Source organism: Sciurus vulgaris (genome assembly GCF_902686455.1).
Source record: "Sciurus vulgaris genome assembly, chromosome: 1".
In the NCBI taxonomy this organism is placed as follows: Eukaryota; Metazoa; Chordata; class Mammalia; order Rodentia; family Sciuridae; genus Sciurus; species Sciurus vulgaris.
This window is the reverse complement of record NC_136461.1, coordinates 71,904,860-71,976,948: the sequence shown is the minus strand read 5'-3', so window position 1 is coordinate 71,976,948 and position 72,089 is coordinate 71,904,860. Positions and strand designations below refer to the sequence as shown.

Below are 72,089 nucleotides of genomic sequence, written 5' to 3'. Positions count from 1 at the left end.
ATAAAATGGAAGAAGGTAAGAGAGAAAACATTGTTGATAGCTAGAAGGCTAGATTTCAATTTTTTAGTCACTCCATCATCTATTCTGTAATATGCATGCACTCCTGAGCTGAGAATTTGTTACTAATATGCAGGGGTATTTGCCACAATCAAGACTTGTTATTGATTGTGAATTCCCATATAGTAAAAAAGTTGAACATAAACAGGGAATAATTTTTATAACATTAAACAGTAGTCAGCAAGATTTTTCTATGTAAAAAACAAATGATCAGATTTGGAAATAGAAATGCAAATAAGATTTTAATTAATATTTTGCATTGGCAGAGATGTTCCATCTTACAAAATGACTTACATAGAAATTTGGGTATTTGGGAATGGTTTGTGCTGTAAGAGAACAACCCTCCCTGACTGTGTTAATATAGGTTCACAAGATTTCATCTAGGAAGAGCTCCTGTATAGTACAAAAACTTGCCTTCTTTTATGTAGAGAAACATAGCTTTCATGCTCAGCCCTACTTTCCAGCAAAGTCTTTTATATTGCTCTGTTGGTATTTTACTAGAATGGCATTAAATGCACTGCATTACTGTCAGACTAAATTCATTTTATTTTTGTAATTGATGCTTGGAAAATGTTAACATTATTATTCCAGATGTTCCTGATAGCAGACTGTGGTTGCTATGTACACTGCTAGTAAGGGGCTTAGCATGGTTTTAGATGTACAGAGATTCCTTAGAAGTACCTTTCCTCAAAGAAGTCATTGATTAGAGAATTAAAGACTATAGTAGTGTTGACAATATTCCACTAACACTGACAGGAGCTCTCAAGAATCCATTACACTTCCCTGAAGAAAAACCTGCAGTGAGTCCATGGCATAATACTCACAAAAGTGCTTCATATTTGTTCATTTAACACAAATTTGTTGAACACCTATTATGAGCAAGTTGCTATGGGAGGACACAGATATTCAAGAATCAAAAGAAAAAGCCTAGTGAATGCATGCATTATCTTCAGTATGTCTTTCTACTAATAACAACTTTATCCCAGCCCTTATGCATTATTATTCATAAACATAAAATGAATCCAGTTACACAAAATATTATAAATATAGAATGCTACCTTTTCTATTTGGACTGTGAATTTGAATATCACTGTCTTCTCTTCCTCCTAAGTATAGAAGAAACAAGGATCTATTTCACCTATCCTTCCCATTTGTTTTTTAATAGTTCTTGAACATTTATTTTATATTATCCGATTATAGATGCTGATTACCTGCGATTAGCCAGGCTTGTTTGTTTGACACAAACCCAGTTTTCAAGACTTCGAAGAATATTTCTGTCAGTTCTAGGAAGAATTATCACCAGTATCCCCTTAATTATGTTTCCCCAGATACCAGAAATTAATTCAAGCTTTTTCCTTAAGCTGGTTTTTGGACCAGTTTCAGCTACTGTGGAATTTTCCTAAGGGCTCTGCCCCCTGTTCAAGGTGCTTTCCTTTTGTAGGCCCCCAGGGACCCCACACTGCTTTTGAACTCCTTGTGGTTCCCTCAGGATTACTTTAAGGGCCCCTTTCTCCCCAGAGCACTGGGGCTTCTTCCAGCCACTTTTCTTTCTTTCGTGCTCCATCTAGACTCATCTAGGATAGAATTTCTGAACAGGTCTTTATGGATCTCCTTGAACCACAGCAGATGGTGGCAACCATCTTTAGGGCCGCTACTTCACAGAATTATAGTCATAGCCTATTTTTAGAATCAAAAAGGAAGTTAGAGTTTACCCATTTTTATTCTATTAATCAGTATGAGTTTTGCTTAAAAGAAATCTTATTTGGAAACACTGTTCATAAAACAAGTAAGAGTAGAATTGTGTAAACTGGAGGGCCAATGGGTCCCCATGGTTCTCCAACTGGTCACCCCTGTGTTCCCAGATATTCCAGAGACACCACAGAAGTCTTATTCCACAGAAGCCCTCTAAAAACTGCCTGACTTGCTAGATGAAGATTATCAAAGTGTTTCACTTTGTACTTCCTCCTTTCCCTTGGAGATCTGATCTCTGTTCTCATGAACTTGAGACTATTAACTACCGGATCTACTTGCCAGGGAGCCAGTCCCCTTGCACTCACAGGTTTAGCAACACTTTGCAGCAGTGAGTGTCATGAGGCTAGGTTTGATTGACAATGATCCTGGAAAATATTCTGAGGGCCTAGACACAAGTGCTAAGTTGTTTTTTTTTCTTATTGCAACATGACACTCTTAAAAAAATATTTAGCAAAAATAGACACTTGTGAAAATGTTCTTCTTTCCAGTGACTGTGGTGAGAAAGCACTTCCCTGTGAGTTTGCAAAGACACAACACAGTTCTCATTCTCACTTCAACTTTCGACCAACAAAATCCAGCTGAATTTCCCTTCATATGAATTGGCTTTGTCCTCAGAGGAACCTAAACTCATTTCACTTATTTTAATGCCAGTGGAAGGAGGATAGGCATGAAGATGGTAGTTACCATAGTTTTTGGAAAGAAACATGTTAGGAAAGAACAGATTCTTTTATTTACCTGTCCCACATGACAATTTAGGGCAGATAGAAGATAACTAGGAAAGCTTGATTTAGGACACAGTTTAACTTAGGCTCTGATTTGAAAATAAAACACTGTGTCCAATAGAGGGGGTGAAGAAGGGAAAAAGGGAAAAGTTGGAGGGCTCCTTCATGTTTTATAGCTGGAGGTTAGATTTTATCATCTAATTAGACCACACCCACTGGGGAGGCAGTAAGGTACAGAGGAAAAGATGTGGGCTTTCCAGGTCTTTCCTCCTGCTCCTTCCTTCTTTCATGTTTGTTTGTTTGTTTTTGATCATTAGCGTATACTTTCTTTTCTTTCTTTTTCTCCTTTCATCCTTGGCAATTTTTCTAAGCTCCTGAAATGTGCTTGACACTGTTAACTGCAGAGGTCACAACACTGAAGTACACACTATGGAGCTTCAGCTAGGGGAGCACTGGCATGCCATCTTTGTCATTTAGTAGTTGAGGGACCTTGGGTAAATTACTTAATCTCTCTGTGCTTTTATTTCATAAAAGTGGGAGTAATACTAACTTCTCACAGGGTGGCACCAAGTAAAGAAGAATCAAATGAGATACTATGTATAAATCGCTCCCAGAGAGTGCTAAATTCCTAGTAGAGATTTAAAAATGGGAACCGACTTCCTTTGATATGCATCCTGAATCCATCCTCTCCTCATTACCTCCTCTGTTCCCACACTAGTCCATGCTGCTGTTCTCTGGTTCCCCTCAACTAGTTTTTCAACAGCTTCCACTTTCCATTCTTGCCTCCCTAACAGGTGATTGTCGACACTGCAGCTGAGTGACCCTTCAAAAGTGTGTTAAGATTATGTCCCTATTGGGAGGTGGGGAGGAAGGGGGAAGTGCTGAGGAGTGATATTGGCCATATTATCTTGTTATATTGTATGCAAACTGTACAAATATGTAACAACAATTTCCATCATTAGGTACAACTATAATGCACCAATAAAAAATGTGGAAAAAGTAAAAATGGGAGCCTAGTACAAATTCTCATCCTTAAAGGTATTATAATCAGATCATTAGGTTCATTTTTACAAATTCTGCAAGGGTTTTGGATCAGGCTCTTAGTTTTACCCTGCCTCAGAGAGAGCCTCCTGAACATTCAGTAAACAGTAGACCAAGAATTGCTCCTTCCCAGAGCAATACTGAATTCCCCAAATCCTGTCTAGACTCCATCCTATCTTTAACCCTCCACTCTACCCTTTCTCTCCATGTCGTGAGCCTCCTGCACATCACAGCCATTCACTGCTACAATTGCACTAGAGACGGTCACTTGTATGTGCTTTTCCAGCTGTCCCAGAAGAAAATGTATTCTTTCTTTTTTTCCAAGACCCCACCTGTGCTCTTGGTCCTTTCCCCCCTTTCAACTTCTTCTGAACCTGGCCAAACCAATTTTGTCTTCTCTCATAGCTCCTATTTATTGGCTCTTCCTCATTAACCTTCAAAGATGTTCAAGTCAGTTGATCTTTAGGAAAATTTCTTCTGCCCTAATCTCCCCTCTGGGTGCCACCTAGTATCTCTCTTCCAAATTTCTTGACAGCATTATATATCCTTATCACGTTTACTTTCTTATTTACCATTCAAAATACCACTAAAATTGGACTTTTATCCCAATACTATTGCAAAATTCTCTTGGGGTCACCAGGAATCCCCTACACAATGATTTATTTTCTTATCCTTGACTTCTTGACTTCTCTTTGGTTTTTGACACTGTTGACTTCTTCCTTTGTGAAATTTTCTCTTCTCCTTTGTCTTCCAATAGTAATTTCTCTTCATTTTCTCCCCAAATCTCTGAGCATTCTGTCTCAGTTTCCAATAGTGGTTCCTTTTAAGCCTATTTAAAAATATTTTCATTGTTCCCCAAGTTTCCATGTTCAGTCTTTTTGTTTTCTACATTCTTTTTAGATGATCTTCCCATAGCCATGATTTCAGCTCTGACATTTAAGATGATGATTTTTACATTGGTAACTCTGTTCTGAGCCCTTTCTCCTGAACTCTCCTTCTTCTGGCAATAGCTACCTGGATAGGTTACAGCACCTCACAGTCAGTGCTGTTCTCTTGCCTCTCCTCAATCTGACCAGGCCACCTATATCACCTCTTAGCTTTAATATTAGATACATACAGTAATTTCCCTAGTGAAAGAAGCCAAGATCTCCATGGCTTGCTTTCTCTCTTTTATCATGAGTTACTAGTGATTAGCAAACGTCATTACTTAATATTATAAGTACTTTCCAACCCTGGGTTTGTTAAAAATTTCAAATGGTACCCAAAGCAATAAAATTAGCAAGGTAAAAAAAGGTTTCAATTGCTAAGTTCACCTGAGCTGAATGGGAGTACATAAATAAACAGTCCCAAGCACTGAAAGAATCTGCCTTATGTCTCATCGCATAGAGCAGGAAATTTCTGGTGTCAACTACATAAATTTCTAATGTTCTTTAAATATATTTTTGCAGGTGAAGTTCAAAACTGTTTACTAAAGACATCTAATTGCCTTTTTTTTTTTTTTTTTTGATACAAAGCAAAGCAAAACAAAACAAAAGAAAAAAAAAAGCAGGAGCTTTTCCGTCAGCAGGGGGAGCACTATTACTTTTCTCTGGGAAGATTTTCACCAAGGCAACGCTGTCTTTTAATATAGACCACATCTTAGCAACCTGGAGGAAAAAAATAATGATACAATCGATACACTTGCTCCCTCGTGGTTGCGATTTTTAAAAATAGCTTTTTTCGCCTTTGTAATTGAAAAGTGTTTGCTTAGGAAGGGGTCTTTGGCTGTCATTCATCTTTTCTGTCCTTCCTTTCAGTCACTCTCTAATTAGAGAGAGAGGTGTTTAATACAGGATATAGGGTTTGAAATGGCTCACAGAGCTAGTGTTCCAGCACCTGGTCAGTATTTAGTATCTACCGGACATTGAAACAGAGACACTGATTAGCTCATTTGACTTAGACTGGTTAATACAGTGAAAGAAATCAGTTATCAGTCAACCTGAATTTCTGTCTGAAATGACCTTTTGTTTGGGTGAATTGATTCAAGGAGATCTAAATGGGGACAAGGAGTTCTCAGACTCAGCTGGAATGAAGCCTATCAAATCCGGGTGGCAGCACAGTATAAAGGAAGAATAAAGGAGACCAAGGTCTCATCTGGATTCTACTCTGATCTTGAACAAACATTTAACTTGACTCTTTACACCATGATTTCTTTTCTTATAAGCATCACGTGTTTTTATGAACAGGAAGTGATAAAATGAATTTAAAAACACCTTGAGATTAGAAAATATCTATATAGTAATCCATACATTCATGTATATACCCTGTGTGTGTATATATACATACATTTGTGTATGTATATCTAAGTAGATATATTTGTATCTATTTAAGAAATGTGTATATATAAATAAATTGAATCAATATGCATACGGGAGGCATACAAATGATGACAATTCTCTCTGAAAGTAGCATACTGTTTATAATGATTATTCTACTCACTCACCGAGAATAATAATAGCTTATAGTCAGAAATAATAAAGAATCCAAATAACTAAATTATGGAGCCAATTGAGGTGTCCATCCTAGGTGAATGGATAAATAAAATGCAATGTATATACACAATGGAGTTTTATTCAGACATAAAGGAAAATGAAATTATGTCATTTTCAGGAAAATTAATGGAACTGGAGAACATTATGTTAAGTAAAATAAGCCAAGCTCAGAAAATCAAGGGTCTTATGTTTTCTCTCATATATGGAAGCTAGAGAGAAAAAGGAAAAGAAAGTTGGGTGTATCTCATGAAAATTAAAGTGAGATCAGTAGAGGAAAGTGACTAGGGGAGGAAGGGTGGGAAGGAAAGAGGAAATACTGGGGAAAGGTGATGGCCAAATTATATTGCTATATCATGTGCATGAATGAATACGTAACGGTGAATTCCACAATTATGTATAATTATAATTCACCAATAAAATATGGCAAAATAATAAAGAATCCAGTACTTTTTGGAAATTTTTAAATTTCCTTCATACTTATTTGGTGATGAGAACCTTATATCACTTATTTCCCAAACATTTTTATAAGGAAATAATTAGAGATGATGCTATAACTGAACCTTATAATACACTCCCATCCTTATCTAACAGTATACTTGTTTATATGTTCTGCCAGTTTACTTTTCCCTTATTTCATTTGTACTCTGAATGGAAGCATGGCATAAAAATATTTTTTAGCATTTTAGGAGAAATAAATGAATAAAGGGAAATCTAGTTTGGAACCAAAAAATATTTTATTCCCTCAATTTCTAAAATGGTTGGTTTTTTTCAGTTAATCTTTCTCTCTTTCCAATTAATTAACATGTGATATTAGGGTTTTTATTTTCTTAAAGTAATAAATTTTAAAGAAAACAAATGGAATAGCTTTTGTTTTCACCAATAGAGTCTTTCATTATGAAGTCCAATTTGATCTATTTGATCTGTGACTAGTTAACTTAGAGGTACAGAGTGAGGTGCTAATGAAGTCAGAGTAATAAATTTAATTCCAGTGAGCTTCAGGTTCACTTTTTCTATGGTCATAGACACATTCCTAATCCTCAGTAATCATTTATCATTATTATGATGATTCAGATCTGAGACCAGCAATGAAATGCCATCTAAATAAGATGAGGCAGTCTCCATTAAAAGGAAGCAACCAAGTCCCTTACCCTACTTCTAAGTGTTTTTTGTATCATCTTAGGATAGTTCATTCATAATTATAATTTATATTTCTGTAGTGCTTAGGAAAGGATATAAGTTGGAGAATTCCAGGTATTTTAATTAAATCCAACAAGAAAACAAAAACCATACCAGACAAAACTGAAATCTATTGAAAAATCTCCTGTATTGGGAACTATACACATTTCCATATGACTCCCAACACTTCCATTTACCAGACTTGAGCATTTAAAACCTTCTCCGGCCTTGATTTTTTTCATGGAAATATGGAGAGAAATAGCTATTTCCCTGCTTATTATAGCTATTAAAAGAGTTAATATATATGAAGTACTTAGCTTTTAGTAAGTACTCTGTACTCAGTAACTGAATAAATAGTTTATCATCCTCATTATTATAATTCCTGTGTAAGGGTATTGTAAGAATTAAATGAAAGCTGAATATGGCCCATGATCTTTCTTGAAGGTATCTTGTATACCATGAAGCATTAAATTTATGTAAAGTATTACTATCTCATTCAGAGAAGATGACTTCTTTATTCATTAATTAAAATTAATTAATTCATTCCAAATTATTGTGCATTACGTCCAAAATACTGAGATAGCTAATCACAAAGGATCTTTAAAAGTGGAAATATGAGACTCACTTCCATGTAAGATGTAGTTGTCTGTGGAAGTACAAACTCCCAGTGCAACAACTGAGGTAACCTGTATAAATGAAAAAAAATCATATTCCAAGGCATCAATTTTATGTGGAAGTAGTGAGGATTAGGTGAACCAAAATACTGGAGAGGGTAGAATCCTTTTCAAAGTGAGCTGACATTATTTGATATATTTTTTTTTCACCAGGTAGTTTGCTGATTCTAAATGTGGATTAAAGGGTTTTCCCAGACAGAGTTTCCAATGGGGTGAAGAAAAGCAGCTAACTTCTTGGCAGTTATAGATTCAAACTCATGGTTGATTTTCCCCATAGCACATTTGATGAATTTGGTTTCTCACAGAAGGCCATAGGGCTGGGGCAAAAGCTTCTAAATGTTGAGTGAAAAATATATATCTCCCACAGTTCTGCAGTGCTTTGGAAACAAAAATAAATGTGTTTCCTCAAGACATTTACCAGATGTTGAAGCTTTGGGAGACAGAGAATAAAGAACTGGGTGGGTACTCCTTAAAGGTAGAGTTGGATTTCATACAGCCTTTCAGGGATGAGAAGATGATGATGCCTTACCCTCATAATCATAAGCTCAGGAGAAGAATGTCCTAGGTAAAGAGGTAGTTCTGAGCCAGAGCGAGTTTTGGTAGTAAAAGTGCATTCTAGACCCATGAAATTGAAATGATCCAACCCTTCACCACTCTGCCTACCAGAGGAAATGGGGACCCTCTCTGCTAGCAGAAAGTGTTCAGAATCTTTAGGACATTTTTATATGCAATGTCTGGCACACAATACAAATTAGTAGACATAGGACAATGCAACAATTAAAACAGAAGGCAGGATTGGGGATATAGCTCAGTGGTAGAACACTTGCCAAGAGAAAAGTCAGATAACATGAGCAGCCCTATAGGTGACCTAGATATTAAAGTCAGCAGACAAGAACTTCATTCAGAGCACAGAGTGGAGACCAATAGGGAATTGATAATTCCAGGAGAATAATCATTACTTATGATTGAGCTATGTTTCTAAGTTAGTGTCCTCAATTAAGAGAAATTGTCCCTTTTCTCTCTTCCTTATTGGTGCAGGGAAGAATGATATGAGTAGGAGAAAAGTGGTCTTTGGATAGTACACCAGGACCAGGGCGAATGGCCTAGGTTGTGAGTGATGGTAAATCCTCTAGAGTTCCAGGACAGTGGTGGTGGGGAAAATCGGAAGAGCTGGATTACCAAATTCAAAATATGAAAAAGGAACCAAGAGACAGAGGCTGAGAGTTCAAGAATCCAAGAGAACTAATGTGTAAAGGGAGAGACTAAAGACATTCCCTGACCAAAAGTGCAAAGCATAGGAGATAGACTGGAGGAGCAATATTTGAGAGCTATTAAGGAGGCAGAATGAAGAGTGTTTGTTTGGATGAGTGAATGAAGAAAAGGGAAGGGTCTATGTATCTACGGAGGTAGGCTATGGATGAGTGGCTTCTAGTGGTTTCTCCTAAAGAGGGGCACGCCTAAAGGGCAGAAGTAGGCATGGATATGGCACAATTTCAGTACCACCCTGGTGGAGTTGTTTACAGTACCATTTGACATACTCACATATGTACATGTATGCATACTCACCTAAGTGAGAACTTTTCAGAAATATAGACATGGGTACCATCAAAGCAATAATGGATAAGATCTTCCAGGGAGAATATTTCAAGGACAGAAACCTGAGAATGATTAACATTTAGGGTTCAGATAGAAGGAAGGAAAACAAGGAAACTTGGTCAAATGTGTAAAACATACAATTAAAGGTTTAAAAAACTTTGGAAATTAGCAAGAGCTTTGTTGCAAAGTGGCCAAAAGTTGAGAGCTTTTCCTAAAAATTTGATTGTAAAGAGAAGAGGCATAGGGGAGATATAGGAACCAGGCAGGATTTTTGTTTAACATGTTTACATGCTGAAAAGAAAGATCTAGTAGAAAATAAGTGAGTGAAGTTGTGGGATGAGAAAAATAATGGCATCAGGTCCTAGAAGGGATAAGAAGTTGTAATGGTTAATTTGAATTGTCAACTTGATTGGATTAAGAGATGCCAATGATTCAGAGGCTTCTGGGTGTGTAATTAAGATATGTCTTGGAATAATTGGAATGTGGAATAGTGAACTGAAGTGGAGACCCTCCCTAAGTGTGACCCTCCCAGCACCACCCAACAGGATGGTGGCCTGGATGGAATAAAATTCGGAAGAACAAGGAAGCAGACGCAGATGCAAGCTTGACTCTTCTTGAACAGGTTCTTGATTGCTGCTTCTATCGTCTGTCATCTGAGAATATTGGACTCTCACTTCTTCATTCTTCCAAAGTGGACTCTCCAGGTAGTTTCCAGAAACCTTGGTCTCCCACTTGGTTAGCACTGTTGATCCTTCTTATTCCGGGGCTTCCGTGTCTCAGACTGCACAGTTCCTGGTTCTTCCAGCTCTCCAGTTGCAGACAGCCATTGTGGACCATTCAGCTTCTGGTCGTGTAAACCAATCAAATAAATCCCCTTTTTATAATCATATTTCCTGTTCATTCTGTTCCTCTAGAGAACCCTGACTAATACAGAAGTTATAGCATCTAGGATAACCAGTGGTGGCATTTGATTACAAAATATATATGTGTAATATATATGTGTATGTGCATAAAAATGTGTGTATGAACATATAATATAATATAAATATATATATCAGAAAGATTATGTAGATAAAATCATCTCTCACTGGAGATTTTTAATATTGTAATATGAACTATGTCTAATATTTTAAGTGAGGGTACCATGAATAGCCAACATAATGTAACCTAACTTTAATACCAATTTAAAAATTTTCCTTTGGAAAATGATTTTTCCAAAATGTTGTACATGGTACTTTGCCTTCTTAAACAAAATGTTCTGAACACAGTCTGACCTTTTCTTGATGACTCACTTTGGACATCAATCATTTTCAATGGTATAATCTAGCCATGCCCTTAGGAGCGTCTGAGGTCCACAGGGCTGTAGGCTAATGCTAAATGGCTCCAGACAGCTACGCTTTTAGAATTCTTCTGTTTTTTCACCCTGTCATTTGTTATTGCTCTTCTGTTGACAGTGTGCCTTGACTTCCTGCTTTTCATGTGTCACCTTTACTTTGTACACATATGCTGGGTGAGGGGCCCAGAGTGTTTCCAGATGTCCCCAAGGTGCAGACACAGACACAGGGACTGCTTGCTCAGTCACTCATGTCCTTTTTCGCAGAATCCTGACTCAGAGGAGTTCAGGCCTTCCTACCTTCAGGACCCCAACTGGTCCCACACGCTGCAAGACTGATGTTTTGGATATAGGGACAAAACTGGAAAGCTCTGCAGCTTGGACCAACCAGTCCTTGGTCACCAGGCACACCTCCTCCTAATGGAGGCGTGTAGTCCTGAGTCATCAAGGGCTCTGATTAAAACCTTATCTTCAGATGGTCCTGAGCTACTGGGCACTGCTGTAAATGAGTCACAAAATACAGTGTTTTGCTTTTGTTTTTCTGTCAGTGGGACCAATTTATTCTGTCCCTAGCAAAAGTGGCTGGCTTTTTATAGCTTCTTTTCCTGCTGTCTAAGAACCAGCTATCCTAGAGACAAATTACCCCCTAGTTAGAATATTTGTCTAACTCCCTCAGGAGGAAGTATTAGCTTTCTGGGTTGAACAGTCACCTGCATGCACATGCATACCTGTATCCACAGGAGTAGAGGCAAGAGTCAGTTGTGACAATGCTGTTCCCTTGCATCCAGCCTTTAGGCTGCCATCCATTTTAACAGCAGGGCTGATCTTGACTTTACATCTTCTGGTTCCTTCTTTATTACTGAGTTCTTGAATAGGTAAGAGGGAGATGGATCTCAGGAATTCAAAATTTTAAATCCCCCAAAGTGAGGGCTTTGCCTCTGGAAGAAGTGGTCAGAGTGTTTTGTTGCCCCCCTCTTTCAAAGTGTTGGGCAAAAGTACAGATGCAGAGGATCGTGTATCAGGTACAAAAATACAGATGGAATCACCGTTTCAGAGGCATATGTGACGTAGCCAAGGGTATCAGTAAGAGCTGCCAATGACTCTCTCAGCAATCAATTGCCATTAAATTACCCATGGCAAACATTGCAATACGGTGTTTATATAGCAAGATACTGCCTATTAAGTATGTAATGGTTGTTAAATTGTCAAAAATGAGATCTCAGAGGTTGTAAAAGTCAAAGCAGCTTCCTGTTTCTCCCCAAAAGCAATTTTCCCACTTGGGTTTTATGAAATAAGCTTTCTGGAGGAAGTTGGTTTTGGTAGTAAAATCGACCTTTAGATAAGTAAATAAAAAACTGAAATAGATAAAAATCAGTAGCATTTAATAAAAAATGATACCATTCTTTGTGCAAATAAAGAAGTATATGAAATATTTGAAAAAATACATGCAAGAGTATTAACATTAATTTTGTTACTTTCATGATGGTGAAAATATTTTAAAAAATAATTAGTTGAATTTATAGAGGTATAATTTCCATACAATTAAATAAACCCATTTAAAAAATACAGTTCAATTAATTTTGACAATGTATACATACTTGTAGCCACCATCAAAATCAAGACATTAAACATTTGCATGTTTCCCAAAACTTTCTTTATACCTTTTAAAATCAATTTCACCTGCCCTAATGCTCAGCCCCAACCACAGATCTACTTTTTTGACCCACTTTGATTTTCTTTTTTTGGTTTAGCTGCATATTGTAATATTTTCCAATGAACATATATTTATTTTTTAATAAAGAAAAATATTTTGGGGCTGGGGAGATAGCTCAGCTGGTAGAGTGCTTGCCTCATAAGCACAAGGCCCTGAGTTTGATCCCTAGTACTGCAAAAAAAAAAAGAAAACTATTTTAAAAATTCAAAATACTCATAAGGGTATTAAAATAGAAAAAAATGTACAATTAATTCAAGAGAGTTTTACAAAATTAATTTATGTATTTCCCCCATATTCTACTAATGGGTAGAATTTCCATTTGCCTGCATTGCTTTCTGATTGTAATGACCAACACATCCAAGTCATTTGGCAGACCATAACCACCTTCAAAGTCAGAAGCTCCCCATTTCCCTTGGGAATCAATTCCCTCCAAAAATGATTACAATCTTCTCACCCAAAAAGGAAAGAAAAGGAGACAGATCCTCTTTCAGAAGTTATACGATATTGATACCAATTTATTAAGACAGTCATTTACATTACTCCTCTTCCTTCAGTTCTGTTTTAAATACCTCATACAGTGACAATTGAATATAATGGAAGCTTAACACAGTCCAAATTATCCAGAAGATTGCCTTCTGTGGAGAGCATTCCTGCCAAACGATGAGATGTATCCTGGTTCTACAGGAAATGAAGAAAAACAGTGGTGAATGAAAGAGATAGGATCTTGGGATTAGATTAGGATGCTGCAGACCTAGCAAACCGGTGGCTTCCCTATCTACAAAAGTTATGTAGAAGATCTTAGACTAGGTTTTGGGTACACAAAGAACTTTTATTAAATCCAAAACAAATGATCAAATATTTGTTGAATACCTGCCTGCTCAACATCCAGATACAAAGTCCTTCTTTGTACCAAAACACCATGTACACTTCCGACAGTATATCCTAGAAACCCTGATCAAAACACACAGTTCCATTCAGTTAACACTGCCTGTGAAGGTAGGGATTCAATATACATTGCCTGCTTACCTTGCATAAGAACTTTACATGTATTATTTTTCTTAATTTTTTCTATTTTACAGATAAGGAGATCCAGAGTATGAAGGTTTAAGGAAATCATCTGAGCTGTGTAGCTGGAAAGTGGTAGAACTGGAATTTAAACCTTCAGAAACCTGCTCATGGCCTCATGCCTGTTTGCTCTGCAAATAATTGCAGCAGTGCCCTTTAGTCTGCCTGTTATTGCTGTATCAGGAACATTTATACTGAAGGCATTTGAACCACGGATACTTGTTAGGCTTATATGTGTGGCTTAATCTTCTCTGGGAAATATTCATTTCCTCTTGATTCCTCAAGTGTGAGATAAAGTAAAAGGGGATTTGTTTTTATTTATTTGTCTGTTATTGAGAAAACACTATCACTGTGGAGGAAAGGAACAATTCAACCAGCTTTTGCAACTCCTTTACTCTATTTACTGTTCGACTGATTTCTTTAAGGAACTGAGTAGTTAGAATGTGGAACAGACAAGAGCATTTGCTTTCCCTTAACCTCTGAATTAATATGATTAATTAATAGAGTTAATATTGATTGTCATTCTGGCAGTTTTGAATGGAAAATAAAGAAAAGTCGTTAATTGCTAGGCATGGAACTGTTTTACATAATTATCTTATTCCTATTATTAACATTCTTGTTTTTCAGTTTAGAAGCTAACATAGAGAGAGGTTAAGTAATTTGTTCAAGGTCACACAGCTGGTAATTGCTCAAGGTTGACAGAGCCAGGTTTTGTACCAAGGCTGTGTGATTCCAGAACTGTTATTAAACCAGGCTGTCTCCCAAATCAGACTGGCTCTTATGGGGTGGCATAATTAATTGGTTCAAATAACACTAATATTTTCCTTCCAAAACTTTGCCAAAAATGTGGAGAAACAACAAAAATATCAAGCAGTATTAGAAGTAAACAGGGCATGTGCAGAGAGAAGCCAACAGAGGTCAGTTAACAAGGAAGAATGGAAGTGGGCTCAGGGATAACCAGGACCTTGGTCTCTCACCATCACTGCCTACGGCAAGGAGTTGTGTTGATGTTTTAAACAGAATTTGGCAGAGTTACATGTCATGGGCTACGCCTACCGGGTGATGAGACATTTTTATTGTTTGGCTGGTGTGTGACTGCTGAAAGCCTTTTCTAAAGAGAAGTGTCAGAAAAGATGGCAAGAATAGGACTAAGATATGGGCTTTTAAAGTGATTAATTGGAAAGAACTCCACTTAACTACATTTATTTTTAAAGTGATTAGTTGGAAAGACTGTATTCATATAAGCACTGGCAAGATGGATAAGAAATCGTTCAAATCTCTTTGTGGTGCTACCTTACACAGGCCTGATCTGCTTATATCAGGTTATAACAACTAGTTTCTGTGAGTCTTGATTCTAATAAGGTCCAGTCATAGAGGTCACAGAGGTTGTCTGTTTACAACAGAGAACATCTCCACCTGACTGTGATCAGCCAGCCATCTGCAGGGCTCAGAAGACAAAAGATCTGTGTGAGAGAGCATGTGCAAGTCCACTGCCAATTCTTATACAAAGGCTTGCAGATATTTTGCCAGTGACCAATAATATGAGCAAATATATATTGAGAACCTACTACATCTTGGGTTCCTATTATGGAAATAACTATGGAATTATTAATTTAGATATAAAATCTGGGCAGGTTTTGTTCTATTAGAAGATGTCTCAGATCTATCTTTTCTTGTTTCACTCGTTCCTATTTTAGGCCAGGACCTCATCATCTCACATCAGAATTATTGTAATAACTTCCTAAAGTGGAATAAAACAGGGAAGAATGAACTATTTTAGAACTGAAGGGATATGATTTAATTCAAATCAATTACAGGGCTCAGACAGATTAATTTTCTTAAATCATTGCCGTTATTACATGTTCATTTATCACCTTGAGAATACTCTGGGTTTGCCCACTTAGTTGAATTCTTGTTTGGCTTTAAGGTTTCATTTTGCATTATGGCCCACTCTACCTGTCCAGTGTCATTCTTCTCAATTTTCCAAAGCACATTCACACCTTTAGTTCAGCTGGCTCCCAACTCTTGTCTTCTCCTTTACACTGTACAGGTCTGTCTCTGAGATTCTGCTCATGCTATTATTTTCTCCTAGAACATACTCCCACCTGTTCCTGCTATTTAACTTCCACCCACCATTGAGGAGTCCTAAATCTCTACATCCTCATTGGAGGCTTCTTAACTGTTCCAGTCTTCATTAATTAGCCCTTTCTGGATTACTCATGTCACAATTTAGTATTTAGTTATAGAATTCAGGATCGAAAAGGACTTTTTGATCATCATCAATCTATACATGAATTTCATATACCACACCTGTTCAATGAGCTTTGGCTCTGCACTCAAACATCTAGGCAGTTTCTACCATCTTTTACATTAGTTCATTCAAATGACAGCTAAAACCCTAGTTATTTGAGGCAGCACACTAGGGACTGGGTTCAACAATGAATAAGATTTAGCAATCCATATTCTTCTCATGAAGATAATATTGAACTTCTGGCATGATGACCAACTAGAGTCACTGGATAGGCTTCTCCCCCACAAAGAAGGACCAAGAACACAATAAACACAGTAAACATCTACTACTTGGCTAGAACATTAAGGGAGAGTGTTAGGGTGCCGTGCAGATAAAACAGAGAAACTGTGGAACATGCAGATCCTGAATGATTGGGAACAAAAGGGAATGAAATGCCTTACTTTGTTCTGGATGAAGTCATTGCATGATGGAAAAAAGGTAATCGGGAAGCCCTCAACAGGCCCGGTTGACACATGGACACCTGAAAAAAACTTTAAAAAAAAATCTTTTTTTTAGTTGTAGATGGACACAATGCCTTTATTTTATTTATTTTTATGTGGTGCTGAGGATTGAACCCAGTGCCTCATGCTAAGCAGGCACTCTATCACTGAGCCACAACCCCAACTTCGGACACCAGAAATTGTTGCGGGTTGGGAAAGCCTGCAACCTTTGTGGGTCCTGATTCCCATTGTGGGAGACCTTGTGAAGTGCACCAGTGTACTGCTCCAGAGGAGGAATCCAGTTCACATCACACCCTCTCTTACCTAGACTGCTGTTGACTGATGCCATTTTGATGTTAAAACTAAGCATGTCCCACTCCCACTACTGTGTGCAGCACACCTTCCTAGGGTAGCTCATCTCTTGCACAGTCTATTAAACTGGCAGGTATACTCTTGCTGCCATGTGTGCACACAGTATGACATCTACCAGTGACCAAAGGAGTGGCCACACAGTGGGTACCCCACCCACACTGCTATGTATACTACACTCACCTGGGCTGTAGGAGTGTCCCCACTCCCACACAGTCTACAGTGATTGGGGGCTGTCTGCATCCAGTTGCATATGCACCATGTCCAAAGCCATTGATTACAGTTATAGAAGCTATATGGAGAATATACTATATACCCAAAGCCAACGTAGCATACTCGAAGACATATTCAGGAGAAAGTCTTTAAATAAAAAAGTTACCTTATAAAATTGGTAGAATGACAAATCTGCCAGATACACAAATGTCAATGTAGGGACATAAGAAGTATGAAATAACAAAGTAACACGATGCTGCCAAAGTAATGCAGCGACTGCCCAGCAACAGACCTGAAGAAATGCCTGAAAATGAATTCAAAAGGGATCCTAAAGAAATTCATTAATATACAAGAGGATGTAGATTGGACAATGCAGTGAAATTAGGAAAACAATCCACGGTATGAGTTAGAAATTCCAAAAAGTGGCAGAGATCATAAAAAAAGAAATTGAACTCTTGGAGTTGAAGTTCATAAGACAAATAAAATGTAGATTTGAGAGCCTCAACAATGAGCTAGATTAAACAGAAAAAAGAACTTCTCGACTTTAAGACAGATTTGTTGAAATAACCCAAAGGGGAAAAAAAAATGAAGAAAGTCTCTGAGACTTATTATTGGACACCATTGAATGAACAAATATCTGAATTATACCTTTTCTCAGAAGGAGAAAACAAAGGAAAAGAATATAAAATATCTTCAGGTAAATAATAGCTAAAAACTCCCAAATCTTAAGAAATATAGACATCTAGGTGTGGGAGGTTCAAGGGACCCCAAGTAGATTTGATCAAAAAGGGCTCTCTCTGCAGTATAGTACAGTCAAACTGTCAAAAGTCCAAGACAAAGAAAAAATTCCACAAATAAAAAAACATAGCCAAATAACATTTAAGGGAACTCCCATTAGACTAACATCACATTTTTTAGCAGAAAATTAATAGACCAGGAGAAAATGAGGTGACATATTTGAAAGTCTAAAAGAAAATAACAGCCAACCTTCCTAGGATACACAAGACCCTAGGTTTGATTCCCAGCACCATAAAAATAAGTAAGTAAGTAAGTAAGTAAATAAATAAATAAATAAATAAATTGTACATAAAAAAAGAAAATAACATCCAACCACAAATACTATAACCAGAACAGTTATCAGTTATCTTCAGAAATGAAGGACAAAGACTTTTGAAAAAAAGCAAATATGACAGAATTCATCACTACCAGACTAGCCTTAAAAAAGATGCATTGGGAAGTCTTATACCCAGAAGCAAAAGAATTACTACCACCATGAAAACATATAAAAATTGACCAAATTATGTAATGTGCATGTACAAATTTGTAACAATGAAGTCCACTATTGTGTATAATTATGATGTATCAACATAAAGCACATAAAAGAATAAACCCCTTGAAAAAAATAGAAAAAAGGGAAAGATAAAATACTAAAACCTTATTGTTTTAGTAAGCTTTTTCACTGCTATGAAAAAAGTCCTGACAAGAACATTTGGAGAAGGAAACATTTATTTGAAATGTTTCAGAGGTCATAGGCCATAGACTGTAGACTCCATTGCTCTGGGTCAGAGGTAAGGCAGAAGAACATCATGGCAGAAGGGGGTGGCAGAGGAAAGTGCCTCAGGATGTTGTTCCAGGAAGCAGAAATAGAGAGCTTTCCTCACCATGACAAAATGTAAACCCCAAAGGCACACCCCGAATGACCTACCTCGTCTAGCCACACCCCACCTACCTACAGTCACCATCCAGTTAATCCCTATCAGGGGGTTAATATGCTGATTAGGTTAAGGTTCTCATAACCAAATTTTTTCACCTTTAACTTTCTTGCATAGCCTCACACATGAGCTTTTGGGGGAACATCACATGTCTAAGCCATAGCACTTATCAATACAGAAAACCACAGAGATAGCAAGAGTGGAAAAAAGGAACAAATGATATTCAAAACAATGAGAAGAAAATCAGCAAAATGACAGAAGTAAGTCCTTACCTATAAATAACAAACTTGAACGTGAATGGATTAAATTCCTCGATTAAAATATTTAGATGGGCCGAGTGGAGTTTTTAGAAAGGACCCAATGATATACTGTCTGTAGGAATCTCACTTCACCAGTAAATACACACAGACTGAATGTGAAGGAATGGAAAAATATATTTCATGCAAATTAAAACCAAAAGTGAGCATAGCTGTATTTACATCTCACAAAGTAGACTTTGAGTCACGAACTATAAAAAGAGACAAATGGCAATTCTAAGTGTGCATTCACCTAATGTGGGAACATCCAATCTTATGAAGCAACATTATTAGATATGCAGGAAGATAGACTCCAATACCTTAATAGTAAGAAATCTCAGCACCCTATTTTCATCAATGCATAGATCATCCAGACAGGAAATTTCTTTAATACTGAGGGTTTGTTATGGTTTAGATATGAGATGATCCCCCATGAGCTCATGCATGAGACCATGCAAGAAAGTTTAGAGGTAAAATAATTGGGTTATGAAAGTTTTAACCTAATCATCACATTAATCCACTTGAGTGGATTAACTGGGTGGTAACTGTAGGCAGGTAGGGTGTGGAGACAGGTGATTGGGGGTGTGTTTTTGGGGTGTGTATTTTGTCTCTGGTGAGTGGAACAATCTCTCTCTGCTTTCTGGTGCCATGTTCTGAGTTACTTTCCCCTGTCACCCACTTCTGCCATGATGTTCTGCCTCACCTCTGGCCCAGGGTTGGCTGTCTATGGCCTGTGATCTCAAAAACCGTGAGCCCCCAAATAAACATTTCCTCTTCTAACTGTTCTTGTAGGTCTTTTGTTCACAGTAGTGAAAAAGCTGACTAAAACAGGGCCTTAGTGATGAGAAGGGCCAGCCATGTGCATATCTAGGAGAAAAGTTTTTCAGACAACAGGAAGAACAAGTGCACGATTTGAGGGTACATTAAATTTGGTGAGTTTGAGGAATAGGAAGAACAGTGGATAAGTGTAGTGAATAGGTGGGAAAGAGGGGGAAAAAGTGGCAGGAGCCAAGGTAGATCTTGCTCACAGCTATGGCACGAAGTTTGGACAACACAATTTGTACTTAGTCTGAGCTGAATCTGGCTCACTTTTCCTTTTTTTATTCTAGCTATGCTGCTAGGCACATATAGAACAAGTGGAGATTCTTTTGCAAAACAGCCTTTTAATATACTTGAAGACACCCTAATGAGGCTGCCCAGGGATAAACATTTTCATTTCTTTCCACTGTTCCTTGTATTATCCCAGGAGCTGTCACCATTCTGGCTAGTTTCTTCCACACATTCCTCAGTCTTTCATTCCTCACAAAGGTGGCACTGAGACCACTAACACAGATATGGAGTAGGCCTGTTTTCTCACTCTTTCTAATATTTGTTCTCTTGATTTAACTCAAGGTTGTATTAATTCTTCTTCTTTATTTCTGTTTTCAGTCAATCACAGTGTTTAGTGATGCTGTGTCTTCTGCCAAAACTTACAGATCATTTTCTACCTTGTCTGTTGCTAAACTCATGTCCTTTCAACCTGTACCTATGATGACCACTGTGTGTGTGTGTGTGTGTGTGTGTGTTGTTCTGATTCAAGAGAAGAGTCTTACATCTATCCTTATTATATTTAGGGTTATTTTATTTAACCTATTATACAAGCCTTTCAAGATCCCTTGGGAAGGCAATTTTATGAACTCCTTAATCTGCTATTCCTCTTATTTTTTGGTCACACACAAATATAATGAATGTATTTTCAGTTACTCACCAAAATCATTGTGTTGGTCAACTTTCTGTCACTATAACAAATACCTGAGATAATCAATTTAAAAGATGAAAGCTTTATTTTGGCTCACATTTTGGAGGTTTTAATCTACAATTATTGACATTGTGGCTTTTGTGCCTGTGATGAAACAGCATGTCATTGTGGCAGAAAGTGGTAGAATAAAATTGTTTACCCCATGGTTGGGAAGCAAAAGAAAGAGAAGGACAAAAGGACTGAAATCCTATGATCCACTCCAAGGGCATTTTCCCAATAATCTGAAGATTTCTTACTAGGCTCTACCTCTTGAAGGTTCTACTCACCCAGGGATGCCACTTTAGCCTTTAACACATGGACATTTGGGGGATTTGAGATCCAAACTATCGCAGTCACCTAAAAGTATTTCTGTAAGAGAGTTAAGGACCGATCCAATTGTAAGTTCTGTAAGGGCAGAGACATCTATCTTATTGATATTTCCTTATGCTTATTACAGTGCTTGGTAAAGTATGTTTAATTAATTTAGCTGGAAAAACTGCTTGAGCTCTTTGATATGAAACTAAGAAATTCCTTTCAAATTGACCCAGATCCATTATTACCATGCTTTGAGTAATACATAAATTCATTGAACTGTACTCTTGATCACTCAATGTTATCATGTTGACCATAAGGGTATATTGCTGCCCAAAGATACTGTATCTACAATAGTTTTACAATCTGCCAATCTTTAAACTCTTATCAGAAGCAGAAACGAGGTATTCAGAATGCCTGATTCATAGAGGATCTGGTTCATACCCAAACCTGAAGAATGTCTAGTTGATTGCTTTCTGATTACTTTAAAGATCCACATGAATTCATGCTAGGGATTATATGTGAGAGCATATCTTCCATCCAATTGTAAAAATTAAAGTATTTGTGTTCTGCATTTCTTATTTATTTATTTATTTATTTTGGTACTAAGAATTGAACCCAGGGTTATGAATGCTAGGCAAGCTCTCTACTACTGAGACACATCCCCAGCCCTGTCTTCTGCATTTCTTCAAAGGTCATTGTTCTTTCAGTAGTTTTCCATATCATTGATTGGATTGGAAATAGAACTTCATCATAGGGAACTGTGTGCTCTCTTAAAATTGCTTTACAGAAATTTTGATTTGATTTCCTCTGATCACTTTTTCTAACTTCTTAGTTTGAGTATCATTTACCTTCACTGAGAAAAAAGAAATGAGACAAAGATTTTGGCATTCACAGATCATATTTAGTTCCTGATCTAAAAATAAGTATAAAACATTTTTTGTTTACCTTAACATTTTTTACAAACAGTTATTATTGAGGTTTCAGTCTTCATGTGTTTATGTTGGTGCCATTCTTTTATTCGTCCCTGTTTATTGACATTTTTCTCTCATAACTTGCACATACTTAAGTCATTATTGAACTTGTGAAAAAGTGGCTGTGCACTTACATTCTTTTCCTGGAACTTCTCTCCTTTTCTTCCTCATGATGAAATCACCACCAGAATTTCATTTTAACCTCTTGAGCTGCATTCCCTTGAAGAGTCTTTTGCCATTGAGTCATATTTCCTTTAGAAGCTCAATCTCAGACCTTCTAAATCTATTCTGAAATAAACTTTTCTTTGATGGTCATTCAGGTGCACTTTTCTCATAGGGCACCATTATTTTTATTTAATCATAATGCCCTCCTTGTTGTAAGACTTAGGTTCAGGGTTGAAATTCCTGTAGCCATTACATCTACTTCCTGGGAGATGAGATTATCAGTGTTTTAAGTCAGTCAATCAGGAATTATTTTAGATAACGAGAACCTAAATATTTGACTATTTGAAGTTCCACCATTATTATTTCTTATTATATCCCATCAATTTCTTCCTAATGCTTCTGTAAAAGCATATTTTTCATCCTATCCCATAATCTCAACTTTATTTTCTCTATGATCTATATTTCATTTTGGTATGTAAAACACCTGAGATTCTGAGATTATGAAGATTTTTTATGAATGTGTTTCAATTATTATTTCAATTGAAATGACTTGGCACCACACACTGTCATTCTTGTTTTTATGATTTAGACAAGGATTTTTTGCTTGTTATAAGCTTGAATCTACTTAAGCTAGTGGGAGCTAAATATGAGACCTTTAATGAAAGAATATAGGGGTGTGTTTTTGTAGAGTTTGTGACCAGGGATAATATCTGGGCTCCATAAGGAACCCAACTGAATCTGGATAGTTGGAAATTGGTAACCCTCTCCCTGTGAACCTTTGCTTCTTGCAGTGTATCTTCACCATCTTCTAGCCTCTGCAATGGAGTATGTTCTACTTTCCCATGCATGTGGCAGAAAATTATGATCTTAGCTCCAATGCACATGACCTTCCAGATCCAATGCCAAAGCCCCCCAAATTCAGTCTTGGTACCCTTTCTTTAAGTTCTCTCCCAAATCCAATTGCCTTAGCTTGGCCTATGGTTTATTTTCTTTGGTGTCACAAGCCCACTCTTGGTCCTGTCATTTGGAGCTGGAGAGGAAAGTGTCATTTGATATCAACAGAAAGTGGGTAATACCTTTTCTAGAAGGGTGTGATGGTAGAGAAAAAATTATTTGTTATCTCCATGTTAGAACTGCCATCCTCCACCGTAGAGCCACAGGTCTATTTCTGTTTTTAATTTCTATTCTTCACACTCATGTTAAGTAGCTTCCACCCAAACACAATCTTCCACTATTTTTTTTAAAAGATACACTCCCAACTTAGACATGGATCTTTTCTTCTAGCTTTTTGTAGCATAGTTTAGAACTTAAATTTCATTCATTAATATATGCCACATCTTCCTCTTTCTCCCAAAGGCAATCAATAAAAACACCCACTATATTCCGAAGTGTTTTAGCTTCCTTTCAGTGATGTCATTCCCTAAAGTTTTTCCCCCAATCTTCCTACAGGAATCAGTATGGTCAGTTGACAGTCCTGGGGATATGCTTGAGAAAGATAGCATTGCTAATTCTCTTTGGTTTATTATGATTGACTTTAAGCTCCATCTCAGGAAATTACCAACACCAAGATAAATTCCTTCCTCCCAAGGCCAGTATATGGTATCCTTGAATCAACAGGGCTATTCAATTCCTTTCCAGGATTTTGCTTTCTCTCAAAGGAAGGTCTAGCCTCTTCCCATCTCCCCTTCAGCAAGAATCATGTCTTTCATGTATGTACCCATATGTCAGCATCAATCTATTTTTCTTCTTTCTGTCACATTCCTCTACTCTTTATTCTATGGAATCTGATTTTGATTGTTTTGCCTTCAATTTTTTTTAATGAACTTGGGGTGCAGTCACAATTCTAGAAAATCTGGATTTATCACTTTGGGGAGGAGGCTCCTTGTATATTTTTAGTACAACAGAATTCTCCAGTTTTGCATTCTTTTTACTTTTCATTTCTCTCTCTGTATATCATTGGATCAAGTTTTGACTCTACTTGTCTTTAAAGTTCTCATCTTGTACTTTTTGATTTTCCCCTAATAATCCTATTTTAATGGTATTATTTATACTCAGATGCTCTCTGAGAGGCCAAAACATTTTTTTCAGTCCTTTTTGTATTTAAACATGTAAGTCTGCTAGAGAGCATGGACCATACCCATAGCTTATACTTGCAACAGATAGGAAGATCTGCTTATCATCAAACCATTAGTCCCATGAATTTTGGTGGGTATTGAGCTCTCAGGATAGATATTTTCCTCTATTGCCTTATATCCTTTTATTGTCTCTTGGAATAGAAATTAAAGGCACAGCCTCAAATAAATCCCTGCAATACGAGGAAAGTTACTGAAATTCTGTAAACTTTTGTTTCCTTGTCAGTACAACGGGGATAATAACATTTCCTAATGCACAGACTTGTTATGAAGATCAAATAAGAAAATGTGGGTTGAATGTTTACTGTATAGTAAATGCTCAGTAAGTGCTAGCTCTAATTGTTGTGATTACTTTCGTTAGATGGTAATGGTCTTGAATTGGGACCTATAACTCAAACTTTATTTAGCAACTAGGTCTTATAAGATCATTATTATTCATATATGTAATAGTTCTATTTAGTGATGAGTCCTAAAAATACTGAGGTTGTTAGATTTGATTCTTCTTTGTTATAATTTTTTAAGTTGATAGGTTGCATGTGTACTGAGTTTTATCTCTTATCTTGATTGAAATATTTTTTGAAAAATATTTGAGAATCAACCTAATAAAAGAGGTGAAAGACCTCTACACTGAAAACTATAGAACACTAAAGAAAGAAATTGAAGAAGATCTTAGAAGATGGAAAGACCTTCCATGCTCCTGGATAGGCAGAATAATATTGTCAAAATGGCCATACTACTTAAAGGGTTATACAGATTTAATGAAATTCCTATTAAAATCCCAAGGACATTCTTCATAGAACTAGAAAAAGCAATCATGAAGTTCTATAAAAGACCTAGTATAGTCAAAGCAATCCTTAGCAAGAAAAGGGAAGCAGGAGGCAAAACAATATCAGACCTTAAACTATGCCACAGAGATAGTAACAAAAACAGCATGGTATTGGTATCAAAACAGACATGTAGACCAATGGTACAGAATAGAAGACACAGAGCAAATCCACACACATACAGTTACCTTATACTAGACAAAGGTGCCAAAAACATTCACTGGAGAAAAGATAGCCTATTCAACAAATGGTGCTGGGAAAAATGGAAAACCACATGTAACAAAATGAAATTAAACCTCTTTCTCTCACCCTACATGAAACTCAATTCAAAGTGAATCGAAGACTTAGGTACTAGAACAGAGACCCTGTGCCTAATAGAAGAAAAAGTAGGCCCAAATCTTCACCAAGTTGGTCTAAGAGCTGACTTCCTTAATAAGATCCCTAAAGTGCAAGAAATAAAATAAAGAATCAATAAATGGGATGGATTCAAACTAAAAAGCTTCTTCTCAGCAAAAGAAACAATCAATAATGTGAAGAGAGAGCCTACAGATTGGGAGAAAATCTTTACCACATGCACCTCAGATAAAGCATTAATCTCTAGGATATATAAAGAATTCAAAAGACTTAACACCAAAAAACAAATAACCCAATCAATAAATAGGCTAAAGAACTGACCACACACTTCACTGAAGAAGATACACAATCAACAAATATATGAAAAGGTGTTCAACATCTCTAGCAATTAGAAAAATGCAAATCGAAACTACTCTAAGATTTAATCTCATTCCAGTCAGAATGGCAACCATCAATAATACAGGCAACAATAAATGTGGGGAAAAAGGTACACTCATACATTGCTGGTGGGAATGCAAGTTGGTGCAACCACTATGGAAAGTAGTATGGAGGAGATTCCTCAGAAAACTTGGAAGGGAACCACCATTTGACCCAGCTATCCCACTCCTTGGTTTATACCCAAAGGACTTAAAATAAGCATACTACAGTGACACAGCCACATCAATGTTTATAGCAGCTTAATTCACAATAGCTGAACTATGGAATCAACCTAGGTGCCCTTCAATAGATGAATGGATAAAGAAAATGTGAGATATATGTATTTGGTGGATAATTACTCAGCTTTAAAGAAGAATGAAATTATGACATTGGCGGAATATTTTCTCTGATATGCAAATGCTAATTCACAATAAGGGGGAGTGGGCCCTAGGGAAGACTAGAGTTACTTTAGATTAGAGGAGTGAAGGGAGGGGAGGTGATACAGGAACAGGAAGGATGGTAGAATGAAATAAACATTATTACCTTATGTGCATACAGACTGCATGACCGATGTGATTCTACAACATGTATAATAAGAAAAATGAGAAATTCATGTATGACATATCAAAGTGCATAAATGCATTCTACTGTCATGTATAACTAATTAGAACAAATTTTAAAAATTTAAAATATTACTCATTTCTAAAACTTCTTTTTTGTCCTATTTTGATGAGTAGGTGGGATTTAATTTCAAATTCCACCAGTTTTTTTCAGCTGCTAACTATGTGCTAGTCTTGGTCTTAGGTGCTTGAATATACCTAGATATTATCTCTCTTGCTTAGATTTAAAAACTGGGGTTCACAGAATTCAAGTGAGTGGCCCAACTCCATATATTTAGTAAGTAGCACCTGCAAGTATATCAGGTAAGACCCAAACATAAACCAGTGAGAAAGAACTTTAGGAGGAATATAACCAAATAGTGTGGAGGTACAGGGAGAGAGCTGTTTTTCTTAAAAAAAAAAAAAAAAAAAAAAAAAAAAGACAGGTAAGAAGTCAGGGAAGTCTTTGTTAAAGAGATAAAATTTAATCTATAAGATGACCATCAATCATGAGAAATTAGTGTTCCCTAACACTTTTTCTTTCATTCCCTGTGTTTCCATTTTAGTTATGTATATAATTTTGTTTATGATACCCTAAATGAAAAGTATATAAATAACCACTGACTAGAACATAAAATGATAAACATTGGAAAGATGTGTTTTATTTGACAATATGTTGAACATATTTAGAGGCTTCTAATCTTTAAATAATGACTCTAATGCAAGATATGGCATGTATTCTTTCACTGATTTAGTTACAGTCTTCATAATACAAAACTAATCTTTGAAATGCTTGGTAAATATGCCGATTCTGGGTACAAATGAATCCTCCACTTCTGAAGGCTTGATATGGGCCCCGATTTAGGTCTCCAATACAAGTCCAGCGGGTTTTGGTGCCCTTTTGGGAAATACACCATTTAGCATGGTCCTGGTAAGAACCAAAATAAGATTGTCGAGATATCTTAATGGCTTTGATATTGTAGACATGGTAAGGAAGGGAGCAGTTTGAAGGAAGCTCTTGTCTCTTTCGCTGCCAGGTTTCTGTTAGCAAGTGTATCTTCAACTCTTGAGCCATCCAGGCTGTAAAGATGTCTGGGGTTCAGAAGGAAAGAAAGAAGTTGACATTTACACTTAGATAAATCCCCGAAAATATCCTCAGGAAGGGATATCATTATTCACCTCTGATAGGTGGGTGTCACAAGTACAATAGTAATAACATAATTGAGACAGTGGATGGGAAAACTTTTCTAAATCCTGAAGTGGTACTCAAATAAATGCTATCATCATTACTATGATGAGGTTGGTGTCTGCAAATGTCTTGTTTCACACAAACCACGAAGCAATATGTGTTCTTGTCTTGAAAGATGTTTGGAAAGAATAAGACCGGAGAACTAATCAGAGGCCACTTCTAGGGATCCTTATAAGCCATGATCATATGTTTGAATTTTCCTGAACTAAAAGGGGAATTTTTTTAAAAGAAATGTTAATGGAGAATTAATAAAAACTGATTTATGATGATAGATATCAATTGAGAGGCAGTATGCAGGATGACTTGGGAAAGGTAGGTTAGAAAGGGGATAGGAAAAATGTAAGATTGTTACAATAACTATAACAGTAAACAGAGGTGTGGACTAGGGTGGTGGCAGGGAGTTTGGAGAGGAGAAGGTAATTGTGAAAGTTATTAAGGACCTGAAACTGAATGGATTTGGGGGCCTGATAGAGTAAGAAAAAGAAGGGATCAAGAATGCCTAGATGACTGTAGCATGCCAGAAAAAGAGTGGGTCTGGGGGGTTGATGATGAGTTTGGCATCTTAATTTGGTGTGGTTGTACCACCTCCTGGTAGAAATGTCCCACTGACCTTTGACTATATCACTTGGTACAGAGGTCTGGGAGGAAATCTAGACTTGGCAGTTACATGAGGATTTGCTGGGAAGGCCTAGCATAGAATGTAGACTGAGATAAGAAAGGACAGAGGACCACATGGCAATTTCATCACCTGTGGAGTAGTTAGAGGAAGAAGATGTGGTTGAAGACACATAAAAGGAGTGGAAGGAAGACCAAGAGAGGTATATTCCCAATACTGGTGGAGTGTTTCAGAAAGGAAGCATTTCAATGGTGCCAAATTTGCAGAGACTATTTTTTTCCTGTTAATTTTTGCATCTCTAGTGCCCAACATAGGACTTGGCAAATAGGCATTCAGTATATTGTATGCAATCTATAAAAGAAGGAAGAAGGCAAATAATCAAGGGAGTCAGTGAGGTCACCTAAGGCAGTCACTGGTGGCGGGGTTGCGGGGGGGTCATTGGTATCTACAGGCAGAAGCAAGACTGCAGTGAGAGAGCTTTGAGTGAGAGCCCTCATGAGGATTTTAAAAGAAATTTGGGAGAAAAAGAAAAAAACAGAGATGTGGGGAATTTTGAATTGAGAGAGAGTTTCTGGCATGTTTATATGCTATGAAAAAGAACTTGTGGAGTGGAAGACTTACGCAGAAGAGGCAAAACAGAGCAAGTGGACAAATCAAGGTATTTTGAGACTAGAATGGATTCCTGAGAACAGGGAGTATATTGCTTCTGATGGAATAGGAGAAAACCTGCTAAAAAGGAAGGAAGGAAGGGGCTGGGGCTTGATACTGAAGTGGTTTCTGCCTAGTGAACTTTGTTGTCTTGGTGGGTCAGGCGGCCCAGTAGGGTAAAGAACTTGAGAATAAGGAAGACTCAAAGTAGCTGCTTCGGAGATGGAAGAAGAAGGGAGAGCCATGCCATTCAGTGGCAGACTGAATATTCACTGGCCCCTGGCTGTATGGTTGTTAGATACTTCTGTGGTTTGTATCAGCAATTCTGCTATTGAAGTGGAAGAAGAATATGTTTAAGTTGATCCCTAACTTTCTTTTCCCTTTCCTTCTACTTTCTTCCCTCTTCTCCTTCTTTTCCCCTGAATAATTGAAATGTTTTCTCTAGGTAATTCATAGTGAATCTACCAGCAGAGTTACACAGCACATCATTTGATGATGGTCTTCCCTACCATCAAGAAAAGAATCCGATTTTGCAAAATGGAGGAAGTTTTGTCCCTGGGCTGACTGAAGTGTGGCGAGGTGCCGGTCAGGAGTCATTAATGAGCTTGACCTGGCACACAGCTGGGGCATGTGGACAAGGTCCTGGTGAAAGGTGGCCGGGATGGAACAGCTGTAGACATTTGGGTTGCAGACCAAGAGCTGAGAATCTGAATCAAGAAACATCAAAGAAAAGTTGAGAATTTAGATACAAATGGAAATGCCTATGGAGATTGTAGATCTTGTTGTAGATAAACAAACAAACAAACAAACAAAAATCATACACAGGCATTCCCCTTTTTTAAGCAAAGGCCTTCAAATGGCTTTTGCTTACAGTCCCTGACACCTATTGAGCACTTCATACTTTCCAGACATAGTGCCATGAGTTTTACATCATTTTATTCTTGTGATCCTCAGAGCAACCTATTAGTAGGCAAATTGTGTTGTTATCATTATCTTCATCTTGCCTAAGAATTAATTGAGCCTTTATGTCACATGTCTGTATTTATAAAAATTGTAACTGAGGAAATTAATATTCACACTCAGATCACCTGGCCTTGAAGACCATATGTTTTTTTCTCCAATACATATACAAAAGTAGAGAAGACCTTGTTTCCAGAATAACCAATTCATCAGTATGCATACCTTGTATCTACAATGTTTAACTCTCTAATTACCACGTGAAGCCAACTAGCTAGACTAGAACATGATTTAGGCTCAGTGATCCTTGTTATAAGACAGAAATTTGATGAGAAACATCTTCTAACCTCTGTCTGAAGGCAACATGCTCTTCACTGCTATTTAGTCGCTTTCTCAGTCAAAAGCGATTGGTAAAGCGGTGTTCCTACTTTTCCTCCTCCCACACCATAGTTTTCCAAACATAAGTATTTTTGGCTATTTGAGCTTGAGATCTTAGAAAAAGTTTATCTGGCTCAGATGTGTCATGTTGGCAGGGTACAGGCAACATTTGGTCTGCAAAGTTTTCTTTCTTTTTTTTAAAAAATAAGATTGAACCCATATTTAAAAATCAGGATCTCTCTTTCTCTTTCACACACATACACCACACACCCTAAGTTTCTGCTTCCTCAGGAAAAATATGTAATCAGTGGGCCTGTATTCCCAAAGAGTCACAATATGATGGTGCTGAAGCTTCCAGGGGGAAGTCAACACCCCTGCTTGTCACTGTCTCTGTGCCCATGCAACATCTGGCCCCTGAATTTATTTGAAACTACTGCTCCCGATGTCATTGGTAGACCAGGAACTGAGGACCAGTAAGCCTTAACATGGCAGACAGTGGTAGAATCCAGGTATCAGAGGGTCTATGCATAGATTAACAAATGAAATGACATTAATACATTTCTCAGTTCCTTCTCCAACATTGTTATGTCCTTTAACACATTCTGGCGTTACCTATTGCTTCATACTGGTTGTACTTAAAGGTTATACAGATGCCACTTTGTCCATTTCGTCTCCCAGTGGATGGGTAATTGTAGCCTTCTTCAGGAATTGGAGGAAACCGGGGAATGGAATGAATCAGCCAGAACCCCTGGATTCTGTTCCACAGCAGTAAACCTACCCAAGATATGTTTAATACAGATAAATTAGAAAAAAAAAAAAAAAGAGTTCCTTTAAAAATAGTGTTCAGAGCTGCAATATTTAAACCTGTTTATGCTTTAGCTTAATGTTTTACTAGGCTAATAATCACAAGGATCATATTCATTTTTCAAAAATTTCAGGAGCAATTCAGACACACATCACAATGCCTCATTACTGATGATAAGCCACCACAAAAGGGAAGTTAGGGCAGCCACCCTGTGAAGAGTTAAGAGGAATTTCATGTTGAACTACAAGGAAAATTTGTTTTGGCAGAATGCAAATTTGCTAAATTGGAATTTGACCTTGTTAAACTATACAAGTCACCTGGCAAGATTCAGACAGACTCTTCACTGCTAAACAGCTAACCTATTTTCAAAAGACTGTTAACAGAGTTAGAGAAAATATCAAATGAAGAAATGCACTTGCAGTGCTTTGTTTTAAGAAACTAATGCTCATTTATTGGAGAAGAGTCACTCAGTTCTACAGATTCGATAAAAAAAGAGATAAAGAAGTAAAAAAAGAAGGCCATGCTAAAGTATCTCTAGAGCCTTAATAGCATAAGTTCATTCGTGGTTTACTTACTAGAGTGGAAACCAAATGCCTGCTAATTATTTCTTTTTCAAAGGAGTACACTTAAAAAAGCCTGCTTTCAGCTGGGAACAGAGGTACATGCCTATAATTCCAGATACTCTGGAGGCTGAGACAGGAGGATTGAGAGTTTGAGACCAGCCTCAGAAACCTAGTGAGGAAACCCTGACTCAGAATAAAAAATAAAAAAGGGGATGTGGCTCAGTGGTAAGAAAATAAAGCATACACCATTGCTCTTTGGGAGGAAATAAAATCAATACTTAAGTGGAACATGTTAAGGGTTCTGTTGCCTAACAGAGCTGGATGGCCTCCAAGTACTCCCCCTTTATCCAGATAAATGTGCTGTTTGCTGGAATCTCAACCTCCCAGTATGAATGCCACAAATGTTAGGGTTTCTGATGGCAAAGAGAGCCCCTTACCCCACAACTTGACATCAAACCTTGTTTTCTTTTTCTCCAAACCCTTGCAGCAACTAATAGGGTAGAGTAGAAATGGCAGTCAGAAGTTGCTGGAAGAGAGGTTGGAGAATGTGGCATGTTATAAAAATTGTTAGGGTCCATGTAAATAGGGATATCAGGAGGAGAGCAACTTGACAAAATCAAGAGTTTTCATTGATCATGAACTTTGAAAACCACTACAAATTATATTCTTAATCAGAGGTTGCAAATTAGGAGTCCATGGGCTGGACACAGACTGAAGATATATTTTATTAGGCTTGCAGTGTATTTTTAAAACTTTGATGTCATTGCCAACATTTAAAAACTGGAGGTAATTTCAAATAATACTGATTTCCAACATTTCCTGAAAAACTGCAAGATGAGAAATAACTGTACTCTTTAGTCTATGTATGTACCTGCAGGGTCAGCCCACCTCACTTGCTAATCTTACTTGCCTGCTCCCTGAAGATATTTGAGTTTGGAACCTTCTAAAGAATATTTATTGTCATTAGATAGTTATTCATGATATATTAAGTTTAAAAATAGTCATTATGATAGTTTTATAAAAATGATTTAATATAAGTATTTTAGAAAGAATTAAGTCTGCTTATCTATGGTTATCAGGATTACAGATTCTTTTGTTTACCTGCATTTTGATTTTTCTGTAAATATACATAAAGGCATAGCTCATCAATAGAAGAATAACAAAAGTCACTATAACAAAAATCACTACAAATAATAGTCAAATTATGGGACCAACCTAGGTGCTCATTAATAGATAAAATGGGTAAAGAAAATGTGGCATGTATATACAATGGAGTTTTACACAGCTATAAAGAAGATCAAAATCATGTTATCTGCAGGAAAATAGATGGAACTGAAGAATATCATAGTAAGTGAAATAAGATAGACTCAGAAAGTTAAGGGGCGTGTGTATTCTCTCATAATTAGAAGCCAGAGAAAAAAGGGGGAAAGAAAAAAGGATCTCATAAAAATAGGAGGGAGACCAATAGGGTTGAGGAGGGGGATGGGGTGGGGAGGAGGGGAGAGATAGGGAAGGTACTAAGAGATGAAATTGACTAGGTTATGCTACATCTGTGTATGATTATATCACAATGAATCCCATTATTATGCATAATTATTATGCACCAATATGAAATTTTAAAAGGACTGTTTTGAAAAACCCAACTATTAAAGTTTAAACAATGTAATTAAATCCACTGACTGCATCATAAAGACAAACTTTTTTGTTTGTTTTATTGATACTGGGGACTTAACCCAGGGGCACTTTACCACTGAACTACATCCTTAGTCCTTATATTTCTTATTTTGAGGCAGGTCTCACTCAGTTGCTGAGGCTGGCCTGGAACTTGTGATTCTCTTGCCTCAGTGTTCCAACCTTCTGAGTCACTAGATAATAGGCATGCGCCACCACACCCAACTGTAACACAAACTTTTAGGGAAAGAACAGAGTAGATGTGAAGTTTCATTTGTTCATTTGTTTGTAAAAAAAAAAAAAAAAAAAAAAAAAAGATAGCAAAATAACTTTCAAATTACTATATATGGTAACAATATGTAACAAAATATATTAAACATTACTATGGTATAAAAAATTAAAAATACTTTTTCCAAAATGTTTATTCCTAATGGAACTGTACATTATAAAAGGTGAATTTTACTTGACATTTATTATAACCTAACTATAGAGTGTGTGTGTATGTGTGTGTGTACATATTATACACACACATAATATAGACTTCTTGGGGTATGTATGTATAAATATAGAGATTTTTGTGTGTGTGTATATCTATACATGTATAGATACACACTAACTGGTATTCCCAGTAATCAGAACTTGGATTTTTGCTTATAAACATGTATATAAAAATGTTAAGAAATAAAATGGAATTCCCCAAAAGGGGTATTGCCAAGTCAGACTATATAATTATATTATAACCTGTTGTGGAAATCATACATTTCAATTAATCAAAATAGACAATTAAAAACAAAGGTTATCTCTTTAATATGGAATGTGAGAGCATTCAAGATGCAAGTTTTAAGAAAATGTTGATTTCTAATAGGAAAGAGAAATCAAGAGCTGTTGTCACAATACCTTTGGTGTGTCCATATTTTCTGCTGTAATTCGCAGATGTAGGAGCTCCATCATTGTATATTAGATAGGCTGTGCTGTTACTCTGCAGGAATACATTAGGGTTATAACGGTGTAAATCTACTCACAAATGCTAACAGTATTTCTACCAGCTAGCCATCCTGCAATACAGTGCTTTTGTTAATACACGTGAGAAGGCATCCATTTTCTTAATAGACAGCTCCTCCATCAATATGAATTCTATGGTATGCAAGACAATGGGGGTGAAGGGGAAAGGAAGTCCATTTTGAACCATGCAAGATTTTGACTCACATGACAGAAGTGCTATGCATTAGAATCTGCATGTGAAGGTATATTCCTATTTCTCTTGGTTGTTTTGGAACTGGATTCTTGTTAAGCAACTGGTGTATGATAAAGGAGTGATGAACTATTTGTTCAGGAAATGAAGTAGGAACACTCAGCCAAGGATTATACCTGGGTGTTTTTCCATTGGTATTATAGGCACAGTGCAGAACAGGCTGTCAGGGTCTGATTTCCTCTGTCTACTTTGTGCTTCACTGCCTGGTCATAGCTTTGTATTTAATCAGGATTCCTCATTATCTGTTCCTCTTCTTCTCTGATATGGGAAGCTTTTTTCTTCAATCCATTTCTCAGTGTCACTTCACCTTTCTAACTTGATATTTTCCTGCTTCAAGAGAGTGGTGAAATTTAATGTGTGATATTGGATTTCCTCTGGTATGAAAAAATCTGAGACAATTCTTAAGTTAGCTGAATCTCTGAGTCAAAATAAAGCTACTATTTTGATAGTGTCTCTTTGTCACCTTTTAGAAACTTGCTTATTATTGTTCTGGGTGGTTCCATTCCATTTGTGTCATGATGCAGTGACTTTTATTGAAGCCAATAATGTTGATATTGGAAAAATTTCAGTGACATAATAAAAGCAGGAGAAGCCAATCCATCTCCTTTAAAATGCCTTCTTTTTTCTTTCAGAAAAAAAAGAAGTCAATACTAAATCTCTTGCAGTTACTTAATTATTTGATATAATCTAAAAACATTTTTTTAAAATGTGCAACATGGGTAGCATTCCTGGCTACTGTACTTGGCATATCCAGGAAAGTGAGATATTTTCTTACCCTCATTTTCCATAATCGACCATAGCTACAGAATGTCATTTATGCCATTCTGTTCTCTGGAGATCTCTGACAGTTGTTTTATGAACTGACACTGAATGTGGTAATGAGGTCATTTGTGTGCCTTTGAGGTGCAATGTGGAGGGACTCTGGGAAGACCTGGTATAAGACCATATTTTTACAATAGATGAAATTTATCATTCATCTATTATAAACTAAGGCTAAATGAGTTGTAGCCGTGGTGGGAAGAAAGGCTATTGGTAATAGGGGAAGATCATACACTTAAGAATAGGTAAGCACAGTGTGTTTCTTTGGACAGTTTTATTTCTTCAATACATACATAGAGTATTGTTTATGTTACTGGATGTTGAAGAACAGGGGATCAGTCTCTGACCCTAGGCTAAAGGGAACACTTTAGGCAAGAACAGGCAACTTCAATATAGTTTGATCAGTGTTATTATGGCACCTGGAGGGTTCTTATTTGCAAAAGCAACAGAAGGGAAATAATTCCAAATGTATGCACATTATTGGCCTTAGTCACCCTTGACATTTGAGATTTAAAATTATTTGGTTTGATCTTACATTCCACTCTCTGTTAGAGTTCAATTCCAGGTCAGGGGACAGGAAAAGTTATGTTCTTGGAGTCACTTCTGGCACATTGTTTCAGCTTCCAAAGAACATTCAATCTTACCTAGCTATCACCCACTGCTGTTGCTCTGTGCCAATCAGACATGGAAACCCGCCCCTTTCCTGTCATTTTCTTTTCAGAACCAATCATTCAAGGCATTGTGTATGAATAGATTTTACTGAAGGTAAGAAACATTGAATGGTTTTATATCACCACAATGTCCTATGCAATCTCTGTTTCTTATAATGTTTAATTCCCTTCTTCTTCTTCTTCTTCTCCTCCTCCTCCTCCTCCTCCTCCCTCCCTCCCTCCCTCCCTCTCTCTCTCTCTCTCTCTCTCTCTCTCTCTCTCTCTCTCTCTCTCTCTCTGTCTCTCTCTCTCTCTCTCTCTGCAAAACAGTAACAGTTTAGCTCTTTTTCCCTCCTAGGCTCTGTGCTTGCCTTTGTACCTCATAAGATCATTATTGGACTCTGCCAAACTATGTACCAAGTACTCCAACTAAGATGAATGACAGAGGCTTGACAATGTTACTTTTTCCTCTTTCCAGCCCCAGCAGTTCCTGTGATGGGGAAAGGAACAATGTAGGCATTTATTTTTTCACTAATGGCTTAAGCTCCTGGTCCCATCCTCAACCTCGGGAAGCAAAAGCAGTTGCAGGCAGTTTACATTTTGCATAATAGTCTATTTGATCAAAACGGATTTGTTGTTGAGATTAAATAATTTTAAAAAACACCTAGAACTGTGCTTGGCACATTACATGTACTCAAACAGCCTATGAAGTAGTATTAACTTTGAGATTTCTCTCCAAAGACTGTTCTTAATGGCAGGTGAATAAAATGAGTATCACTTCGAACAGTGACAGCTCCCTGCTCTTTCTGAGTAAATATTCAGACACACATATGTAGCAGTGCTAGAGGCTAAAGCAGTCTTGTAGTGAGCATTAAATTACTTGCCATATGTAGAAGCCCAGCACAGAGTCTGGCATATTATAGTTATTGTTAGGAAATGCATACATGAGTGTAATTGGATGTTAATTATTGCTTGATTTTACTTGTCACCCTTGTTGGAAAGCAATTGCTGTACAACAGATGGAGCCTGGAATACTGGGAGGCTGCCCACACTGAACCAGCAGGCCTGCTTACCTATGTCTTTGACTGGCTAGCTCATTGCCTGATGAAGTCTGAATACCAGGTTTAGTCTCCATTTAGGCAAGTTCTAGGACCTTGAAACTACAGTCTTAGCTGTCAACCTGCCATCTTGAAAATAATTAATCAAAAGACCCAGTGGAACCCTTTAGTTGGATTGTGGTTGCTTATCAGCTCCATGGCAGAAGGAACCCATAACTCATGGCATGTTGATCACTGATCTATGTTACCTTGTAGTAGAGGGGGCTCTTCTTCCTGCTTCTATTAGATGGATAAGATAACAAGCACTGAGGGAACTGGCAGAGGTTTTGGCAGCCAGAGACTTTAATAAGCAATTAGTTTGATACCATTGGACATGGTGCCAAGTGAAGCAACAATTTGGCATTACTGTAGCATATGATGACATTTCCTAGGTCTTGGTCAGGTTGATTCATTTAGTTATCCTGGGATTGTTATGGGCTCATTTATTTTTAGTTACTGGGATTGGGGGTTAAATGTGTAAGTAGGAAAAATCTCCCACAGCTGCTTTTGCAAGCTTTGAATTCTGTTTTGTGCATTTTCTGTGATTCAAATAAATGATTAACTAACATACCTTGGAGGCATATGCTTCATATAGCGGTTGTAATGTCCTTCCCAAAGCACTCTCAGTGGTATTCATTAACTGCTCACTCCTCCTCCAGCTTCTGATTGTGGAGTCTAAGTATAGGTACTCTAGCCCAGTATCTCCACTTTCCTTGTCTTGCCTTTTAGGTAACTTATAAAAGATAAACCTAATGAAGGAAATATTTATGAATTACTATAACTTATTGACGAATTTCCTGGTTGCAATCTGTATTAAATATTTAAATATATCTCTTGCTTATGTTTCACAGAAAGCCTCTAGGAAAGGGATTTGCTCAAGCTCTCCACCTTTTTATTTGCTCCTCCTCAGGAAAGGAAATGTGAATGTGATCAGATATGTCCTAAGACAATGGCTGGCCTTGTGGATGGGGTCCTTGAAATGGAAGTCTCTGCACATTGAGAGAGGCTGTCTCTGCTATTTGCACAGACCTTATGGCTGCAGTGGGGAGATGACCAAGGACCAGACCTGGACTGGAGAAGTCTTGGGTTTGCTTCTGCTACAAGTGCTTGGCATTCTCATCTGCAGCTGGCTGGGTATGAGATTTGGAAGCTTTGAGGAGAGCTGGAGGTTCCTTTGAGCCTCTGGACCAAGTCTCATTTTTCGACTGAGTTTATCCAAATGCTCTGCATGGCAATTTGGGCCAAATACTAACTAATTATGTAAGCCCTTTCTTTCCTCTTCTATTGTTTCCAGTCGTATCTCTCCTTTGGGTGTCTCACAGGGAGGACAGGTGGCAGGGCCCACATAGCACTCAAGCAGTATTAGATCATCTAGCCCAGAGTTTCTCAATGTGCTCTATTTATGTTTTCAGCCAGCCTATTCTTCGTCATAGGGGCTGTCCTGTGTACTGTAGGACCCCTGGCTTCCATGTGTTAGGTGTCAGTAGTCTCCCAGATTGTGACATCAAAATCCATATTACTTCCTGCCTCTGTATTACCTCATTGCTCCTCTATTGACCTGAAATGCTCTTGCACAGCCCTATTTTTTTCTAGCTACTCCATCATTGTTCTTAAAACTTAGCTCAAAAACTACTTCCTTGCCAGGCATGGTGGGGCACGCCTGTAATCCCAGTGGCTTGGGAGGCTAAGGCAAGAGGATTGCAAGTTCAAAGCAACTTAGTGAGACCCTGCCTCAAAACAAATAAATAAATAGGTCTGTAGATGTGACTCCATGGTTAAGTGCCCCTGAGTTCAAGTCCTGGTACCAAAACCAATCCAAAACAAACAAATCTACTTCCTCAAAGAAACCCTTTAGGTTCCCCAATACCCTACCTATGTCTTTATCATAAATCTGTGAATTCCTTAAAGGTAGGAGCTATGTTTTATTCATATCTCTATCTTCAAAACTCAGCACGGGATCTAGTGGGAGCTCAGTAACAGAGTTTATCTATGTTCTCTAGCCTGAAGTTTACACAACGTTTGATGTCATCCATAATGGCAAACCTAAACACCCTAAGTAAAGAACGAAGAAGTGATCAAAGCTTTAGGAGAATCCAACTATAATGCAACACGGTGTTGCATCTCTTTTGACACTGTACAAGAGGTCAGTGACCTCCCATCGACTCCAACAGCTGCCCAACAAACCAAGGTCAACCAAACAGGGCTGTGTAGGACCGAATCCTCCCTGTCCTCCTAAGGAGAAACACATACTCCAGTTTCAGAAAAAGAGTCATTGGCTTTCTCTCCTTTGTCAATTTTCTTTGTCAAAAGGATGTCAAAAAGGTTCTGTTAGGAAAAGCCACATGTAATTAAAGAAATTGCCAGTTGACAGAAGTTGTCATCTCAATCCTATCTCTTCAGTGACCAACACTCCCTGCTGAGAGGACTGAATCAGTCCTGAGAGAGGCTGCTCAGCTCTCATTCCAGGACATTCCTGCTTAGAAGCCTACCCCTGTGTGGGAATTTAGCCCATTTGCACATTTTAAGTGCTTTTCTTTTTAAAGGAAGGAAACGAGGCGGAAGTTCTCCTTAGGAACATCACAGCCAGTCAGTCTGCCTCCTATACTTTGGCTTTCTATTTGAATACATCTATCCTTTTATTTCCTTTACCTACCAATCCACAGCGTCACCTTCTTCATTTCGGCATGATATTGTTGCTGCCTTCAGGACTGCAAAGAGGCCAAGGGAGAGCAAAGCAAGGGTTGTTCTTAGAAGTCTTGCTGTCATTTTCTCTCTTGCGTTTATTCCAGGCCACAGCAGGAAACTTTCCCCATAGATGGTGGAATCCGAGTTTCAACTCACTCTCAGGCTGCGCTGGCTCTGACATTTGATTCCATTTACCTCTGCTCTTCGCTGCTCAGGCATTTTCAGAATGGGATAAATCCCATGTAATCGTGTGATTCTGTCACAACATCCCAGCGTGACTCTGGATGCCTTTGTGCTGAATTGTTGATGAGTTTGCAAAGTCATCAAAAAGTTCTGGAGAGGAAAAAGGGATCTATATCTATATCTATATATATCTATAAATACACACATACACATATATATGTATATATACATACACACATATATTTAAAGTGAACATTGTGTATATGAAGTTCAGTGGGCAGAGAACTCCATGTTGATAATAAGCAGATGTTGAATTAAAATTTTCATGTTTTTCCCCTCTGATATGAGAGCAAATGCATGTGATTCATACATTAAACAGAAATGAAAATCCTTGCCTTAATAATTAGGATCTGTTGCTTACAAAAATTTCTATTTTAAGAAAAGAATTGCTAGACAGCACTTTAAAAGGTTGCTTTAAACTAAGAGCATATTTAGTTGCTGAATTTTACCAAGTGCTGACTGTATCTTGTATCTTCTCCACCTCCCCGGTTTTGGCCACTCAATGTGGTGCTTTGCTTTTAAAGAGGCTTTGCTGTCTAACTGACTACTATGCAATCAGGCAAACATATTGATCGCCTACTCTTCAGATTAAATAAAAAATCTTACAAACACTGGTTTTGTCCAAACTATTCTTTCTCATTCTTGACACTGAATCTGAACCTGAAGGCCAAGGGAAAATGACCCATTACCATAACGACTCTAAAAAGGTGAGACTCATCTATTTTGGGAAGAGGAAAGGAATAAATAGACATCTGAAAAGAGTTTCTTTAAAAGCATGGTGCTCTTTAATCAATTATTAAAGATGCCATCACAGTAAATAGCAGTTAATGTCAGTCCTGGAAGTCACGGTGGCTCTAATCTGTCTCTCTGATTATGGATCCAGATCAGAGTCATTTAAAGGATCCAGATGGAGCTATACCCTTGCAAATCAGGCCACTTCTATGACCCAACTGGCACTGTTTGGGGTTTGCAGAGTTCTTAGGAAAGGGAGGGTTCATGGATCTACTTCTCCTAAGACAGAATTTTATGAGGAACACTCTGGGCTACTGACCCACATTATGTGCAGTATCTGCAAAAAGGGCAGACTTCTGAACCTGATCTCAAATCCATTGTCAGAATCCTTCCAGTTGGGCTGAGAAATAGATACTTTTAATGAGCTTTTTATTGATGCTGGTGCACCCCCAGATTTTATACTCACTGTCTTGAGGTTCAGCTATATCACTTCTGGTAGACTAACAGCTTTCTGCAGGGAGAAGACAAAACTGGCTAAACTAAGCAACATTTTTCTTACTATTTTTTTATGGACACCATCTCATTTTATACAGGTTTCTACTGTGTTCAGAAAAAAAGGATTTCAATAACCTGAAACAACAACATTAACAAAATTGTGGCATAAGGATAAATTTTCTGTTAAAATGGAGTAAAATTGATTTTGTTTGTTTATGTTATCTTGCAAAAATTACAATGTTGAGCACCCCAGGTATAGGGTGTTCATTAATATATTCAGAGAATATAAGAAATTTATTTTCAGTTATGTAGGCTAAAGACTATGTTGAAGTAGTTGAATAAGATATAAACAATTCCTGCTTTCTTTCCCTCATTACATGCTTGGCACAGTGCCTGGTAATAGCAAATGATCCTTAAATGTTAGCTAAGATCATTATTACCTTCCTGTAAGGTAGACTGTGGAACATTTGTATTAGGATGCTATTTGCTAAATCCAATTTTATTTAAAGGTCTGGAAATACACTGTTAGTTTGGTTTCTTTCAGCTGTCACTTTCAATAAACTCTCTCTCCTCCTTTTTCTGACCCAGACATGCTGGTTGTCAATCAACAACTTCCCTTTTACAATTGTGATTATGGAATACCATACCAGACACTGAAGGTCTCCGGGGATTTCAACATGACCCTAAAGCCTAGATTCCAGTGTGCCCCCATTTTTACTAAAAATAGCAAAGTTATAGTATGGAGAGAAACCCATGAATTTGATAAATTAAGAAAATGCAAACAGGGAAGGATATTTTTCACAATATTATCTGCTTTTGGAGTCCAAGTAGTATAAAAGTAAGAAAAGACCATGACTCCTTCACAACTCAGTCATTTCTAAAATAATAGAAAATGCCTTAGCTGGAACTTGGCCTTGTATGGCCAAAAAGAAAGAATTCTTCACTATGTAACAGGTTTCTGATTTCATGGGTGAAGGTTTGCATTCACTCATCCAGTAATTCTGGAAAATTCCAGTCTCCATCTCATCAAATAGTGTGTATTCCACATTTGCTTCATCACATCTTTCTAGTACATTCCATGTCTCTTCCGTCTACTTTAGCTCCTTGTATGTCTGTATTAGTCCTTGATTCTTTATTGGGAGTCATCTTCCAGTTCTCTAATTCTCTGTTCAGGAACATTAATCTATGGCTTAATTTATCTCTTCCAAATAACATTTTTTGAGTTGTGTTTAATTCTTAATACATTTCTAGAAGTTTTATTGGTTTTGTTTTTTCTAGTTTTGCTTAGTATTTTTTTTTAACTTGGTCCTTTTTTATGGTCTCTCATTTCTTGATCATATACTCAGACTTTTATTTCTATCAAAATATTGAATAAATTATTTTATATTTTGTATTTAATTCCAATAGTTGAAGTGTTTGCAGGTCAGACTTTGTTGTTATTTCTGCAACTCCCTCTCATGACATCTTGCTATTGTGTGTACTTTTGATTTTTGACTGTAAATTCATGTTCCTTGAAGCTTTATCTGTGAAGGTTTGTTTTGTTTTGTTTTGTTTTGTTTTGTTAGATTAAGATAAAGTTGGGTTTTTCTAGTCCCTGGTCTATGCTGGCTTCATCAAAGTACAATCATCCTGTGAGGACTGACTGCCAGGAGTCAGACCACTGAATTTATTTGTTTATTTGTTTATTTTGGTTTTTGAAGTATGATTTACATATCATAAAATTCATCTGTTTAAGTTCAGTTTTCTTTTTCTAGACTTTCACAAGACTATTGGGCTGAGTGGAATCTAGAATGTGACCTACTGAAGGAAAAAGTTGATGTACTTGTGTTAGGAGGAAGAGGGGACAACTTGAATTATTTTGATAAAAAGAGATAAGTAAGTACAGAAAAGGAATTGTTCATGAGAGATGTGATTTAAAGAACATGACTAAGAAGAGGGAAAGAGGACTGGAAAACTGTATTTGGTCAATACCTAGCCTCCTTCATGTTGGTCTAAGAATGCCAGTTCTTCCTGGAAGCCATCCTTGATCTCCCCAATCTGACTTAGGTCTCCCTACAGTATATTCCCAGAGCTCACTGTATTATCTCAATTAGAGTTACTAACACAATATGTTACTAGTTAGTTGGTTATTTTTCTGAGTTTTCCTCTAGATAGTAGTGGTCAGAACACACTTGTGAGCCAGAGCCTATTTTTATAAATAAAATTTTATTGGAACACAGCCATGCCTACTCATTTATGTATTAAATATAGCTACCTTTACCTTATAATGGCAGAGTTGAGTAGCTGAAACAGAGGCCTTACAGTCTGAGAAGGCTAAAATATTTACTTGTTCTTCATCAGTTGGTCTAGTGCATAACCTCTATGAGGGCAGCTTGATGTCTACCTTGCCTGCTCTTGCATCTCCAGACCTACAACAATGCCTCCTGAATGAGGGATTGGATGAGAAAGGTTTCAGAGACTTCTGTCTATAGTGACATGAAATTTAGAATGAATTAAATTGAATCAGAGAAATAAAAAATGCAGGTATATAGTAGGCAAAATCCATTATAAAGAATTTCATTCTGATGAAATTCTGGGAGGCAGCAGTAGCTCTAAGGACTAGGCAGCCCTGGCTTCAGTCCCTGGCTCCTATTCTGACTGCAGTAAGCTTCAGCTGCCTTTGCTAAAGTCAGGGACTCCTGATCTCTACCTTCAAAGAGAGCCCACAGGACTTAGGGACATGCTATCGCCTGGCATATAACTGGTGCCATTGAATGCTGGCTCCTTCTGACTCTGTTTATGTCTCTCCCATGACAAAGTTATTTCCTTGTCCTTGCAGATAGATTTAAAACAGTCCTTTCATAGTGTGGTTTTAAATGACCTCGAATAAATAAATTTCAGTGTTTTTTTGTTTTTTTGATTTTTTTGTCCAGATGAAAGCCATTGTTCATCTCAACCACGTGCCTGTTCTTAAAGGCTTGAAGCTGGACTTTCATCCTGCCCCAGAGGGCAGTCACCCTTCCATTTTTCCCCCGCTGAGAACACAAACATGATGACCATAAACACAGAATACACCTGAGTTTAGCCTCCCTTGTAATCACAAAACCATGACTAGAGTGCTAGCAAAAGGGACGGTTTGGACAGGGGCATGTCTCGTGTTGGTAAGTTTCTGTCTATTATAGTGGTTTCTCAGTCTCTGCAGCACTCTCTGCTATGCCAGTCTGCCTGTCCCTGTCTGACATTGGACAACTCATTTAACATCTCTGAGCTAGTTTATTTTAAAACAGGGATTCTTTTTACCAACTCACAGAATTGTTGTGAGGAATAGATTAAACAATGTAGGTTCCAGTGGGTGGGAAATTAAATGGTAAAAATGGTATATAAATGCAAGTATCTGGTAGTGTGATTAATTCCCTCCTTCTGCTGGGATCTGCGTGTTTTCTTTCTCTCTAACGAGTATGACTGTCAAGCAGATCAAAGTGGGTGTAGGGACTGTGATACAGTGGGAAAGAACATGTCACTTGCAGGCACAGTGGCTGGGCTCTCATCTGGCCTCTATTACCTAGTATCTATGTGACCTGGGAAGTTACCTAGCCCTAGTGTCTTCCTTTGTCAAACTTGGAATAGTAATACCTATTTCACAGGACTCTCATAAAGGATTAGAGGAAATATTATGTGCACATTTTCTGACACATATCAAACCCTCCATAAATGGTTGCTGCCATTATTTTTATTTTCAGTGCTATATATTCAGAAATAAACATTTTCAATATAGGTCGGTCAGTAAAATTGTCTTCTAAACACGTTTCTGGAAGTCTTTATCAATTCCTTGAGTTGGGGTTTTCTGCCCCTATTCTAGAAGTTCTGGGGGCCTTGCTCCAGAGTCCCTGCCCTAAACCTATTGGCACAGTGGAGAAGTTGGCAGGGGAATTAGCATCTCTCTTGGCATTTGGTGATGAGTCTCACTTCTTTAGTAATAGATAGAAGAATGAACACAACCAAGTACCTGTAACTGGGGTCTTTTTTAGATAATAGGTTATACTTTCTTTCTTTCTTTTTTTTTTTTATTTTATTGTAAACAAATGGGATACATGTTGCCTCTCTGTTTGTACACTTTCTTTCTATCATAATTATTATACTGTTCTTGAAACATCTGCTTGACAAAATCCCTTCAGAGTCACATTTTAAGCATAATGCATATTCCTCTCAATAGCAATAAACCATTCTACAGGTTAAAGCAACATGTCATTTTTTACTGGATATCAACATTTTCCCGTCTAACATTTCCAGGCAGCCAAAAAATTAAAATAAAAATACCAGCTGCCTCTAAGATTATTACTCACTGTTATTGTCCTTAACATTATTATGCAATGTTAAGATCCACCAAAGTGATATTAAGATTGCCATGAGTACTCCTTTTTTCTCATTAGTTTAGCATATTTCTCTTAAGTCTTTTTGTTCACAAATGCCCAAGAAAACAGTCTAGCAAAGAAGAAACTAAGGCAGAGAATTGGAAGAACCTCTCCAGCACATTCCAAAGATAGAGAAAGAGGCTATCTCCCTGCACAATTCTTCCTTCTATTCTAGAACATTGCAACTGAATTGTGATATTTATACATGTGTGATGAGTCCAAAATAACTAACATTTTTGTATCTCTCTATTATGGAGGGCAGAGATGATCCTTACAGAGACTCTTCTAAGATTTGAAAGAAGATTCTAGTTACTTTAAAATTTAAATTTATAAATGTTTCTCTTTATTTGGCCTAATATTTTTCCAGTAGTTCTCCTCTAATTAAAATCTACTTATATGAACACATGCTTGATGAGTAAACACACATACCAGACCAAAATTCATTTTTAAGTATTCTAAAGAGCTAAAATTAACAACCTTAATCGAAGTATTTTCCTTTGCCAGCAGAACAGAGGAATTCAATGGTTGGAACATGGCATACTGGAATCAAAAACATAAGACCACAGCTAAGAGAAGCCAATAAAATGAAAGAATTCTCTGCAAAAAATAAACGAGTTTGTATTAGAGGTTAAAATAGTTGGAAATTGTTCCATAATATTACTACTTCTGACAGTACTAAATTATGTAGAAAGGTTCATGGGTGGTTTCACAAGGTTTTTTATTCTCTTAGAATAATTTAAACTCACAAGTGACACAAGCAGATATTGTTTCTTTTCCCTGTAAGAGTTCTTATAGGGTAAATATAGACTAGTGTAGGTTGGTCTCCCTCCACCCCTCTACATCATCCTATAACTTGAAAATATGAACCTGAAGCTGAATTGATGGAGTGACTTAATACTGGAAACAAATGTTCTCCCTACTATAATAAAAATGACCTAAATTTTCTGAAATAATCTGCAAACTGAGGAAGTTTGTTCCTTGGTCAAAATAGTTTCTGACAGGGGACAGGGGCTGGGGAGATAGCTCAGTTGGTAGAGTGCTTGCCTTGCAAACAGAAGGCCCTGGGTTCGATCCCCAGCACCCAAAAAAAAAAAAAAAAAAAAATAGTTTCTGACAATTTACAAGGCACTGTCAAGTGCTGTGAGGAATATAGATGATTTGCTGTTGCCTTCAGATCATTGCATTGGAAATACTAGGACATGCACACAGATAAGATAATAGAGAAAGAAAGTGACCTCAATAGCTAGTGCCTTTTCACCATAGTGCGCTGCAAGGACAAAGAGACAGGCTTTGTAGAGGAGTCCAGTGTGAGATGAGCCACAAGGCCTGGAGAGCACATTCCAGGCAGTGGGTACTGATAGGTGGTAAAAATCTCAGAGAGACTTGAAGTCAAATCCCAGCTGAATGGCCAGAGAAATGGACTTCTTTCTGTGTTGGTCCTCAACTAGAGAATGAGAAAATTCATCTGGAATCTGGTACATGTAAGTATGAGTGTGCGAACATTAGTGATCAAAGGAAGCCTGGATAAATGCAAAGAGGATAGAAAGCATGGTGCTTGGGAGAGACGAATACCAGCTCCAGATAAAGATTTGTCCCCAGTGTGTATAAGCAGGTGGGATTCATTCAAAATAGGATTTTCGCCCCCCTGGTACTGGGCATTGAATTCAGGGATGCTCTACCACTGAGCTAAATCCCCAACCCTTTTTATTTTTATTTTGAGACAGGTCTTGCTAAATTGCCCAGTCTGGCCTCCAGTTTGCAATCTTCCTGCCTCAGCCTTCTGAGTCACTGGAATTATAGTTGTGCATTGTAATATGATTCATAATATGATTTATATTGACAGGGATTTTCTTTGTGACATCATAACAATGGCACAAAGCAATGTGTGCCTGTGTGGTATGGTATTCTCAATCCTCTTGATCAAAAAGAGAAGGCTCTCTCCCTAAATTTAGTGATGGAATTGATATCAAAACATTCCAACTACTACTTCTTGTCAAATTGGCAGGACAGATAATGATAATAGCTGACATTTAGTGACACTTAACTGCTAGTTACTGTCCTAATACTTACTTTCAACCTCAAAATTACTGGTAATAAGTACTACATTATCCTATTTTTCAGATCAGAAAGGGAAGGAATCAAAAGCTTAAGTAATTTGCACAGGACTACATAGCTAACAGGTGGTGCAGGCTGTCTGATGCCAGAGCCCATATACTCTAACCCTCTTCATACAATACTGCTTCATGGCATGCAGGAGACTGCACACCAAGAATGTTCAAGTCACCTCTGTGGTGCTGTCTTATGGCCAGTGGGCAGGCATGGCAAGTTGACCAAAGTGTTCCTAATAATTTGGACCCAACTTAACACAGGGCAACGTTTCTTAAACTTTTATAAGTCACGAACTCTTTTGGAACCTAATGAGATCTACACATGTGTTCCCCAGAAAAATCCACTCTATACCCTACAAATGCATAGGTTTAGTGAAGACGTCATAGAAAACATATTTCCACCTAAAATCCATCTACTGGGCCTTCTGGAAGTTAACAGAACTTGGGCTAAAAACCTCTAGACCTGTCATGACATCTTAATCATTGTAAACATGGTTTAGAGATAAGCAAACACTCACGATCTCATTGCAAAAGTGAAAATTAAAACCCATGAGTTCCCTCTACCATTACTTTGTAGACAGGTATAATTCTCTATCCCTTTATATTTTAAGATATGCACAGGAAAGGAGATTCTTCTAGTGTAGAGACAGATAAAGATTTATTCCTGCTGACATTTTGTGCAAAGCATTACTCCAGGAAATTCAGTTTCCTTTTTTTTTTTTTTTTTTTTTTGGTGATGGGGATTGAACCCAGGACCTTATGCATGCTAGGCAATGCATGCTTCAATCCTTGAGTTTCCTTTGGTAACTTGTTTCCTCAAACCACACACTGAAGGCTGAGGAAGGACAACCAAAGGTATGAGTATCAGTGATCATGAAACTTTTAATAAGGCCAATATACCTGAGTGTAGACAGGTAGAAGTAGCAACCATTTAATTTTAGCTACGCCAGCTTTGATTTGTATATATTCTATCTCTACAAGTAGCTGGAAGGATCCTTTAATGTAAAGTTTGACACTAATTATTATTTATCAATGATAATTAGGACATTTATGGAGTGGATTGTTTTCTTTTCTATGGTTTTATGTTTGTCCCATGTATTCCTCACTTCAATCCCAAGAAGTGGACACTACTATTACTCCCTTTTTATAGATGGAGAAATTTGCTTTTAATCAGAGTTAATAGGGGACAGAATGAAGATTCCATGTGTGCTTCCTGACTTCAAAGTCCAAAGCCCATCCTCTCAGTCTCTGTGCTTGTCCAGTCCATGATTTGTTGTCAAGTCTTGCTGAGAGACTCTTTTGGGTGTTCCATACTGGACTTGTTCCATCCTGCTCCAGTTCAGACAGTTAGGTCCTTTTTATTCTGATTCATTGCTCAGAAACTTGCTTACTCAAGCTTTGCTCTAGTCCCAATTTTTCTTAGCTTCCTCAGGATCTTGCTAAGAAATTCTGGCCTCTCCCTGATCTAAAATGATCTCTGGCCTGGGATCTCTGCATTGCACTTAGCACTGGGAACACTTTACATCATGGACTCCCTCTGCTCTCATTTCTGTCCTTCCTGGGTCTCTGCTCTCTGTTCAGGCTGTGGTAATCCGAAGGCACAAGTTCCTATCTCCACTTTCTCAGGAAGAGGAAGTTCCTGATCGGGTCCTTCCTGTATTGAAATCTTTTGTGTATTTTCATTGACTATTCTGTGTCATCACACAAGAAGCGGAGGTGGTTAGCAGCAACATCCATTCATTCATGACACATTTATCAAGCACCTATTTATGTTCCAGGCACTGTGCTGAGTGCTGGGGTTGCCATGGTGACCAAGAAAGAACTTGTTCCTGCTTTTGGAGTTTACTGTTTTGGAATGAATCAGGCACACAAAGAGGCAATTGCAGTACAATTTGACAAAAATTCTAAGGCAGTAACAAGTATTTTGGAAGAACATAAAAGGGGTACCTACTCCAGACTTGAAGGACTGGGGCAGATTACCTGGAGGAAGTGTCATCTGAAATTTGAAGTTCAACTAGAAGAAATGAGGCAGGCGAAGAGGATGGTGTTTGGGTAGTAAGAAAAAGAAAGAATGTTCTAGAAAGAGGAATAGCAAATTCAAAGGCCAACAGGCAGAGAAAGCTTGCACAGCCTGGGCAGCACAATTAGCTGAGGAATGCTGAAGCAGAGTCTGAAGCAGGGTATGAACAGATAGGAAGCAGGAGAGATGTGGATCTGAAGGGTGGCTGCCATGTAATTCCCCTGCATCACAGAGATACCACTGCACAAGCTTCACTACTACAGCTTGGATGTTCACTGCAGGGGATGGGACTGAGGACCAGATTTCCTGGGTTGGGTCCTGCTGCATGTTGGAGGCAATAACTGATTTCAGAGATCTTTGGCCTGGGCCCCAGTTCATGTCACTTAGGGGCCCCAAGCAATCAAGTGCCTTTTCCCCCAGGTAGAATATCTTCTAGCCCAAGACATGACAGAGTCTTTTTCCTGCTGCTGCCAGACATGCTTTCCTTCTCCAAATTGGTGCCCCTAATCAATGTCCTTTGGCTGCTGTGGCTTCCATAGGCAGTTCTGATGTGGTCACTGTTGCTGCTCAGAACAGAGTCAGACCCGTATTCACCAGCAGCCTACAGGTAGAGGTGGTTATCTTCACTGATGCAAATGGGAACACCAAGACTCAGAGACTTGAAATCACTTGTCACAAGCCACCAAGTTATAAGTGGTGAGCAGAATTTGGACCTGGTCTGATATCAAATCCCCTATGAAATCCCCAGTTTTTCCTTACCTGTTGGTATTACCGTTCTTATTAGAATCTCTCAGATATGCTGTCAGGTTCCTTATCGACCCTTTTTTTGATTGCAAGTTTCCTGAAGGTTAGATCAGAAGCTTTGGAGGGACCTCTTTGGAGGTTTCCCCTTAGTCTCCTGGCTGGGAAGGACCAAATCCAGCCACTTCACCCCCACCCCCAGTGTGTTATATGACCTACAAGAGCTTGCCTCATCCAGCTCCATCCCCAGGATTTGAGACCACACCACAGTTTGAAATAGCAATAATTTCTGTTCCCCTCAGAGGAACTGATCGTTTTTTATGCAAACCAATTTTTTAGGTGACCCATTGTGTATCTGAACATCCTAACTGTACTTTGGCAGTGAGGTTCCTTTTCATCTTACCCAGATTCCCACTGTGTGCTGTTTTTTGTTTATATTCATTTCTGTCACTTTCATTACCATTTTAATGTTCAATTTCCATGCTAAATGAAATAGGTTTTTTTCTCTCTCTGCTCCCTCCTCTCACACACCAGTAAAGCCCAGCGACTAGTCTTGTGGATTCTGCCAGTGGAGATGGACATGTTTGCTAGCTAAGGCTCCAGCTTCAGACTAGGGTTCTAATGAATCACCAGGCTTTTTTTTTTTTTTTTTTTTTTTTTTTTTAATGTCTCTTCACTAAAAGCATAGTTCTCTCTGCAGCCAGATGGCCCTGGCTCTGCACTGCTGAAGGTAATCTGGACCCTGTCACCAATTATTCTTCTCCTTCCTGGCAGCAAATAGAAAAGGCAATTTTCAAATTGTTTCTATTGATCACAGGGCATTTTCTCCAGAATATCACTTTCTATATACAAGGCCATAGTATTATTTCTAGTTAACATAGCCAAGAAATTTTAGAAACAGAAGGCAATTTACATAGTGGCCACTTTATAATTTGGAGTCTACAAACTTGAGTGTGAATCCGAACTGTCCTTTACTGTGAGCTAGACAAGTTGCTAAATCTCTTTGAACCTCAGTTTCTCTCTCCGTAAACCAAGGATATTAGTGCGCAGATCTGCTAAAAGGATGAGATTATTAGGAATTAAGTACGACAGAATAAGTTAGCATAGTTTTGACTCATGAGGTTCTTTTTTTTACTACTTACCATTTTAATAAGAAAGTCATTTACCTGTCTGTCTTCAGGACAACCTGATATATTTCACTTTTGGGGGGAATTTTTTTTTCTATATAAGTTCCCATTCTTCCTCAAAGATGGGATGTGATATTGCTTTCATAACTACTCTGGATCTTTTATAATTGAATGAAAAAATTGAAGCTTAACAATATGGAGATTCCTCAGAAAACTTGGAATGGAACCATCATTGACCCAGCTATTCCACTCCTCAATTTATACCCAAAGGACTTAAAATCAGCATACTACAGTGACACAGTCACATAAATGTTTATAGCAGTCCAATTCACAATAGCTAAACTATGGAACCAACCTCAGTGCCCTTCAACAGATGAATATATAAAGAAAATGTGGTATATATACACAATGAAATATTATTCAGCTTTAAAGAATGAAATTATGGTCTTTGCTGATAAGTAAATGGAGCTGGAGAATATCATTCTAAATGAAATAAGTCAATCCCCCAAAAAGGCTGCATGTTTTCTCTGATATGTGGATGCTAACTCACAGGAAGGGAGGTGGTATGTAGGGAAGAATAAAGGTACTTTGGATTAGAGAAAGGGGAGTGAAGGGAGGGGAGTGGGTATGAAGGTAGGAATGATAGTAGAATGAATCAGACATATGACCCTATGTGCATGTGTGATTACATGATCAGTGTAAAACTACATCATGTACAATCAGAAGAATGAGAAGTTATACTCCATTTATGTAAAATGCATTCTGTCATATAAAACTATTTAGAACAAATAAAAGTATTAAAGGTTAAAGAAATTTCAGCTGACTTTTTGCTTTCATTTAACCTTCTTCAATAAGATGATCATGTTTTCATTGCAGAATGATGAAGTGGAGTTTGTGCGAACTGGCTATGGGAAGGATATGGTAAAAGTTCTCCACATTCAACGAGAAGGAAAATATCACAGCATTAAAGAGGTGGCGGCTTCAGTGCAACTTACTCTGAGTTCCAAAAAGGATTACCTGCATGGGGATAATTCAGACATCATTCCTACAGACACCATCAAGAACACAGTTCATGTCATGGCAAAGTTCAAAGGGGTAGGCATCGTTCTTCACAGGTGCTGCCTATCTTAATGCAGAATTCACTGTAAGATAGCATGGGGTTATTGCTTGATTTTTAAGGTTTTCATTACTGTTTCACCTATTTTTTGACATTTAAGCCATTTTAAAAAATTTCCTTCCTACCACAAGATTCTCAGTCTTTTGTTGTTGTTGTTGTTTTTTCCCCAATCCCATGGTGCTGGGGATTTGAACCCCAGCCTTTCTGCTTGCAAAGCCAGCGCCCTATGGGATGGTCTATATCGTCAGCGCAAGATTCTCAGTCTTACAAAAAAATTAAGAAAAAATTTTGCTCCTCTTTTTTTCTTTCCTTCCTTCCTTCCTTCCTTCCTTCCTTCCTTCCTTCCTTCCTTCCTTCCTTCCTTCCTTCCTTCCTTCCTCCCTCCCTCCCTCTCTCCCTCCTTCCTTCCTTCCTTCCCTCCCTCCCTCTTTCTTTCTCCTCCTTATTCTCTCTTCTTCAATCTTTTAGAGTAATAATCCTATAAAACAAATCAATATATTATCTCTAATTAGCAATTATAGACAAATCAGAGTCCTGGGAGGATTTCAGAATGCAATTTAATACATTTCTGTCATCTATTTCTTTGAGTCCTATCATTAGTTGTTCTTTTAGAATGGTGTGCATTTACAGTAGAACATAACATTTCTCTTCTTCTTGTTACCTAGAAGAAAATATTGAGAATAAGATACATTCCTTTTTTATTGTTGAAATCTATTTAATGCCTTCCTAGCTTACTCCATTACCACTTTCTTTCCATAGTGGCAGTTAATTGTACTCTTCAAGAGTGACCTAGATCTGATAGAACTTGATATTTTGCACTTCCACCTCCAGTTTCTTCAAGTGTGAATGAAACTGTGCTGGGCCACCAGCAGACTTCTGGGCAATTCTAAATAAGTATTTATTTGCCAAGAAATCTAAAAAGGCAAGAAATGTAGACTCAAAGCTTATTTTTTCATGTTTTTATGTTTTTTTTTTTTTTTCACGAAATCCACAACCATAACACATTAAATGAACACACTAATTGCAATGTAATTTCTGCAAGGTCTATTTCCATTCTGAACCTTGCTCTTGCAAATCATAATGGCCCAGCAAAAGGTAAGAGCTGTGGAAAAAGAAATTGCTTTTAAACATTTTTTGAAAATAAGACTGTGCTGTGATATGAAAAAGGGTCCGCTACCACAGTATCCTATGTTTTCTGTTTTGGAGAAAAGTGAAGGAATAGACCTGAATGTTAAAACAATTTAAGTTTATTCATTAGATGAGTGACCATATAATTTCTTATCCAAACCAAGATACTTTTGAATGTGAAATGGGATGATATTAATACTTATTCTGGGACAAATATAAAACAGATCTATGTTGGAGAAGCCTACAAATAGTCAACCTCAATTACACATAAAGCCATTACTAATTCACAGACTATGCTAGAATTTTAAAATATTGTCTAGAGGTTAATATAGAGAATTTGTGAAAACATGGTGGGCTGGTTTCTGGGAGTGCAAAGTCAGGGATTCTCAACAGAAAGCCCATTTCCAAGGCAAGACAGGCAAGATATTTCTTCATTAACATTTTTTTCCATGGGAAACTGGGATACCCCATTGCAATGTTATGGAGGGTACTGTGGTTGATGTAGCTGATGACCGAGCTCACTATGAGAACAATCTGAATGATAAGTAACTTTTTATTCATCCACTGCTACATCCTCTCCCAAAAGACAGATTTCTTTAAAAAACAGGTTAGATCTCAGCCTGGGATGGTAATCTATGAAGACTTGGGAACTCCAGTGAGAACTTGGGATAAGAATCAGTTTGTCTCCTGAGAGTCTTTCTAATTCTGTTTCTTTTATTTTGTAAAGCAATTGACCAGGATAGAGCTCAATGAGTATTTAAAAAATATTTTTAAATGGGGAAAGCATTTCTATTCACTAGCATTTTGTTTCTTTTTACAGATCAAAACCATAGAAAACTTTGCTTTGAATATCTGTGAGCATTTCCTTTCTTCTTTTAACCATGTCATCCGAGCTCATGTCTACGTGGAAGAGGTCCCTTGGAAGCGTTTTGAAAAGGTTATCTCACTCATTTATGGTCCTGGTTTAATTAAAGAAATTGGCTTTGTTATATATGCTAAAATTTTATTGAAACCAAATTTTCCCCTAATTTTCAGAATGGAGTTAAACATGTCCATGCATTTATTCACACTCCCACTGGAACACACTTCTGCGAGGTTGAACAGATGAGGAGTGGTAAGAAACCATTTTTTCTATGTTTTAATTCTGCAAAGGCAATTTCATGTTTTTTTTTTTTTGCCTTCTAAACAATTCTGCTTATTAACATATACAAAAACTGTAGAGAATTTTTAAGGATTTTACATCTGAGATGGGAATGAACATTGTGACTTTGGATTACATTAAAGAATTATCTACTTTTGCTTGAAAATATAAAAGTGGAACAATTAATTTTGTAACACAATCTGGAGCTTGAGTGGAATATATCATTTTTGTTATCCAATTTTTAGGTGAGGCAGGAAAAAAATGGCCCAAGCTGACAAGAACTAAAATCTCTGAACTTTGTCATCAATATTATTTTTTTGTACCATATCATGCTATAATTATAGCAACTTCTATAGGAAATAGTTACTAAATAAGTGTTAAATTTTCTTGACACTTTATTTGCATAATAAACCACTAATAATAATATAATTATATTAAATGAATCTTATTTAAAATAACAATAATAATTATATAATTCTAGTTACCAAGAAATTTAAAAATTAATGATAGAACATTATTATAATACAGACCTAATTGGTACTGATAATTAAGCAGAGCAAATATTAAATTTCCCAAGTCTCATGTTCCACTGATTTGTTGAGATTGTTGGGGCAGAGTTAAATAATTCACCAAGATTTAGATTAGATGACTTGTAAAAACCATGGAGCCAAAGTTGGGAGAAATATCTTCATCCCAGTAAAAAAATAAGCTTCAATTATCATCAAAAATTGATAGTGTAGACTCTGAACTTTTTTTTCTGAATTTTCCTTTCCCTTTTGCCTTTGTCTCTCTATCATTCTTCTCTAACAATCTTCTTTAAGAATTGAGGTGGCATCTGAGAAATACTATAAGGTCAATAAAATAAAAGGTCTCATTTCATTCTGCATTGTGTTGGATAATGTCCTTTTTAGAAAGTTCTAGTATACCAGTTATCATTTAATATTTTTAACTATCAATACAGAGTTCAGATATAGGTAGGGCCTTCTCAGTGTTTGATTGACAATTATAAGATTATGGATATGTGAAAGAGATTGAACAACTGTAGTAAATTGAAAAAATAATTTTTATCCTCTAATGTGAAGTCACATCATATAACTCTCTGATAACTCTCTGATTTTTTTTTTTGTTAAAATGAAAATAAACTTCTATCCTTCCTTCCCTCCCTCTTCCTCTCCTCTTTTCCTTTCTTTTTTTCTTCCTCTTTATCTTCCTCTCTTCCTTCCTTCCTTCCTTCTCTCTTGCCTTAGGTATGACTATGGAGGAGAGAGAAGAAAATTTTCTTGACTGTTAGTCCAGAGTTTTCCTGCCCAAACCACAGAGACTACCCTCATAAAATAGATACTCTGAACCAACTTTGTCTAAAATAGACTGCAAACCACATATGTAATTTGCAATTTTTCTGGTAATCACACTAAAAGAACAAAAAGAATGAGAAAAATTAATTCTGATAATATATTTCATTTGACCCAATATATCAAAAATATCTTTATGCAATAAATGTAAAAATCATAAATAAAATCTTTTACATTCTTTAAAAATATTGTCTTATTTCAGTGACTTAGGAGGTTGAGGCAGGAGGAACACAATTTCAAAGTTAGCCTCAGCTACTTAGTGAGGTCCTCAGCAACTTAGCAAGACTCTGTCTCAAAACAAACAAACAAACAAACAAACAAAACATATATATATATATATATATAGTCTTTAAAATCCTGTGTATATTTTATATTTTCAGCACATCTTAAGTCACACTAACCATATTTCAAGTGCTTAATAGCCACATGTGGCTAGTGGCTATTTTATTGATCAGTGTATCTCTCAACTGGTTTTCAAATATGTTCAGGACACTGAACACGTTCTTCATTTCACTTTCAATTATATAAAATAACAGCATGGGATAGAATTAGACTTTGGGAGATCTTATTAAAAAATAAAAACATTTATGAAATGTTTATGAAAAGGGTTTATGTCATTCATTCCTATACCATTCATTTAGCCATTAGATTTTGGGAACATATTACATACAAAAGGGCTGAAGATAAAGAGGTGCACATCTCTGATTCTATCCCCGACCTTAGTAAGTTTACAGGAGATGAATCACGGCAGGTAGATCTATAAACAGATTCACTGCAATATGAGAGACTAAACACCACAACGAAGGGATTTAAGGAATGATAAAGGAACAAAGAAGCACCAGAAACTAACTCTGCCAAGGGAAGCCTGGAAGACTTGACAGGGGAAAGGAAATATTCCAACTGACTTTTGAATAATAATTCATAATATGTTGGGCATAGAATGGAGAAAGGGGCATATAAGCAGAAGAAATGGGACACATATGGGTAGAATTCATGAAGGAGTAGAAGAAACTGAAATGTTTTGAGCACCAGCCTCAGGCGGAGCACTGTATTAGGCAAGTACTTGATTGTTGAAAAGTCAAAACATTTGAGGACCAGAAACAGGTTCAGTGGGTTTGGTTCCCAGAATGGAAGAGATGGAGATAAGGATGAAGAAGTTGATTCAGACTGGACTCTGAAGGGCTTCATGCACCGTACTAACAAGTTTAGTGTAACTCCAGGGCATATTTTTCCCCTCACAGCAGTTAAGCCCAGAGGCCTTGCAGTCAGAATGAACCCTCGATTTGAATTTGAACTCTACTACCTAATAATTTTGTGACCGGGAACAAGTGAGTTACACAATTTAAATGGGTTTTCATTTGTAACATGAGGATGCTAATGCCCACTCTACAATTGTCCAGAGAAATGAAGGAGAGAAGTGTTAAACTTATTTTATTAGAGCATTTAGTACAGTGCCTGGCACAAAGGAAGCACTACTTAAATAACAGCCATAATTATTGTTTAGTAAGACAACAGAGAACCACAGGAACCTTTAATGATCAGATGAGTGAGTGAGGGTGTATGCATATCTGTGCTTTTGTTCAGTAATGTTGATCAAGGTCTGGTGAACAGGCTGGAGAAGCATACTGTAGTGAGACATTTGGAGAGATGGAGATGTGATTGGGTCTGAACTAAGGCAGTAGAAGTAGAGATGGAAAGACTCAGAAGTTGCTGTGGGCATTGTGTGAGGATGTGTGAAGTGTAGGTCTTACCAGTAGGTCTCAATTTTTGGAGAGGGCTGGAAGGTTGGAGGTAAGGAGGACTAAATTAGGAGGACTAAGGATGGGGGAATCAACTCATAAACAAGGAAGAAGTTTATGGGAGGAGGGTGGTGAGTTTTACAATATGGGATAGAGACATATTTGAGGACTATCAACACACTGATAGGTCAAACATGGGAAAAGAGACCATTCCAGAAAAGCACATAAAGTGAGAAGAGGAAAGATGAGGGCCTGGGGAAAATTCCTTAGGTTAAGAATTGGGCCATTCAAAGAGTGAGACAGAAGGATGGTCAGACAGGAGGTATGGGTCAATGATGTCATGAAAGCAGGAGAAAAAAAGTATAATTCAAGAAGTCAGGGATAGTTTTTGATGTAACAGGAGGCATAACAAGTAGGTCTGTATGTAATAGCTCATCACAAGAAGCTTTATGTAAAAGTCAAGTTAAGTGTTTGTTTATGGGACCTCTGCTCCATGAAGTTACTCAGAAATCCAGGCTAATGACAACTTTACATTTTTAGTTCTTACTTTCTGGGGTTACTTGGGAGTTGATTCCTATGCCAGGCAACTAGGAGAGGCAAAGAAGTTGGAGGAGAAAAGGAGGAGGGCAAAACCTCACAAGCATCAGCACCAGGCCTGAAATGGCACAGAGCACTTTTACTGGAGAGAGTCACATAATCAATCTGACTGCAAGAGAGGCAGAAAAATGCTGTACCCAAGAGGAAGAGGAAAAGATTTAGTCTCTGCCACAGGAGAGTTAAGAAATTTGGTTAAAAGAGGACAAAACAAACAAACAAAAGAAACTCTGCTGTTGGCAAATAGACGCGTCATTAGTGACTTCTACAAAAATACTTCTGGCACAACCATCTAGGTGGAAGTGAAGTGGCCAATGATCTGCTATTTATTAAAAACAAAACTAAACAAAAACAAAAGTTTCTCCTTCTTCCCAGGAATTACCTAAAGTCAGTATCTACCTGAATTTTAATAACCTCGCCACTGTAAAATGGAAAAACTAACCAGGGCAATCAGGTTAAACCTTTTTCTTTCTGCAGAAAGCTACAGAGCTTCTGGGGACTGAGGTCACTGTGGCCCCAGTCCCCAGAGGCTCCAGATTGAATCATCTAGAGCCCAGCCCTCCTCTGAGGTCACTCAGGGCTGGCAGGGATCAGGTTATGGAAAGAGGCATCTTTTGCTCTAAGTGTACACAGGTACATGTGTGCACAGGCATGTGAATGTGAATGTCTTTCCAGGGTTATGATACAAGGATGATGTTCATACACTGTCCCTCTTTGGAGAGTAGGCATACGTGCTCTTTGGTAAACAAGTTTAATTTTTAATTTGCTTATTGTCTCAGAGATAAAACTGCAGGAATTGTGACCATGAGTCAATATGACAAGCATTGTTGTAAGAAATACCCTTGCGTGGGTTTAGCAGAAGAAAATAATCATCATCTTACACTTGCACACATACCAACTCCAATTGTGAAGGCTGCTGTTTCAAACCTGAGTAGTGTCTTTGCTAGGGGGCTGACTAGAATCATGAGAATTCTTCCCCCTCAAACACATGCACTTAGTCACTCATTCCATCATTCAACTCCCAAAAGGGATTCTTCCCAGCAGAATAGGTGACTGGGCTTCTTCTGGTAGAATGGGTTCATTGCTGTTTATCAACTGATTGAATAGTTGGGGAAAGCCTACTGAGTCTCAGGGGCCATTTTAGGCCCTGGGGATTGCTCTAAGACTCCCATTACATTATTTCCTCCTAGTGGATCTTGAAAGTCATGACATTGAGCTGTATTTTTAGGTGTTCCAAAGTCTGCTGGTTCATTGAGAGACTCTTGAAGAGAGGAAGAAATTCGCTAACCTGAACAGCAGAGGGTTGCTCTTGTGTTGGTGACTTCCCTAACCTTGAGAGGGGAGCTAGGCTCTGCAGAGGTGATGTCTGCTGGGTTAGGTGTCATGCGGATCCTGGATCTTCGACTTTCTCAAGTTGTCTCTATTGAACTACAAGCTTAGCCGAGCCTTGATGTCACTGGGATGGTTGAGTCACTAATGAACTTAATCAGCCTCGAAACCTCTACACTGTTGGTATTAAAATTCACAATTCTTTAAGCATCATATTTCTCCAATTCTGACACTAATTATAAAAATCTAGCTAAAATATAACTAAATAGAGAAATGGAAGATGGAGTAGAGATTTCAAGTAAGAGACACTGTCTTATGGTAGTAAAGAAAAGAATGAAAGAAATGTTTAATTGATGTGAAGAGGTGGTGTTATGGCAGGGGGTTGATGAAATCCAAGTCCAGAAGAAGAGATTTAAGAGGTGATAAGCTTGACAGATGGGGAGGGGAGAACCAGGGGCAGAGATGGCCTCTGCCAAGGAGCCTATTGGTGTACTTCTGATATCAAGATGCAAGGTCTTCAGTTTCTTCATGAGGAAAGTTCTTGACAAGCCAAAGTCTTACCTTGATCATTTCTTAGTTGTACCAAAGCGTGATGGCCTTCCACCCAGGTGATGTCATCTCTCCCCATACAGAATCGCAGGGAGGGGACTTTTGTGCACCCTGAATAAGCTAAATGGACTCTCAAAGGCAAATGCTATTTAATTGATCTTCACTTTTTTTCTAGTGCTTTACAAGTTTGAGATATTCTAGTAGAATGATTTATATAGTTTTAAAATATCCTACTTTTAGCTATTTGTGTCCTTTTTGGAGGTGTTAAATGTGGAAGCAATTATCCTCTTCATGACAGGTTTTTTTTTCCCCCTTTGGCTCAGTAAAGCTTTGTGCTTTGTGACACCTGATGCGTAGGTAAGGATTGGGCTTATTTTCTATTAATTTGCTGTGAGTTCTTTCCCTTAGAGAGCTAAAGGGTAGATATATGCTTCTCTGAGAGATAAACCACAGTCTGTTAAGTGTGTAGGAGGACACTAAGAGCTAGAAAAGATTATGTTCTAGCAAAGTAAAATGTGAAAAATCTCTTTTTGCATTACTCCTTAACCATGGCAGGAAAGGGAGGAAAAAGCTGATTAAGTGGTTTCACAGTAAGTAACCTAGAAAAGGACAGTCTTCTTGGTTGAATTACTTCTTGTTAGTCTAAATTGGAATCTCTTTTGAGTGTGTGTGAGGCATCATATTTTTAGTTGTTGGCCCTAGGAATTTGAAAGCCTCAGGTCCTTACCAGTGTTTTGAAAGCTGGGGCACTGCCAACAGAGGAGATAAAATAAGCTCTCTGATTTCATCCAGTGTGTCTAATGTGTGCCAAGGAAAAAATTCCTATAACTTTGAAGAGAATAGTTTTGTTGTTCATGAAACCATAGGAGCACCAGAGGAGATGGTTTGTGCTCTGCCAAAACTTGTGGCAACAGTTAATTGTTTTGGGGAACACGAGATATTTTATGCTGTGGGAAACTGTTGCCAAAATACACTAAAAATGCAACCATTTTCTCCATTTTCTGACTCTAGTGAAAGAGTAAATCATTTTGAAGTAGCCTAGGGAGACTGACACTCCTCTGAGATCAATAAATCTCATCCCAGGGCTGACAATAGACTGGATGGCACAGGAGAAGTAGTTTTCAGAATCTGGTGAGGATTTTGAAAAGCATGGGAAACACTTACAGATGGTTGAAGTCAATAAGAAAAAGCCAATTGTGGCAAAATCACCAGAATGACTTACAGAGCACCTTCTATATGCAGCCATCTACTAGCCTTTCATGTGCATTGTCTTGAAGGTGTATCAACTCCAGGGAACAGATATGATTGTCATCTCCATTTTAGAGGTGAGAAAATTAAGGTAGAAAGAGGTTAGGTAATTTCCTCAAGGATACAGTGCTCATAAAAAGGTAGGTTGAGGGCAGGAAAGGAACTGAGATTTGAATATAGGGAAATCTGAGTCCCAAAGCTGTGGAATCCAAACCACTTTGCAATGCTGCATCCAGGAATCCTTCTATGAGTAAGAGCACTGGACAAGCCAAAGTCTGATTGGTTTGCCCAGATGCAGACAATCAAGGCCAGCAGTATTGGAAAAGGTGAAGCAGGTTAGGTTTGTCTTTGGTTATCCTTCACCTTTTATTCCCTTCCCATAGTTTCTAGTACTTGTTTTAACTCCACTCCTGATTGCAAACCTGTGTTTCACTCCAATAGGATTGTGTTTTCTAGAAGGGATTACTGTTGGAGGTAGATAATATTAGTTTACAAAGGTTGGAGACAGAAATTTTTAAGGAATAAAAACATCTCCAAGATAGAAGTCATTTCTAAAACTGATGCTTCAATCTCCATTTTGGATCATCAAAGATGATATTTTCAGGCTGGGACCAGAGGCCCTCAAAAAGACTGTAGAATGAGAGGCAGCCACCTTCTCGTCTCTTGGAAAGGCCTCTTACAGTACAGGAATGGGGAAAGAGAGTTAAAGGGAAGAGAAAACATTGCACAGATGGAGAGTGATATAAAAAGGGGGCAGAAAAGCATGGAATCTCATATGTGGTGCTGAATTTAAACTCCACCTCTGCCAGTTTCTAGCCATGTGACTATGGGCAGATGAATAAAAATCACCTGCATAAAAATACCTACTTCTAAACTTCTGAGGATTAAGTAAGATAAAGACTGAAAAAGGCAACAGCTAAAGGCATGACTTCAGACAAGACATTCTCATTCAATATTGATCCCCCTCTCCTTTCTGGTTTCCACATTGTATGTGAGAGTTGGAAGGAATCAGGAAGGGAAACAGGGAAAAATTGATGGAAGTGAACTGAACTCTTATTCTTGACTTGCATCAATCTTGCTACACTCATTTATTGAACAGGTAACTATTGATTACATCTTCAATTCTCTTGGGTTTGACATTTAGACTCTTGTATTTAAAATGCGGATTCTGTGAGACCATGTCATTGTACATTTAGGTCTGATAAACTCAGCCAGCTGAAGGTGTTAAAGTATTGCTATCCTTCTCTCAATCCTTCTTCAGATGTAGCTTCCAACAAGAACTTCAGAAAGTTAAACAATTATCACTTTCTGTTATACCACATTATCCTGGAACACTCTGCACAGAACAGTTTATTTAATCAGAACATATTTAATCAGCAGATCTATCACTAATTTCTGGTCATTGCTCTCTCTGGTAGGTGTACCCATATAGCACTAAAATTATCAAAATATGTTTGTTGTTTGTTTGCCTAGCTCTGAAACCTGCATGTTTCAAAATGTCCTTGGATGTATATTCATATATGAGCATAGGAAAGTTATTTCCACTTCATTCTCCTGCCTTTTCTATTCCCATCCCCTGCCTTCCCTTCATTCCCCTTCATCTAATCCAATGAACTTCTATACTTCCTCTCCCAAACTTCCCTTGTTATGGGTTAGTATTCACATATCAGAGAAAACATTCTACCTTTGTTTTTTGTTTTTTACTTGAGGATCAAGTTATATTCCTGGTCTTCAACTAAGACCATGTAGTTGTGATACCTCTGGCCCTTAAATTTTAGGCTAAACAGGCCAAGAAAAACTGGTATTTGTCAGGACCAAATTAGAGACTGAAAAGAGGTAGACTTAATAACCCTGCTATGACACTTTGCTATTGGGACTTCTCTGAGCGCAATGTCCAGTGTCCTCACCAGTCTGTGCATACAAGAAAGGTCATGACAATGTTGATTCCTGAATTTTCATAATCTTATGGCTTTCTCACTATTAAACTGCTAGACTTGTGCAGTCAGACTCTCCCGCTTCTGGCAGACTTGAAGGGCTATTTGTCTCACATGTGCGGAGGAAGAAGTTTGCACCCATTGGGTTCAACTGCTATCTCTCCAGCTCTGCCCTGTTCTCTTCAGGCTCCACTAAACTGCTGGAACTTTCATGTGTTCCATATAGAAAGAGAAAGGGAATCCCCCTTCCCGAATTCTGTGCCCCACCTGTCACCTGGGCCCTGAGCTGTAACTGCCTAGCACACAAGTACACAGTTTCTTTGAATTCTGCCTGTCTCCTCTCCACCTGCCCCATCACCTTATGAGAGGACAGCTAAGACAGGGGAGCTATACCATATCCTCCATTTTTTCAATTCACCCCTATTTCCCTGAGGTACCCATGAACAAACTTCAGCCAAAAAACAACTCTTCTCCATCATCCAAATAAATAAAGTCTATGTGGATATCAATTTAGGCAGATCCATGCCTGTGAATCACCAGCCTCATCTCCCCAGTTTAAATTTAGTCTCAGCCAAGCCCACGCTGCTACCCATTCATGAAGTTATCTGGATTTGCTAAGATAATAACCACAGGGCACGGAGATGTCACCAGGTCTAGTGGTATTTGAAGTCATCAGCCACTGTAGATGGTCAACATGAGGGCTACCTCCAATGAAGGTGTCACAAGAGACAGAAGAACTGCTCCTGAGGTGCTCATTAACTCATTTCAGCATACTTCTTGGTCAAATGAGATGGAGCTAAAATGTGTGAGGTAAATTGTCTGAGAAGATACTTTTGTACATAGCTAAGAAGAAGGGAGTCATGGAATCCAGATATCCAGAAAGGCACAACATCCTTATCAATTAGAGGAAACAGGAAGACAGAAAACATGGGCAGAAGATGTTCTTTGTACAAATACAGTGTGCCATGTTTTAATGGCCAGGGTCTACGGTGCTAGGTGTCAGTAAGAAGACAATGTTCTGTTTATTACTTCATCTTCTCTTACCTTTCTATTTGAAATAGGATATCCAGTCATTCATTCTGGAATCAAAGACCTCAAGATCTTGAAAACAACTCAGTCTGGATTTGAAGGATTCCTGAAGGACCAGTTCACAACCCTTCCTGAGGTGAAGGACCGATGCTTTGCTACCCAAGTATACTGCAAGTGGCGCTATCACCAGAGCAGACACGTGGACTTTGAGGCTACTTGGTATGAATGAGTGTTAGGACATGGAGCATGGGCAGGTTGTAGCTGCCTTCTCTCCAGGGGACCAGAATTCAGTCTTAGATATAAATGAAAAATTTAGAGGCCCTTCAACTCCATCTCTCCACTGTTCAGAAATCCCTTCTGTATTTTGCTTCATTAAATCGGTGGTTCTTAAAAGTTAGAGTGCATCAGAATCACCTGTAGGCTTGTTAAAATGAAGATCCCTAGCCCACCCCCACAGGTTCAGATTCTGTAGGTCTTGGGGGGAGACTGAGAATTTGCATTGACTACAAACTCTCAGGAGATGCTGACACTGCTGGACTTTAAGAAACACTGAATCAATTGGAGATAATATCTAGCCTCAGTACCCTGAGTGATGCTAAGCCAGGGTGACGAACCTTTCCCAGTTTGCCAGGGACTTTCCTAGTTTTAATTCTGAAATTCCCACATCCCAGGAAAACCCTTGATCCCAGGCAAAGTGGGACAATTGGTCAACCTAGGCTAAATGCAAAATGATAGGATATTTAGAGAAGTACCCTGCAAATGACAAATTCTTTAAAAATGTAAAGGTATGAATATTATTATAATATCTTTGACAAGGAATAATTAGGCTGCTGAACTCCTTGGGCTTGTTTTTTTAACTAGGTATCTTATTTCTTCGCTGAAGCTCTAATTGTTAGAAATTTCTACCCTATGATGAGGTGGAATCTGCTCCTCCCCCACATAGTTTCCTCCCACTGGTATAGTTTTTCTCCATTTAAAAAAAATGATGTGATAGGTTTTAAAATGCTTGAAGAGAACTTCGCCTCAGTCTTCTTTTTTCCTTTTTTAATTTCAATTGCTCCCCTAGGCAGCAGGAGCCTGCTCTATTTATGTTGAAAAGAGCATGAGATTAAGCATGCCAAAATCAGGGTAGTGTTCTGGGTCTCTCATTGAAGACATGGACTCAGTAGATCATTTAAACTTTTGAACCCAGATTCATCGTCTCTAAATAGGGGAGAATAGTATTGCCTGCTTCAGCTATATTGAGAAGTCAATGACATTGTCCCATAAAATGCTTAGGCTGAAGTTTGGCAGGGAGTAAAATCCCTAAGGTAACAGTCAAGGAACAAGCCTAGCAGGGCCGTGAGAAGGTTAGAGTGTTTGGGAGTTCTCTTCAAACATGATGGGAGACTTACCCTAAAAAGTCCATTAGGCCCTGGTGCTAATCCATGAGGACAGCCTAGTGGCATTCCGCATTTGCTGAGCGGTATGTGTGTATGTGTTTGTATGTTTGTAGGGAAATGGGAAGTGAGTATTGTTTTTTGACATTATAGGAGAATAATCTCTTATAAAACCATCAACATGAATGTTTTCTGGGGGACAGAAATGCCACTCCTTAGTTTAATAATATATTCTTAAAATGCTATCCCCTGAGAGTCCTCAGTTTCCTTCCCTGTGTTTTAGGGGCACTGTTCGGGACATCATCCTGGAGAAATTTTCTGGGCCTTATGACAAAGGCGAGTACTCGCCCTCCGTCCAGAAGACCCTCTATGACATCCAGGTGCTCTCCCTGAGCCAGGTTCCGGAGGTATGTTCTGTCACTTGCCATTCTGAGGATTTAGAGAACTTGTGTCTCCTGTCAGCTCTGAGAAAGAGTTTCGAGTTAAAATAAGAAAGTGGAAGACACATGAAAAATGACATCTGTTGTTGTTCAAAAGCTTGTTATAGCAAGTGAGAAGAGAGCAAAAATGGAAAAATCTGCTCAACCTAAAAACACAGGCCACTGCTATAGTTCTCTAGTTTTGTCGAAAATTCTTTAAATCCCTTCAACCTGTCACTTATTTAAGTCATTCACGACACTTCAGTGCCTTGATGAGATAATTAGATGGAGCTTCTATCTTTTAGAAGATCCAGAGAATGAAAGAGAGATGTAAAGGGATTCATTCCATCCATCCATCCATCCTCTGGCAGTGCACAAAGGATACAAAGATAAATTAGATAATATCCTACTCCAAAAAAGTGGATAATTCAGTGAACAAAGAAAATAAGTAAACAAACAATACACTAGATAGTGGATTATTATGGAAATACAGAGGAAGCATTTAACTTAGGCATTGGAGACAGTGACGGCCAGATTGAGGGAGATGTGTATGTGTTCAGTCTTTAGGGACAAGCAGGGGTAATTTGGGCTTATACTCTAGGACAAGGGAGAAGGGTAGGTATGGAGGTAACAACATGATATTGTCATTTACTACAAAGAGTCAACAATATATGGAGTTCTAGAACTGAGAGTCCTTCCATGTGAGTCCTTCCTTTTACTTATGAGGCAGAAACTAGTCAAGAGGGCCTTTGTGGGCTTATTTATAGAGCCTTTACTTTATCCTGAGAGTCATGAGGGGTCACTGAAGAGTTAAGGCAGGTGGGATATGGCCTAATTTGCATTCTAGAAAGATTACTATGTCAGCAGTATGATGAACTAAAAAGATGATGGGACCTGTTGGAATGCTATTGCAGAAATGTGCAAGGAGAGCCTGTGCCAGACCATGGTGGGGTTGGAAAGAAGTGCCCCCTTTAGACCTGGACAAGAGAGACTTGTGCCATGGGCCCCCTTCAGGCCTTCCTCTGGCTGTGCCTCCTTCTATTGGGTGAAGAGTTGGTGGGCCCAAGTCAACAAACTCTCCAGGGGCCAACATGGCCCCCAAACTTCCTGCCCCAATGGCTCTGAGATTACTTCCAGAACCTTGACAAACCTCTTCTAGAGACCTATCCTACAGAAGGCACATGGTGCTATTGGTGTGTCCACTCTTGGACCTGAGAGTGGACAAAGGGGAAGATGTTTGCAGGAGGTATTGATGGGACTTGGCATGTGATCTGGAGTATCTGCCCACACGAGTCCAAGAAAAAGGGTGGTGTAGACCAAGAGCAGAGAGTTGGCTCTTTCCATGTAGCATGATTTGGCATGACACTCCAAAGCACTGGAGAATTTGACATTAAAACCTGGCCTTCCATGTTGTTATGAAAGTATATTTCTCAAGTTAGGATAGACATATTTCACTTAGCATTTTTAAGCTTGATTTATAATTTTTAAATATTTATATGTGATATGTGGGGACAGGCCTGAAGAGGAGGGAATGGAATGAAGAGGAGTTTAGGATGTTGACTAGTCTGTTCCTGGAGGCCAGTTGGAGGCCGAAGAATTCTCCTAGGTTTCTGACTTGAGGAGCACATATTTTTTTAGAGAAGCAGATTTCGTACACTGAGGGAAGAGAAGTGGGCCTATCACCTAATAATAGGACTAGTGAGAGAGAACAGCGCTGGGCAGTAGAGGAACATCAGAAGCTGTCTTGAGGACAGAGCTGGGAATTGTGTAAAGGGCTAGTGGGGGTTGAGTGGGGAGGTGGAGTGAGAGAGAGAAAGAGAGACTCACAGTTGCCCCATGTGATGCGTACTATTGTGGATTCCAGATAGAAGACATGGAAATCAGCCTGCCAAACATTCACTACTTTAACATAGATATGTCCAAAATGGGCCTGATCAACAACGAAGAGGTAAGAGAACTTTAAAAATATTTAAAGCGCGTTTCTGTCCCACCTCCCTCTAATGCCTCTTTGTAAACTTGACAATATCACTGACTAAAACTCTTAACAGCTGCTGCTTTGGGGGATATTTATAGTTGCCACTGATTAGAGCCCTCTCAGACTATGGGCCTTTCAATGCCTGAGGCTGAAGTATCCCAGGAGTGGACCAGTGATTACAGAGGAGGGTGGGAAGTTGCAGAGAGGAAGAGACAAGGAAGGAACAGAGTGTGCCCAAGGAAACGGCTCTGAGATCTGCTTCTCGGAAAAGTGCCACTCAAGGTCACAGCTTCATTATTCCTCCATCACGAGGCAATGAAGAGAAGAAAAGATTCTATTTTCATTTTCTTTCATCATCTCTACCTTTTGATTAAGTAGTCAATTCAGTAGCACACAATACACCCAGGAAAGATGAAAGTGTATTTGTGTTTCTAGTTGCAATTACAGGAGGAAAGATGAGGAAATTCATCTATTGAAAGGAAAGCTTTGTCTTGGAAAATGCACTGGTCCTGAGGTCTTTTCAGCTGTGGCAGAAGGTTAAACCATTCAGTGTGTCTGACTAGGCAACCTGGTGGTGGTCCTAACTGGTGGTCTGTGTGGTCAGTTCCTGGGCGATCAAAACTGTTCCTTTCCCATTGGCTGCTTTCTAAATGGTAGAATTTCTCCATTGGATTCATCTGAAAACAGCATTTTGGGTCATTTATTTTAATATATGGTGGGGAGTGAAATCGGAAAGGGGCCATCTATTGGCATGACCCTGCGGCTGTAGACTCATATTCTTTGGTAGATAAAGGTTAATAAAGGGATCTCCAGAAGGTCCCACATTCTGGGCCTGCCGACCCAGAAGTCTTATAATTCCTCTGGCCAGGTACCTTGTTTCTGTTCTACAAACAGTGTTGGTGGACTCCACTGGGCTCTGCACCACCTTCAGCTGCAGGTGGATGCTGGAGGGTGACATTGGAAAGCAAAGGTCATTCTTAGGTGTCTGTAGAGGTGATCTCAAGCTTGGAGTTGCGGGGGAGGGCAACTTTAGTCCTTTGCATTGTTTGTTCCGCTAAAAGGAGAGGCAGCAATATTTACCTCAGAGGAAGGAAAGGATGATGATTTCCAGAATTTCATTGATTAGGATTTAAAGTATTATTACAATGATTATCTGCTAAAGGACAAGAGAGAGAGACCTGGAAGGAATCCTGGCCACGCCCACCAGAAGCAAAACAAATGGGCCCAACAGAAAAAGCATCAGGTGTCGTGACTACAGTAGAGTTTAGCTCAGGATCCCAGGCAAAGAGGGAGGGTCTCTTTGGTGCCCCTGAGCCTCAGACCCCTACTGATCCTTCCGAGGGCTTACTTGTAGACTGAGGTCTCCGTGGCTCTCCCTCTAAGAAGTCAGACTCACAACGCCCTCCTAAATCTCAGCTAGGTTTCTGGAGGCCAGAAGGCCCAAATTACTTGAGTCGGATCTCTGCATAAAGGCATCTGCATGACTGAACGAGGTGTCACTATATCTTGGGGATGACTGGAGCCACTCTCAGACCCTCATCCAGGTGTATACAGAGTGGAGGCAACACACAAGAAGCAGGAAGTTGAGGCACACTGACAGCAAAGAAAAATGACAAATGACAGGGTCGGAAGATAAAGGAACTCAAAAAGCAGAGCTGTCCGGAGCCATTAGCACTGTGCTGGCAGTCCTGTGGACCTCAGCTGCTTTGGAGGGCATGACTGGATTATAGCATTGGATGATGATCGATATGCAAAGTGAGTCATCAAGTAAAGGTCAAATTGTATTAACTATACTCTATTTAAAAAGCAGGGACATGTAATGCATTTTAGAAACGTTTATATCCAAGTGCTTACAAAGTAAAAAAAAAAAAAAAAAAAAAAAAAAACCTCTTTAATTTTCTGGAAAATTGACTCATCTCTCAACTAAGGCCAGAAAAATAAGGCAATACCATGCCTGAAGTAACTTTACTGTAGAGCATGTACATTTTACTATTTAACAAATTGTTTTTGCTGTTGATTTAAGAATTCATAGAAAGGAAAGGGCCAGCTCGATGTCTCTGAAGTTACCGTGTGTTTTTTATACAGGTCTTGCTGCCATTAGACAATCCATATGGTAAAATTACTGGTACAGTCAAGAGGAAGCTGTCTTCAAGGCTGTGACATTATGGTCACCCTATAAGAATCCATTCTCCGTTGAAGAATCACTTCCTTTGCGATGCTGCAGACTGTAGTGTGTTAGTCATGCAACCTTTCAATGTAGTATATTGATTTACTCATTTTCTTCCTGCACTTTTCTTCATACTTGGCTTAACAAGGCATTTTGTGGATTGCCTTATTAGTAATAATAACATGCTTTGTGAATATAATTTACTTTAAAACCACTGAGCAGTATAAGAACAATCACAAATCAATATTTCTTTTTGGTGGTCTTGTGCCTTCTTATCTTGGAGAAAATATAGAATCAATTCATTAATAAAATAATCATGAACTAATGGAGGTGCCACATCAATTAATTTGAGTGTGAGTTGAAGAAGCAAATATTGTTTTCATTGTAGCGATGCTTCTGGCGAATGCAGAAAATGTAATAAAATCATATTGAAAAATATCACCATTGTGACTTCTATTAACTGAACATTTGAATTTTAAAAAATTCTTTAGCATGTGTATCATTGGTAGTTTATTTCTACCTAATGCTTTTATGCTCTTTTTCAAAAATTTTTAAAAATATGTTTTAGTTGTTGATGAGCCTTTATTTTACTTACTTATACGTGGTGCTAAGGATCGAATCCAGTGTCTCACACATGCTAGGCAAGCATTCTTCTACTGAGCCACAACCCCAGCCCACCTTTATGATATTAATGTACTGATTTTGTGACTTTTACAACCCTTAAAGAGAATATTTAGTACACATTCAGATGTTAAAATAAACAAATTATTTTTCTTTGAATAAGCATCCCTTTGACACAAAAAGCCATATTTAATAAATGTTAAATCAATATATGGATGGATGAATATACATATAGAAAGATGAGAGAATATATAAATATATAAAATATCAGCAGAGATAATTTTTGAATGAGATTATTAGTGGATTCTAATTTTCACCATGTACTTTTTTGAATCTTCCAAAGATTAACACTTACTGTTTCATCATCAGAGAAATAAATGTAACTGATGATTTTAAGATGCATACCAATTCGAAAAGTCATTATCTTCTTATCAGTTGACTAACATTACTATTGTATGTATTCCACAAAAATTTCATAAATTATAATTTCAAAAACTCATGGTTAAAACCTGTCCATATGAACATTCTAGATGACCTCTCTCCCTTTAAAAAAAAATCTCCCTTTATATTTTAAAAATTAAAATCT

General features: G+C 38.0%; 2 protein-coding genes across 4 annotated transcripts; one reads left to right on the top strand and one right to left on the bottom strand.

Moving 5' to 3' along the window:
• Positions 1 to 27,167: 27,167 nt before the first annotated feature.
• DNASE2B (deoxyribonuclease 2 beta) lies at positions 27,168 to 40,648 on the bottom strand. Its single transcript, XM_079103534.1, is given in 8 exon segments — positions 27,168 to 27,627; positions 29,558 to 29,755; positions 30,996 to 31,157; positions 34,320 to 34,401; positions 37,812 to 37,989; positions 39,894 to 40,016; positions 40,018 to 40,258; positions 40,504 to 40,648. Coding segments are annotated over 7 exon segments (1,173 nt in total). The 5' UTR covers positions 40,107 to 40,258; positions 40,504 to 40,648; the 3' UTR covers positions 27,168 to 27,286.
• A 120-nt stretch (positions 40,649 to 40,768) lies between these two features.
• On the top strand, positions 40,769 to 71,320 carry LOC306661143 (uricase). 3 transcript variants are annotated; one of them, XM_079139929.1, is made up of 9 exons: positions 40,797 to 40,875; positions 43,150 to 43,270; positions 52,659 to 52,877; positions 54,848 to 54,964; positions 55,063 to 55,141; positions 64,975 to 65,161; positions 66,605 to 66,728; positions 68,605 to 68,688; positions 70,801 to 71,320. In XM_079139929.1, exons 3-9 carry the CDS (start codon positions 52,701 to 52,703, stop codon positions 70,873 to 70,875), a joined length of 843 nt encoding a protein of 280 aa, XP_078996055.1. In that variant the 5' UTR covers positions 40,797 to 40,875; positions 43,150 to 43,270; positions 52,659 to 52,700; the 3' UTR covers positions 70,876 to 71,320. The 3 variants fall into 3 exon arrangements, with proteins under 3 accessions (XP_078996053.1, XP_078996055.1, XP_078996054.1); XM_079139927.1 differs by lacking the exon at positions 43,150 to 43,270 and having other exon boundaries at positions 40,769 to 40,875; XM_079139928.1 differs by lacking the exons at positions 40,797 to 40,875; positions 43,150 to 43,270 and adding an exon at positions 46,960 to 47,267.
• Positions 71,321 to 72,089: the final 769 nt, after the last annotated feature.

Excerpts from the sequence above, each read along its gene's own strand:
- LOC306661143 (XM_079139927.1), top strand. The coding sequence starts at position 40,846 with ATGACCCATTACCATAACGACTCTAAAAAG. Across the intron at positions 54,965-55,062 it reads CTTGGAAGCGTTTTGAAAAG|AATGGAGTTAAACATGTCCA; the intron begins GTTATCTCACTC and ends CCTAATTTTCAG. Across the intron at positions 55,142-64,974 it reads GGTTGAACAGATGAGGAGTG|GATATCCAGTCATTCATTCT; the intron begins GTAAGAAACCAT and ends TATTTGAAATAG.